The 72,089-nt window shown below is 39.8% G+C and overlaps 1 protein-coding gene across 1 annotated transcript; it reads right to left on the reverse strand.

Moving 5' to 3' along the window:
* Window positions 1-406: 406 nt before the first annotated feature.
* vstm2lb (V-set and transmembrane domain containing 2 like b) lies at window positions 407-28,892 on the reverse strand. Its single transcript, XM_080782335.1, has 4 exons — window positions 28,614-28,892; window positions 2,974-3,143; window positions 1,590-1,634; window positions 407-1,343 (listed from the first exon to the last, which is right to left on the reverse strand). Exons 1-4 carry the CDS (start codon window positions 28,729-28,731, stop codon window positions 1,047-1,049), a joined length of 630 nt encoding a protein of 209 aa, XP_080638461.1. The 5' UTR covers window positions 28,732-28,892; the 3' UTR covers window positions 407-1,046.
* Window positions 28,893-72,089: the final 43,197 nt, after the last annotated feature.

The following is a 72,089-nucleotide window of genomic DNA, read 5'->3' on the forward strand; positions in this document are numbered from 1 at the left end:
AAATAATGTTAATGTTATCAATGGGCCTTCAAATCCTTGTTCATTCACATCCTATCTTCCATGACTATGTCAGTATTCTACTACTACAGTACACAGCAAAATCCTGAGTGCTTCTTTAACTCCAAAAGTGTAAAAGTGGCAGAATTTATACTCTTACACACGATGGTGTTGCTTGCTGAAAATAACATATTTTCTTGTTCTTGAGTGTTGTTCTTTTTAGGCAATTAATGCCATCGTACTGGAGTATGAATGAGGCTTTACAGGCTATTACATTTTTACACTTTCAGAGTTAAAAATATATGTAGGTACATGGATTTAAAAAAAATAAAAAAAATAATACATCCGCAGAGATTATATCATATATACAGTTTTTGTTGAGAATTATTATGTTTTGTTTACCCCTGTAAGCTGATGGCTATCGACATGCTTCAGTTTTCATTCGGGAAAGGTACCTTTTCCCTCTAAAGAAACCCTTGGAGGCAGCCACCATGTTACAATGTTGTAAACTTCTTATTTACTGCCTTACAGGCATGAGTGAGGTATATAAGGAACCTTACGCAACACGGGTGATAGTGCAACGTCTAGTGGCTGAATGTTGTCTGTTGCACCTTTTGGATTTTGCTGTGTCCTGTACTGTATTTGATTTGGGTCCCAGTTTTCTCTAGGCTATTGGAAAAACATTCTTCTCACTCATCAAAATCATATAAGCATAAACCTGAAGCAATAGGAGAAAAGCACAGAAACAATAACGTAACAACAAAGAGAACATTGAGTCATTTTCAATGACAATAATAAACATGCCCTTTAATGGCATCGACAATCTACGTTAGATCCAAACAAACATAATGACGGTACACAAACTGCCAGCGACTGAGGTTATAAATAAACATGTAGCTGACACACGAAAGGTCCAATCACGGCCCAGGTCTCTGCTGCGAAGACGTGTGTAAATAAATGACCTTTTCATCATAAAGATAAAACCGGGAACATGCACTCGGTCGGTCTTCCCCATCTGTGCACACGTGAAGCAACCGCGAGCCCCCACTTTAGAGCACACAGCTCTCGTTGCAGTCAGTGCTGCTACTCGCCGATCTCCTCTTCAGCTCCCTGCCGTCTGTCTGGTGGCGCCGGTGGGCTTGCGCCCGGTGCCCAGGTTCCTGTGGCTGGGGGGCGTTCTCCTTCTCCTTCTCGGGGTCCACCTGGAGGAAGGCGCGCACGCGGTGGTGCTGCGCAACGGTGCCGCTGAAGTCGATGACGCGGCACTCGTACGTGCCCTCGTCAGACGGCTTGACGTTGGACAAGCGGAGCTTGTGGGAGATGTTGCTGCCGGCCACTTTCACCACCTGGGGGGCAAGAGAACGTGCATGCCTGTTTCAAACCATGCCCGTGTGAATTATTCACACTGCAAGATTGAAAAACATATGAATTATTCAATATTCAGTGCTCGTGCTTAAGACCAAGATTGTGCACAGGAGGTTTTAGAAGAAAATGTAATATTCAATCCACAATTTGGGATCTCATCTCACAAAAGCTGGTTGGATGGTTTCGTTTGTTGTACGAGTTGACAGCTGATACAAGTTCAAACTTACACTTATTTTGGTGGCATCCTTGGACATCTGTTCCTGGGGCGCCACCTACACAGAAACAAGGATGACACGTTCATAACGGTCTGTCATATTCTACTTAGTTGCACGCCGGTGTTGCACACTGAAAATACCTTATCTACAAGCTCACAACGTGTCCACAACGCAGCGCGTTTTGACTTGTAGAGCCGCTATTTTCAGGTATGCGACATATCATGCCGTTAAGCTGCCTTTTCCCATAACATAAAGTCAGAACATTTTATTGACTTCGATTATAGATTGCCATTACTGATATTCTGAACATTTTTAAGCACAGCTTACAGTAGCTGTACTACCTGCAGTCCCAGATCAAAGTACACCGTTGGTAACATCTTGGCTGAGCTATTTTTGAACAAGCTGTGTGTGTGTGTGTGTGTGTGTGTGTGTGTGTGTGTGTGTGTGTGTGTGTGTGTGTGTGTGTGTGTGTGTGTGTGTGTGTGTGTGTGTGTGTGTGTGTGTGTGTGTGTGTGTGTGTGTGTGTGTGTGTGTGTGTGTGTGTGCATCAACTCTAGAAATGTAGGTGACTGTGTGTGCATACTTGTAAGTGTGTGTGTGGTGTATACAGTACATGCATACACTTTACTGTGCATGGCAGCCTCTGAAAATGAAACCGTGTGTGTGTGTGTGGAAGCAGTGAGGTATTCTTTTGGGCATAGCATAGGTATGAATTATTCATGGAGCAGACAGAGATTTTGAAAATCTATTTCTTCCTCAGTGCCAATTATGGTGTCTAGAGGCGCAACAGGGGGGCGTGAGTTCCCCCATGTTGGGGAGAGAGTCAACCTGCTCCCCCAATGCAGGCAAATGCTAATAAGCAATTATCCACTCCTTTCCGTGCCAGAGGGTTTCTGTCCTGGCCATTTCCTTTTGCCTGATATACAAAAAACTAGAGCAGGTTCGGTCAAGGCAAACCTGCCCCCACACAAATGAACCCTGTGAATATCACTTTATTCTAAAATGGACTTTGTGATTCTAATTCATTGATACAAAAAGGGTAGAGGCACAACCTTGAGAAATGGAAAGGTTTGAATGATGAAAGGCACGTTTAATGCACTAAAGCAAAAGCCATAGCAATATACTGTATAATCTGACAAAATAATATAGCATACGCATGTCCTTTAAAAATTTCGATTAGCTCAACTTCACCTAAGATATATTAGTCAGCTAAATAATGACAAATAACATTTTTTCGCTGCATTATTAATTAATGCAGAGTTGTGGACATCTGTTCTTTATTCAGTCAGACTAAGCTTCTTGAATGCGCTGATATAAACGGTTTATCCCACAAAGTCAGTCCCCCAGTGCCCCGGTTAGAACCCCACCTCTGGTGATGTTCCATCCAGCAGCTCACCTCATTGGTTGTCCAGGCAGGCTTCTCTGGCCAGTCTCTGTGGTTCCTGGTGTACCACCACTGGATCTCCAGGGAGTAGGAAGGAGTCCCCGCCCCACGGAAGGAACAGGCCATCTCCACGTCCGCACCGCTCTGCGTTGTGATGTCGTGTGGCACCTCTGTGAAGAGAGCTGGAGAAAGAAAGACAAATGAAGGAAAACTGAGGACAAGAATAGACTGAAGAACAACCACAAAATCAAAGTAAGATGCCCAAAAAGGCTGGAATCTAAATGAAGACAAATGCATCTTCTTTAATAACATTATTTCAGACTTTTTTTGTGTGGCTTTTGTGCCTTTATTGATAGTTACAGTGAGGACAGACAAGAAAGTGGGAGAGAGAGAAGGGAGGGACATGTAGCAAAGGTCGTCATGAATGGGACTCGAACGCGCAACACGCTGGCAAGCAAGAGTCTACAGTATATGTGGCATGCGCCTGGACCACTAGGCCAACGGACGTCCCACAGACATACTTTTTAAATATAAGCCTTAAGCCTCTCCAACTGATCCAGTATTTGACGCTAAGTAATAGAGTAGAATCAATGCAAGAGAATTCTAGCAAGATATCTGAATATCTTAATCAAGGAGGGGGGTGCCAATGATTATTGTATGTCTGATGATTACAGTTTTGATTTGATTTTTCTGTTTTAAATAATATATAATATATTTTTATAAATATTTAAGTTTAACTATCTAACCATGAGCTGGTTATCTACATCTTGGTAATGGTCATGCTTATAATGACCAATCACGAGGCTCAATATCGTTCAACTACTTTGCATGGACCTTCAACCAATGTACCCACATGCCGGTATGTAAATAAGATATGCAAATACTGTAAATATTTTACATGATTTCAATATAAATCAATTTTTCCAAATAAAGTTTGCATTAACTACATCAATACAGACTATTCATTTACAGTAGTCTTTCACCTAGATAAGACAAGGCAAACAAAAGTAATTTGTATAACACATTCCATGAACAAATGTAATTCAAAATGCTTTACATAAAGGAATAAAGGGGAATTTAATGAGCAAAAGAAAGATTAAAAAAATCGCAGAAATAAGTAAAGGTCAAAGTAAAATGTGATGAAAATGTATAAATGTAGATAGCCTGAGTATAACATCTAGGAAAGTGAAACTTTTCAGTTTAGCTATTCTGCTAACTTCATATTCTTCAAGCTACTGTAGTTTACCTCACATCTCCTGCAGTGTCAAGACTCGTCCAAAACCACAGGTATATACATTATGCAATCTCAAAGTCACAGTCATAACATCCCTCGTTGAAAACTCCAGGAGGATGCTGTTTTGAAACTGTCATTTCACTTGCACTGCACCCAAGGACAACCACCTATCCTATACATTGAACAGAAATTTGTGCGTGCGTGTATGTGCGTGCGTGTGCGTTTGTGTGTACTGTACAGACTCTTTCTAATCTCTGTAGCCAAGAGTAGCCCAGCTAAAATGAAGACATCTCTTCCAGTTCTGTCCTATCTGCAACCACACATCCGTCCCTTAAAACCCCTGGCTCAATCCTCTTAACTGGCTCTCTTTTAAAACACAGGGAAAGTCATTGTTAATCCTCCTAGTCACCACCACTGAGACTGGAGCTCGGGTCTGTGAGCTGCGAGTCAGAGAGAGATAACATTTTGGGGTATTTTGTTTAGACAAAGCGTTCTCTAAGACACACCATCTGTGGTGAGTGGTTTGAGGAGAATTGAGAAAAATTAATCTCAAAGACAATGGATCATGTTGTAGAATATGGATGATACCATAATCATGTTGAAGGACACTAGCTGAAGTTTACATGCTCTCTCTGCAGAGAAAAAAAGCATAAACAAACAAAAAAAGAAACGTTGCGGAATTCATTTGTGTTTAGGTTTTACTGTAAACAAATGTATGCATAGGCTTTCCCTAATGCCAGTAATTAAGATGAACAGACTAGATGAGTGATTTAGACAGTTAGAGTTAATCTGTTAATTAATTTTGTTGTTAACATTGAGTAATTGCTCTCTAACTGTCATTGAGCTGTAGGAAACTACAATAGACCTTTCTAGGAGAAGAATCCCACTACCACCACTCCTAGTCTAAGTGAAGTTAACAATTACTGTACATACGGTAGTAGGCCTATCTAATATTAGAGCCTCTAATATTTAGAGGTAGGACCCATGAACACAGCACCTAACCACAAGCATCTTAAATTGTGAAATTGTATTGTATATATTCTACTTACTAGTAGTTACTGCTATTTCTGCTATGTATTGCTATTTCCGTCAATGCTATCTTATTGTTGCAATGTCAAAGAGCTTAAAAACGTGCAACAATACAGAATCAAATAATTTGAAATGCATGAATTTGTAATGTTGGAAAGGTTTACAAAGTAATTGTGAAACTACTGTAATGCATTGCTTTACACATTGTCCTGCACCACTTAATATGTGCAGAAAATAGAATAAATAATAAAATGAATAAACAGACAGACAGACAGAGAGAGAGATACTAGGTAGAACTGGGCCTGTGAACTGCTTCTTAATAATAATAATAAATTCTACGCTATAAATGTAGTGCAGTGGAACCCCTAAAAATGCACACTAATCCCATTGGGGGGAAAAAATGTAATTCTTCTTGGAAATTAACGCTTGACAGCAGCAGTCCCACCACCCATACGCCTTGTCTGATTGGTATGATTTATTACTATACAGCAAGTCAATGAAAAGCTGGGAAAATACATGTTCACATACCATGAAATGCAATCTCATTATGGTTTGTTCAATGTCACGCAGGCAGAATTTCACTGCTTATTTCATACAGCATTGACCACCTCCATTCAGCGTAGCATACTAATTAAAGTGGTTAATCTTTGGTGAAACAACATGCACATTCAGGGGGTCTGAGCTGCTGTGCACAGCCAGGAAAGCTATGAGTGCATCACACTCCATTGAGCCTTGCTTTTATACCCTTCCTCTCCCTCGCTCCCTCCCTCCCCTCTCTCTCTTTATCCCTCTCACAGTCTCATTCAACTAACTATCGATTTTATATGACTATGTACATGATATGTTCTTGGAAAAATGCTGCCATGGGAACATCGCCTATGTTTTAAACAACAGCAGCGGCAATTGTGGAGCACTTAGAATATTATCAGAGAGAGAGAGAAGAGAGAAGAGAGGATAGATAGATAGATAGATAGATAGATAGATAGATAGATAGATAGATAGATAGATGGGTCCATTGTTACATTTGTACACTTTCAGGGTTACAAATGCGTAAATGAACATAGATTAATTCACTGAGCGAAAGTCAGCATCAACAACCAACCTGATATGTATTCATTACAAAATCATACGCTTACCCATTTAGCATGGGACGGAACCTTTAGCCTTTGTGCAGAGAATAACTATTTTTTACGCTCCGTCGTACACAGTGGACTATAACCATCTTCATAAAGTAATAAAATTGTATACATGGTTCATTATCATGCAATGTTATTTTTTGTTCCCTGTATCTTTTTTTTGTTTTAATTATTTTTTCATGAATTAGTTTCGCTATGAAAAATTTCCCCATTTTCTGAAGCCACTAAAAAAACCTCATCTAATGTTTCCATGTTCAAAGTAAAGCAGCCAGCCCACACACCATATTCAAATGCAATATTGAATAACTGGATTTTAAAAAGAGAGAAATCTAGAGATATAAGATGAATGAATGAATTAGCAAATAGTTAACTTTTAGTACAGCAAAAAAGAAAGAAAGAAAATAAAAACTGTGAAACTCCTATGAGATATAATAAACCCCATTCACACAGTAATCCTATTTCAAGGACAGGGGAGTGGAGGAGCAAACGCTGTTATTGTTTCGCATGGAGGTGTTGGAGGAGAGGTGGCGAATGGAGCAGCTGAAGAAGCCCTTTTTTATAGAAATGGTCCCAATCAGTCACACCTTGGTCCCAGTAAATGAAATCATCTGTGTAAATTGAACTCCAAAGAGTGTACGGTTACAACCAAAATGGACCCTGCAGCAGAGCTAGGGACCCTCACAGTCACACAGGCCCATTTTGGTTCCATTTCGTACACTCTTCGGAGTTCAATTGACTCTATGGTTTTGACTGTGGGATGCTCCACTGCCCCTGGTCACACAGAAGCCTCATTTGTGAGAGAGACAGATCAAGAGAGTGAGGGGGTCATGGGAGGGGTGGGTGAGAGGGCGAGAGAGAGAGAGAGAGAGAGAGAGAGAGAGAGAGAGAGAGTGAAGTCAGGGAAAATAAAAAGAGAAAACTGAAAGGCAGAAACTCTGCATTGGCAAAAAAATAACATTTGGACATATAGGTAAAAAGGTAGGTCATGGATTGTATGCAGACAAAGACAGACATAAACATTTTTGTGAGAAATGGAAAAGTAGTAGTATGAAAAGAATGACCGAGTCAAATAATAGCCTGCAATAATATATATATTAATTTTTTAGCACATAAAGTAGGCTACAGTACATCTTTGTTCTGCAACATTAACATAAAGCTACACGACGCAAGCGCACAATGCACAGCAAAATTCGGAGTTCATTTTCACACTGTCAGTGTCAAAAGGACACTTTGCTGTGTAGTGGTAAACACCAACCAACAATACCCATGTTCTTCAGGGGTTAGGTTCTTTGATGAATGCAGCTATATAATATTCAGAGCCCTGAGAGAGAGGGGGGGGGGGGGGGGGGGGGGGGTGGGGGGGGGAGTGGGTGTTAAGAGCAACATAAAAACACACTGTTCCTTTCACATGCACACACACACGCGCGCACAAACACGCGCATGCACACATAACACACTGCCTGGCACTCGTTGTGTGTCAAATATTGAAAGCACCACACTGACAACCTTCCTAAGCTGTGAGCGGCGTAGAGTATATACAGACTCGGTGACTAGAATTTTCTAATTCATCCGCTGAATGCTAACGTCCCACTCAAACACTCTGTCTCTGTGATGTTATTTAGTATTCAAACACCGGGTGAATATCTGACCTGAATACAGATTGGGACATATTTTTCCTGTGTGCCACGACGAGAAGATACAAGGCCATTACCTATGAGCATACTTAATAGTGACAGACAGGCAGCGAGGCAGGTTAAAAATACACTGCAGGCAGCCACCATCTCCATCTCTCCACCCCTCCACCCTCCATTATGTAAATGTGTTCCTCAGGAGTTTAATGCTTAATACACATCAGTGTGTGATGGTGTCGCACCGTGCGCCAGATCAACAAACTCACAAGTGAGCTTGCAGATCTTCTTTTGTTTGGCATGCGACGTCGTTGGACAACGGAATATATACTAAATCAGGCTTTATGGGGTGTGTGTGTGTGTGTGTGGGGGGGGCGGGGGTTAGATAAGGAAAGCTCAATCTACCTCTCCAGTCCTCCCCGCCCACTCACTCTGTGAGCTCTTATTAAGAGACATATTGTACTGTATGGTGAGGGGGCAATGAATTGTTCCCATGCATTGCTCCTGCAGCCCGGCAGATAATTCTCTGTTGTAGAGTAACAATGTCAACATGCCATGTTGTCACACCTTATTCTCACACATGCCGACATGTCATGCGTCCAAACAGAAAGTGACAGATGTGTTATGCAACACAGATTGAAGTTATGTATTGTGACATTCATCCTCCTCTGTGTGTGTGTGTGTGTGTGTGTGTGTGTGTGTGTGTGTGTGTGTGTGTGTGTGTGTGTGTGTGTATGTGTGTGTGAGTGTGTGTGTGTGTGTGTGTGTGTGTGTGTGTGTGACGTGCGTGCGTGTGTGCGTGCACACATGCGGCAGAACATATAGGGGAACAGGAATGTGTGCAGCTTCCCGTATAGACTTGTGAACTGTAAAGGGTACAGGGATACGTAATGGGAAACAACATCAGTGGGTGGTGAATTAAATTCTCAAGAGACAATGTACCACAAAACACAAATAAAATTGTTGTCCTAATTTAGAATACCCATTCCACTTCACATAATGGGTAACATGATGCAACGCGGGACGGTGGCACAAACGGAATTCAATTACAGATGCACTTAGTCGGTTTCGGCTGGAATTGTTACTTTATAGGCTGTTATCACGAAAAAGCACAGTTAATTTTCACCGTTGCAAACGGGCTCTGCTTTGTAAAAAGGAAAGGGCAAACGCACAATGTTCAAGTTCAAAGGAGTTTCAATTCACCTGAGGATATTTAATAGAGGTTATAGCACCTGTCTGCGGGGTGTCAGTGGTGTGACACTGTGTATAGATGAGGAGATGAAGAGTAAATCACTTTACAAACAAGCCTGCTGGTGGAGCAAGATAGCAGATAGATCCAAGGCAACAGAGGGATGGAGAGACACAGAGACCAGTGTTGCCATGTCTGCTAGTGCTTATTATACGCGACTTTGGACATGTTTTTCTGTACAGTTGCTTGTGAATATTGGTGGTTGCGAGTTGCATTTTTTGGGGGGCTTGTTTTTAAGGTGTTTGCTTTTTTCTTCTTGCTTTAAATCAGTGGTTCTCAAACATTTTCATGTCAAGGACATGGGGGGGGGGGGGGAGCTTAGTCAGGCTACTATGGAGCCATGGTGCCTGAAAGTAAAACATTGCCCCATTTTCACATACGTATATTTCAAGATTATTTAGAAAATATCAGATCCACAAGCTCACATGTCGCATTGTGATGCATGATCTTGTAGATCGGCTGCATTGGCTGAAAAAACACAGACAGAGAGAGAGAGAGAGAGAGAGAGAGAGAGCAGCCTTCTTATACCGATGAGCCTATTTGCCCTATGCTTCATCTGATTTACAGTCCACATACAGTACGTTTCCCACCAAGAAATGCCACAGGAACATTGTACTGTATGTCGGATGATCAAGTGAACACAAATTTGCCGAATTGTGAAGTAATCACAACGCAACCAATCACAATGTCTTTAAAAAAAAAGGCGTGTGACACATATGGCAGATAATCAATCGTCTCCATCTTTCTTTCAATTTGCCCACCATAAAACATGTGAGTTAGTCGGTTGGCCCAGGTGTGAGTGACGTATGCCAGATTCAGAGAAACATAGAACCCAACACTTGAAAGCACCATTAGAGCACGGGTCGGTCATGCGAATGCAGGAATGACAATCGCCTGCCGAGGTAAAATTATTAAGTATTAGCATCATCAAAATATATTGACATCATGTTATTGGATTATGACTAGAAATGAATGATTCATTGATAATGAATGTGTTCATCACAGTTGGTAAAGGTGGAGCTCCTTCATAATGACAATGGTGTACAGTAGCCTAACCTCAATGAAACATACCCGCAATTAATGTTATTTCCTACAGCTTCCTATAGCTGCAGTGAAATGGGTCTATTGAACTAATAGTACGCAAATATATTTTTTTGTCTTTGCACATTGAGTCAAATAGACATTAGGCATACTGTACATGGCATTTGGATATGAATGAATCTTTTCTACAAATCCTAACTATAGCCAGCTGATGATATGAACAATACTGTCAGAGTTTATTGAGCATTAGTAGGAAATCTGAAATGACATTTGAAAATGTTCACCGCCATTATGAAGTTGGAGGGCCCTAGAAATTAAATCAAGATCTGCCTGACTCCTTGGGTTTGGAATGTTTTAACTACGGAGCCCACAGTTTCTTGTCGTATGTCGTATGATACTGCTGCCTTGATTTAGCATGAACACTGCAGGAGCTGCTGTACAGCCTGTATGCACTACATTCCTGCTTGAATGTTCAAAACGCAGAACAAACTAGAACTGCACTCTGCCGAGTGCATACTTGCTTGTTGCACACTAGTAGGCCATAAATGGCCTACTAGTGCGCAAGCAGAGCGCGCAAGTACTTTCGACCGCTGGAAAGTATCACTCTCAGTATCTCTGTGAAGGAACGTTTGAAATGTATAATCATTACGTGTAACTATTTGCTACCTAACTACTTTTTTACAGAAAAATGAATCATTGATATGTGATGAAAAAAAAGGTATATAAACTGAATTAAAATATATTATACAGTATAATTATTTTATTACTTATTGTAAATTGTCAATTGTTTTAAATGTATTTCATTTTGTACTATAGTGATATTAATACTAAATCATGATCAGAGTAATATGTGTCTCTAACTTCAATTTCTGTAATAATACTTTCAAATTTGTTGAAATATACATGATCTAAAATACTTCCGAAATCTGTAGTTGGATTTGTATTTAATTGTTTAAAGCCTAATCTTGACATGAAGGTCTTTATATTTATATCTTTTTCAGTATAATGGTCTTCATTGAAATCTCCTATTATCATAATTGTGGAAGTCGGAGATGATAGATACTTTACCATTTTCTTGAGAAATGTGTTTAATTCCGTAAGGTTTGTTTTAGGTGATCTGTACATAAGAATGATATATAGATCTTTATTTTTTACATGTATACATACGTGTTCAACTTTTTCTAATATCTCGATTTCTTTTTGAATTATTTCAATGGCAATATCTTCTTTTATAGCAAACATAACTCCCCCACCTATATCATATTCTCTGTCATTCCTGATTGTTTTGTAATTGGTGTTCATTGTTTTTAATTTAAAAGTAATGTTATTATTTTTCTTTAAGTGTGTTTCAGTAAAAGCTATTAGATCCAACATTTCGAGTTGGGAATCTGAGTTTATATCTTGTAAATGTGTTAGATAACCTCTGATGTTCAACAATCCAATTTTTAATGAATGTTTTAATGGTAATTGAGTTATCTTCCGTATATTTGGATTTTCTAGAGGTGATTGTCGTAATCGTATCATTTCTCTTTCTACATTCTTATCTACTTTGATCTTTTTAGGACTAAAATCAAGTATATATAGATCTCTTATCCTTTTCACTCGACTGAATGCTACATAGGCTTGTCCCGGGTTAAAACGTGAGCCCTTCATAGATACGACAATCTCTTGTATAGTTAAACCTTGAACCTTATGAATAGTTAATCCCCAAGCTAATGTCAACGGGAATTGAAACCTATTTGTTGATCCTGTTCTTCTGCCTCCATGGAAAATTATAGCTTCATGTCTGTATATTGGAACTGCTTCTGGGTAATTTTTTGATTTACTATTAGACTTCGCATTAAGACCAACATCTTTGTCTTGGAATTTAACAAGTATTACTGTAACATAGGTGTCGTTTTTCTCAAAGTCAATATACTCAACAAGTCCTCTGATACCGTTGACTAATCCATCAGATACCATTACATTAGTAGTCAACATCACTTGTGCACCAATTGCTATACTGAGTGTTGTTACAGAGTATGTAGTTGTAATTTGATTAGCAGTATACTGTGGTTACTTGGTTCCAAAAAGTGAAGACAAGTTTTCTTCAACGGTAAATCTGTGCCTGGTTTGCTGGGACTAGTTACAACATTACGTCATCCTTGAGAGAGTACATGGTGTGTATATGACGTAATGTTGTAACTTGTAACTTGTAACTAGTCCCAGCAAACCAGGCACAGACTGTATGTAGTTGTTCTAGTTACAACTACATACAGAGTATGTAGTTGTAATTTGATTAGCAGTATACTGTGGTTACTTGGTTCCAAAAAGTGAAGACAAGTTTTCTTCAACGGTAAATCTGTGCCTGGTTTGCTGGGACTAGTTACAACATTACGTCATCCTTGAGAGAGTACATGGTGTGTATATGACGTAATGTTGTAACTTGTAACTTGTAACTAGTCCCAGCAAACCAGGCACAGACTGTATGTAGTTGTTCTAGTTACAACTACATACAGAGTATGTAGTTGTAATTTGATTAGCAGTATACTGTGGTTACAACATTACGTCATCCTTGAGAGAGTACATGGTGTGTATATGACGTAATGTTACAAGTTACAAGTTACAAGTTACAACATTACGTCATATACACACCATGTACTCTCTCAAGGATGACGTAATGTTGTAACTAGTCCCAGCAAACCAGGCACAGATTCACCGTTGAAGAAAACTTGTCTTCACTTCGAAGAGACCAAGCGAAACGATTACTTGCGCGCTCTGCTTGCGCAAGTAAATAGATTAATTAAGAGGGAGATGCTTTTAAACATTAAAAGTTCATGCATATATGAAATTAGGATCTAAAAGGATAACGAGATCTGTCATTTATCTGCCATGGCATAGGATCCATAAGCAGACAAAAAGAAAGGGGTGTTGTACAAACTGTACAGTACATGTTGTGTAATATAATATACTGTACATAGGTGATGATTAGTTAGGTCTAGGAAATTGCCCTTTAAGTCAAAAAAATGAATGTAACAGTCTATTTTTGCTCATAACTGACATTGAAGTGCAAAGTACTGTATGCCATAAATGTGTTACAGGATATTGTGCAATGCTATTTATAAAACTACATCATCTATGATGTATACATTCTGTATAAGACTTCTATCACTCTGAGATGCTGGAAGATGAATAGCAGTTATGTAGATACTAGGTCTACCGACCGTATTTCCTGTATAATGTGTTTTGAACATAGTGTTAATGCTGGGAAATTGTCCCCATTCACAAGCTACCCTGTACTGTACAACAATACTTCACACGGCAAAGAATGATGACCAAAACAACAGAGGTACGTGGCATTTCCTTCAGCGAAAGCTTTTCTCTTTGGCATGCAGGACATAACATATGTATTTGCAGACAGTTTCTTTATGCAATATTGGGTAATTTGTTTCCAAGATTAGATATCAAAAGCACTGTGGAAGGAATCAAGGAATACTGTCAGGACACAGACAACATGTCTCAGCAGCACTAGACAGTTTCAAGCTGACAATAACAACAGTGAATGTTTCAACCCATATGAACTTCTCTTCTGTTTCTTGGATACCAAATACAGTCTTGATTTATTGGTCAGACTCAGATGTTACTTATACACACTATAAAATGTCCAGTAGTCTCCACCAGGCCGAAGGCATGGGGAGAGAGTATGTTTTGCACTCTGTCCGTCCGTGTGTGTGTGCGTGTGTGCATGTTTCTGTTATATTACTCAACTTCATCCAAATCTCACGCAAATCGGTACACATGATCTCTGTAGTCATGTGATCAAGACAAGCCTGTTGGATTTCTCAGATTCTACACTGATTGACTAAGATTGCCTTCCAAAGTTTTCAGGAGTGGCCCGTTTTGTACAAAATGCTGCACATGTCCTGCTCATCCAGAATTATATCTGGCTCTGCATTTCCTCAACAAAATGAAGAAAATTGTTGCAAAAAACAAACAAACAAAAGACATGTTTGTCACAGTCTCTCTCTCCCTCAGTCTGTGACTCCACCATGGCCACTCCCACATTCATTTCCACCACACTGCAGTCCCACTTACACACCTGTGTCCAACTCTCTCATCAGCCAACCTGTGAACTCTTTGCTAATCAACCTGCTGCCTATAAGACTGGACTCTTTGCTAACACTCACTGTCAGTTCATAACCTGTTGTCATTGATGTCCTGCCTGTTCCTGTGTTGACTTTTATGTCATTCTCGATTGCCTGACTCCTACCTGCATCTACCGTGTAAGACCTGCTTATTCTTTATTAAATACTTTGGGTGCGTTCGGAAATGCGCACCGGGAATGTGGTCAGTTTGTGACGTCACAGTGTGCCTTATTTACGAATGACCACAGCTGTGACGCATTCACACCGCCAACACCGGACAACCCCAGCTTCAGGGTAGGGTCGCTCAGTGCGGGCACTCGGCACACCCGGTGAATAAAGGAACGACAAGAGAGCACACCAGTGCGTTCAGGGCGCATTTCCGAATGGGTTCAACTCTCTGTCTGCATCCATGACAATGTTTATATTACTCCTAAACATTTAGCCAAACATCACACACACTCCTATCCTCCTGGTGGAGACCTGTGCCCAGAAGGGCACTTTTACTATTTTGAAAAACATTTTTGAATAGTTCAACTAGCCGATCTACATCGACACGTTGTGAGCATGTAGATATTTTTAATATTCAAAAATGTTTTTCAAAATAGCAAATATCAAACCTGTGTGAAGTTGACACATTTGCAGAAATAGACATGTATGTAGATGTGCAGAGGTAACAGATTTTTGGTGAAGGAAAAAATAATTAACAATGTTCTCTCTGACACAACATATCCACTGCATACAGATGAATGCATTATGTGAAGCCCTCAAATAGGTACAGTAGTTGCAGGAATGATAAAACAAACTTCCTCCACCAGTCTTGTTATTTGATGGTGATCATTTGAGGCCACAGTGTGTGAAGCCTCCTCAAAGTTAAGTCAAGGACACAGCTGCACAGACAAACCTCAAAGACACCGGCAGTCGTACAGTAGGAGGACAGGCTTAGCTGCAAGGTAATTCCTGTGCTTTTCCATTTCCCCAGCCATTCAGTAAGACCAGCTTTCTGCAAAGTCAAGCTTTTTTTTCTTCTACTGAATTTTCCACCCCTCTGTGTCTCTAGAAATCTTATACTGTGTCCCTTTCTTGTTCTGTCTCTCCTGCTGTATCTCTCTCTCTCTCTCTCTCTCTCTCTCTCTCTCTCTCTATCACCATACCTCCCTCCATGCTGGCCAGTTTCTGAATAACATTGGAACCTCCAGCTACAGTAGGTAGTTTTAAATGTATCGTTACAGTTTTATTTAAGCCTCATTTATACTTTCCACAATGGAAACAAGTCCCCGTAACGTTTTTGCTCTAATGTCTTACTGTACCACATGACACATAATACAGTATTTAATCAATCAATCAATCAATCAATCAATCAATCAATCTGCTATTTCCTTCACCTCTCCTATTGTTCCCCATTACCTCAATATCTGTATTATTTCTCTCTCTCACTCTCCATTGCCTTTTTTGGGGGGTTCTCACTTCTCACTACTCCTTCGCCCTTCGGAGGGATCACTAATAACTCTACCTATTACAGCTTTCCAAGACTTTTTTCACTTTCACCGCTCTCCCTTTTTTTTAACCAACGGCAATTCAAAATCCCCGATCCTTCTCCCTCTCTCTCTCTCTGCTTCGTCTTGCTGAGTGGGCAGTCTGTGTTTGTTGGGTCTCTGTTGTCTGGTATAAAGAGATGCTTCCAACAGTCTCCAAGTAGCTCACTACATCTCCTGGACCCGTTCCCAGTGGCTCTGGCAGGTGTTCAGCAATCCTGGGAGAGACATATCGTGTGTGTGTGTGTGTGTGTGTGTGTGTGTGTGTGTGTGTGTGTGTGTGTGTGTGTGTGTGTGTGTGTGTGTGTGTGTGTGTGTGTGTGTGTGTGTGTGTGTGTGTGGCTATAGTTCGCTAGCTATCCCTCACTCCTGATTGCTTAGCATTCTGGCATATTGGCAAAAGAGAGATGTGTGAGTATTTTTCACCACCACTATCAAAGGTTATAATTAGCAAAAAAGTTAATTATTAGTATAGTTTGATATACCCAGGTCAAGATGCAGGGGAAATACCATATATATATTTTTTGTTATACAGTAAATACTGCTATGTGATGTCAGCAGCATCCATAGTCTCACCTGGCTGCACTCACTATGCATTGTGTTTGAAAAGACAGTTTTCACCATTTGGTCAGGTTTCTTTCACTGACAGACATAGAGAAAGAACAACATGAACAAAAATCATGACCAGAAGTAAAAACGAAACTGGTCCGACATGCGCTGCTCCCGTGCTTGCGGTTTTAGTTAGGTTAGGGATTGAGGTTTCGGATCAATAGTATGTCGGAACTAAAGCCTGTACCCACTGGGCCCACGCAGTAAAAGTAAATTAATTCACAAAACTAACGTCATTTGTATTGTTGACCTATTTCAAAAATATTAGCGCAACTTTCGTTCAACTTTGACCCCTCTATCACATGGAATTTGTTGGGTGTAGTGGTAAAAAATGAACGAAAGTTCACTAATATTTTAGAAATAGGTCAACAATACAAATGACGTTAGCTTTGCTGATTAATTTACTTTTACTGCGTGGCCCCCTGCGCCCCCCACAAAATGACCGGAACTACTTATATTAATATTTCACCAAAACCAGAGCAGAACTCTCACCACGCGACTCGGGCAATCAATTAATACAGTTGCAACCACTATATTAATGGCAATTATTTCATACAGCTTAAGTTTAAAAAATCTGAACTATCCCTTTAAATGATTTTGGCAAATTATAAACTGCTAATTGTTTATTGTTTCAATCCATCACAGCATTAACTGTGATTGTTTATTTGTCTCTATGCAAACTGCCTCAGCATCAGTAATGACTAACGCAGCATGCATGAAGAAGAGGACACAACAAAAAAAGGATGTAAATGTTTTGCAACAACCCTGGATTCAAACCCAGGTCTTCAATGTGAGAAAACAAAAACAAACTATCGATTTTTCCGGTACATGTGTGCATTTCACAGTGGGATTATATTAGTGTTTTTTGTTTCATCTATAAACCACGAGAAAGGTCAATTATAGATGTCCTGTACTGGTCAATTTGAATGGAACAAATTTGTTAGTTATAATGTTAGACACTGTGAGGCAACGCAAGACTACCTACTGTATAACAACGACTACAGTATATACAGTATAGGCTACAATATTAAGGAAATTACTTCTGTATACATTCTTGTTATAGGGCGGCTATAACCTTGTACATACTGCCATACTCTGTGATAGGATATACAGTACCTTGGCTTTTTACTAATGTGCATCGCCTCGATCGCACTTGTTTGTCCAGAACCCTTTTAGAGGACTTTTAAGGATCTTTGCCACAGCGACAGCGACGCTTTCTGTCAGTGTTTCTATCTGTCATGCTGTGGATCAAGGCCACTGCAGAGAGCTGCAACTTCGGCATAGAGCTTTTCTCACACTATACCTCATGAAATGAAATAGGCCTTGAGATTCATAGGAATAATGACAGTATAATTAATGACAACCGACTGATTTATCTCTCCACTATAGCACCAGAATATGCTGGTGAAATGCACACAGGTGCATAATTAGGCTGCTCGTTTTTGTGTTAAAGATGGAGTGCCTAAAGTAAAACCACTCTAAAACATGATCATCAGGTCTTATTGTTATATAAGGAGGTATAATTTTTCAAAAAGGTTTACAGAATTTGTTAAAATGTTGTTTTTATGTGGGCACACCCACCAGTTCATTAAGTATGCCTGGTTTGCCTGGTGGGTGGTGATCTGAAGCGGGGGGTTTGGGGAGGGGCTGATAGTGTGATATCACAATATTGCTGTTTATTTCATTGGCCCGTTTGACTGTCAAGGGCTCAGCCTCCCCGAAGAAATCCTAAATGCAAAGTTAATACACCATTGCACATAAAAACGACTCCAGGGTGTCTAATGAAGTGCTGTCACCTCATGAAAAACTGGAAAAATAAAACAATTCTGGCACTCCCTCTTTAACGCACAGATTTGGAAAAAAGATAAAATGAAAAGAAAAGGTTGAAAGTCCTGTCTATAATTGGGTAGGCTGTTCTTTATTTGTTATTTACATACAATACATTATTTTGGGTTTTTTTCTGGTTTGGGTTCCCAAACTTTGTAGCTCAAGACCCAAAAGAGAAATTATACGTTTGCCTGGGAACTAGTGAAAATAGCAGATCTACAAGCTCAGACCACGCCTCTAGACTTTTTTAGATGTCTTTGTTTGTTGTTTAATTAAGGGGAAGGGGAAAATATTTTGAAGGAAACATAACTGGGATTTTTACTCAAGTTGTGACCACCCACAACATAATGCAAGATCTGGCCATGAAGTCGTACTACTCCTTCCTCAAACACATCTTCATCGACAACAAGGTGCACACAGCTAAATACTGAGTGTCTCATTTAACTCTGAGAGAACGTTGTTGACTGTCAGAGTTAAATTAACTCTCAGGATTTTACAGTGGAAGGGAAGCAGACCACAGCAGCAGGGTAGCCGCCATTATGCCACTAATTGCGGTATGTTCTTTTTTTCCAGCCTTTCCCATCTATTCCTCTGAGAAAAGGGCTTCTCTAATTAGCACTACCACTCTAGGGGGCTACACCACAGGAAAGTACCCTTTGATATCATCCTTAAAGTGGAAATCATTTCAACAGGATGATTCAAGTTATTTAAGTCTGGTTTACATTTGAAGTGGCCGAAACACTTCAAATGTTTGATTGATAAATTGTTTGCATTTATCAATCTGGCATCAAATTGACATGAATGTTGCCAATGGCAATGTGTCTCAGCTTGTGTACATGCAAAGGTTTTACATCACAGACATATGTAGTGCAGCATAGTCTGCTGTAGTCTGGCAATCTGACAGGCTTTAAAACGTACTAGATTTTCAAGCTGCCACACAGTCTTCAAACCTAGTCCTATTTTGCGCTGATAAAAGCAATGGTCACTGAAGTATGGCCATTTGAAGTGTTAAACACTGCTATAGCGACGCACTTGCAGCACCCAGGTCCACTGTCATCCCTGTGTTTTGGGGGGGTAGGGGTCTACAACAATAAGAAGATTTACGGCAGACCTCAGACCTCATAAGTCATTATAATTTATGCTCTAAAAGTAAAAGGCTAAGTGCAATATTAAAATCAATTGCAAAATGAATAGGCAGTACGTGCAAGGATGTCAGGACAGGGGTACTGTATGCTCCTGGTTCTGTGGGACCATTAGCATTCCTGCAGCAGTGTTTTGGACAAGCTGAAGGTGTGAGATAATGCTACAGTGAGTACATTCTGTTCGTACTGTAGTATTGTGTCTTGTTTCTATAAATGCACCACCACACCTGACTACCAGGACATGACTGGCTTTTGTAGAGATAACATGCATTACTCGTTGTCATGGGATTTCTTTATTCCCCATTAATGTTTTTGACGTCTGAATCTTTGCTTCTTATTGTCTCCACCAGCCGAAGGCATGGGGAGAGTATGTTTTGCACTCCATGCATGCATCCGTGTGTCTGTGTGTCCATCCGTCCGTCCGTCCGTCCGTCTGTCCGTCTGCGTACAGCTAATCTCTGGCACCGATGGCCCGGCCAATGACAAACTCTGCCCATACACTCCCTGGATGCCAACGACGAACCTCTGCCCTAATTCTGCCTGTTATAGCGCCACCATGATGCCGATTTTTTGCAAAACACATTTCTGTACATTACTCATCCACATTTCATCCATATATATCACAAATCGGTATACATTTCCATAGTCATGTGATCAACACAGATCTGTCCGCTTCCCCATATATTCCATCCCCATTGCCTTCCAAAGTTTGCAGCAATCCTGCAAACTTTCGCTCAAATCATGAACACAGCGTGCGATTTCTGTGAAATTATGCACGCCCATTCCCACTAGGCAGAGGAACAAATGCCACTTAGAAAACCCACATCAGCCTCATGGTGGCGCTATATCAGGCCAATTCATGTTTTCACCTACCTGAACATACACATACCTGCACCGATCTATGGACAACTTTGTATGCACACTCCCTAGAGCCAAGGAAAAACCTTTGCCCTGTATTTTCCACATCTGCCACCATAGCGCCACCATGAGGCCAATTGTTACCAAACTTAAACGCTATTATCCTCAAGGGGCACTTTTTCTAGTTTTTTCGATTTTTATACTAAACCGAATTGAAATGAAAACTCTGCTAAATTGTTTTCATTAAGGCGCACACAAAACCAGATTCAGATTCAGACTTCTTATCTTATATCTTATCTGCATATCTTCTAATTCCTTATACAGTTTCAATGGCACAAGGCACAATACCCTACATGAACATTCAGTGTGTGTGTGTGTGTGTGTGTGTGTGTGTGTGTGTGTGTGTGTGCGCGCTCACACACACACACACACGCACACACACACACACACACACACACACACACACACACACACACACACACAGCGGACAAAGACATGTACTGTATACCTCCATAAACACATCTCAAATCATTACCACCAGGAAATCATGCTGGGTCTGTAGTCTGGACAAGCCCTCCGCCTTCCTGCCTCGTTGTCTTTCTCTTTGCTTTATCGATCTGACAACTGTCAAATTGCCTTTCAGCTGGCTATGCAAGCACCCTCCACTCCCCGCCGGTGAGACATGACTTGTTGACAAACAGCCTGTGTCGCAACGTGCATTGTGCAGACATCAGGCCCCGGACAAGACGGCTCGGCAAACTCTTACCCGACTTAAATCAAATTAGAGTCACCAGAAATCAATCCACCAACCTTGGCCGGGTGCTAACTCAACACTGTAGCAGGCTCGACTGACTGGTAAAGATTTCAGCTGCAAACTGGTATGGAATTGAACCAAGCCACGCACTCCTAAAGGGAATATTCACTACACAGACATATCTAAAAGTCTGGCGTGTTGTCTCAAATCTGTTGCTATTGGGCTGGTGGAGTCTGTTTGATTCTGCCGTTTCTATGTACTGTATACGTTTTCACAAAGGCAGTATAGTGGCATACTCCTCTCCTAGCTATGGTAGGAGGATGCTCATTTGAAGATGCAAGCACATGCATTTTTAAAATGGCTCTCTTTGGCATTTTTCACTATATTTCTTGTAGAGCAGTCATACAAGTGTGACCATGACAACACTGGAACGGCTGCTTGCTACCCACTGAAGACTCATTAAAAATGTAAAGACTAGAAAATAATTAAGTAAACCAAAGCTACATTGTACTGTATTTGTAACTACATATAGTACATGAACAAATCTAATACTGGTCAATCTCAAAAGATGCCATTCTTATTTCTTTATCTGAATGAGTAAAAAATAAGATGGATTAATTCAGTCTGTAGGGTCGATCTGTCGATGTGTCTCTCTCTCTCTCTCTTCCTCTCTCCCCCAAGAGGGAACTTCTGCAGTGAGAGTATGGCTAAAGCACACGGCCAATTAGTATGGGCTACAGGCAAGTTTATCATCCAGGCAGTGTAATGTTTTGTGCATGTTTGGGGTCGGTGGGTTGTGGGGTTGATGTGCATGCCTGCATGTGTTGATGTGCATTTGCAAGAAGTCCTAGAGCTAAAGTTCTAAGGCCTTTTTCATGCAAGCCTGACAAACCAGACTTAAAAGCATCTCCCTGTTCCTTTTCTCATTCTAGTGGAAGTGGAGTCATTACAGCTCTTATGTTTCAAAGAATAATTTGTTCACGTTTGATATACCTGCTTTGAAGAATATAGATCAAAGAAATATGCAATAGGGATGGATGATGAAAATGACATTTGCCAGAGAGGCAGCTTCAAACATTGTTGATACAGTACATAAGGCAGTTGCTCAGGTTGACTCAACATGACTTGCTGTGCATGCAGAGTGTGTGTGTGTGTGTGTGTGTGTGTGTGTGTGTGTGTGTGTGTGTGTGTGTGTGTGTGTGTGTGTGTGTGTGTGTGTGTGTGTGTGTGTGTGTGTGTGTGTTTCTTTTCTTATTCATCAGAATGGACAAGACAGTGTTTCTTCTAAATTAATTGGAAATGCAAATGTTGCTCATTTTCTAGATGTCGTTTTAGTAAGTAAGTCAAATAGTTTTAGCATAACTGGTAGGCCTAATTTGCTTTAAATTGAATCCTTTGCAATGTGACTGCACAATATGCGTACATCATAATGCCAATGCTGAAATAATACTGCTCATCCCTAACATGCATGGACAATTTTAGACTTAATAAATCTCAACACAGATGCAGATTCATTGTTACGCAACAATTATTTAATGGACGATTTCACCCATTTTCAACCTGTCTTCATATAATTGGTCCTCACTAATTCTCATGATAATAGAGCGTCGCAGTCCCGCCCCCTTTCATGACGACGCCAGGCCCAGGAAATAATTCCCAATACATTTTTCCCATAGACCTTTCGAAACTTATTTATTTAAAGACCTTACAAAGCCAACTCTTGTCGTGACAAATCATGACAACAAACACAATATTTTGGACCAAACAAATAATTACAAAGAAGAAAAACAACAACAAAAGTGTTGTAACCTGCCGTTTTTTTCCCTACTTTCTAATTCTGATGTGGACAGTTCAGAAACCTGCCGGTAACATCATCTATGCCGGGAAATCGAAGCTAATAGAAAGTTAGCATTGTTCTTGCATTAATAAAAATTTAAAATCAACATTTTAAAGTATTTTTGGAAAAAAAGGAAAAAATTAAATAAAAGGTACCATATTATCATGAGCATAGTGAGGACTAATTATATGAAGATAGGTTGAAGTATAATCCTTTAATAACATTGTTAGTGTTGGTTTAAGTGGCACACACGCACTGAGCAGCATTACAGAAATCTTTATTGGCAGCCTAAGTAGCCTACATACAAATTTCAACAAAAAAGTAACACCCCAAGGGGACGGCGAGTAAAATTAAAGGGTCATTGACACATTGCTTCCATTTTGTGTCACATCCAGAGGCGATAAAACAAGGAAAATGATTCATTGGGAACTGAAAGGCAGTTATATATAATACGAAGTCATAAAATGCCAGTTAAATAACTTCCACCAAGGTGAATGCAAATAGCCTGCAGAGTCCCCGTGGGAGGAGGTATTTCACTAATTTGATGAATGGCTTTAATAATCAGTGAAGCCCCAAGGGAATCGTGGATAGAACAATAAGCAGCACTTGTAATGAATTAGAGACACACTGCACATACAGTATTCATCATGATCTTAAAAAGCTTTAAATGTGTATGTACAGTACAAAACATAACTAACTGGTCATGGTTACATGTGTGCATGACATATCGGCGATATAGCTTATAGCAAACATGGCCTGAGCACTATTATGTCAGGGTTATGGGTAATATATCAAAACAAGCCTCCATGCTCTGTAAGCTACAATTCCAGTGTTGCATGATCACGTCTGTTTTTATTGCGTTATCTCCTCATTAACAGTAAGGTAATAGGCTACAATGTTGTATAACACCAATTACAATTTCTACGCGGAGAAAGACCAATATGTTGTGCCTCAGCAGTTTTGAATCCTGCTATCATCCCCTCTTTAATTTGATATGGGACTGTTGTATGGCACAGTTCCTGCTGTCAACAGCTTCTAAGCAAATATGAAAAAAAACCAAAAAATCACAATAACATTGATGAACAAAAATAAGTACTGTTAGTCTGGGAATCCACCAGGAAGTCAATAATAGTCTATTCGTCTCAGAATCAGTGGTGGGGCGAGCCGACAGGAGTCTCCTTGGGGAAATAATCGCTTGCTGCGAGACCTTCAGCCTCCATTCAAGGTGGAAGGTAAAATAATGAAATAAGAAAGGGGCCGATAATCAAGCAAGCAGCTGTCTGGCTGTTGCAGGTGGTAGGCTCTCCAGAGTGAATTTTTCATAGCCCTTGGGACAGAAGGCTCAGAGGCTATTTCCGCCTTTCCTCCCAATACTGTTCGTCGTACCCCAATGTAGTAAGTCTGGCTTGACACCAAACACTGGTGCTGGGAGCCGTCGGCAAGACTCGACACTTTCCTCCAACAGAACTCTCTGGGGATAAAACTAACATCAAGTTGTTCCAGAGATTTCTGCCGTGGAGAAGCCTTTTCTAATGGTTAATATCTGTTTATGAGCTATTCTATTCTTCTTCTTTTTCTTCTTCTTCTCCTCCTCCTCTCTCGTGACGTTATTTGTTTTACATTTGTTTATTTTTATTTTTTAACTTTCTATCTTTTTTGTTAGATTATATGTCCTATAGTGCAAGTGGAGCTTGGCCTCGCCAATACTGTATGACAGGATCTCGAAATCCTAATGGTAACAATAAACTACTGTAGCACATGTCATACCACCAAAATGATCATGCATCAAATCATGTAGAAATGATTATTTCCAAAATCACAGTCAGGGTATTTCACCATGCTTATAAAATATCCCCTTTTTATTTTATCAGTGCTGACCCTCTCAGCTGCTGGAGGTGATCCTATTGAAGTGCTCTCCTCCATCCACACTGTGGAACAGATAAGAGCCCACACAAAGACACATTCCCCAGGCTCACCTCTATACTTGTCACTTTCAGTGGACCTGTACCTCCTTGCTCCTTGCCTTTACTTCTGCCGGGGATTTCAATTCCCTTAGAGCTTTCACCCAAAAAGCAAACCCATGATGATGTCTTTCTCTGGTATTTTAGCATCATTTTAAAGTGCTTCTCATTAAGCCGAGCTGAGGTTGTGAGCTGTTCATTTGGCAATGGAACAAGGGAACGCATTTCTGACGACTATTGCCGCAAACTCAGATGTCATGGTTTCAACATCTAGAGATAGAAAGGCACAAGGCAGCATCTTTGGATACACACATTTAGCCGATATCTGTCTTTAAATTAATCAAATGTCAGATTTATGACGGCTTTTGTTGCGTGTCACTCCCCATCTCTCTCTCTCTGTCTACCTAACTTCCTATCTACATACTGTACTATCAATAAAAAAAAGAAACAAAAACAAAACAAAAAAGATTTAGGTGGAATATTTGAATATGTTTTACTCCAATGTTCGCAAACATTACCAATGTAAAGAAATGTAAAGAAAATATAATGAAGTCCTAAAGTACAGCATGGCAAAAATAAATGATAATAATTCTCTCTCTCTCTCTCTCTCTCTCTCTCTCTCTCTCTCTCTCTATATATATATATATATATGTATAGTATTGTATACTGTACATTGGACATCATTACAGGCTGCACAACAGAGGAAACATGTCAGAAGTACCATCAAGTTTCAACATGAACTCTTCCATCTCCTGTGTCCTCTCCAGCCAGAAAGCATCTCTGGAGCATTTCAGCCATCCTTCTCCATCCCTCTCGTACTGCAGGGGACCACAACCGGGGCCTCCTCTGAGACACTGTGAGTGTCCAATCCGTTGGCCACCGGCGCACAGTAAGAGCTCTATTAAACTGAAAGCCAATGCAAACCGCCTGAGCAGGTCGTCCTCATTAAGACGACACCAAGCAGAGGACTGGCAGAGGGTCCCAGATACTTCGGAGGCCTAATAAATTGGTATATGCCTCCAGACTGTGGTGTACACAGATAACGACAACGAACAGCAATGCCAAAGAATGGTATCTTACTAGGCTGTGAGTGCAGGGATTGGGAGAATGGATTTGAAATGAAGCATGGGATCATCATTTTGCTTTATACTGCCTCTAAGGATATCACACACACACACACACACACACACACACACACACACACACACACACACACACACACACACACACACACATCAGTCATACTACTGTAACTTCCTTCCTACCGTCTCCAATGTGTGTGTGAGTGTAACCACGTGAGACCTGACCCATTGATACTGACAGATGAGAAACATCCTTACAGTAGACACAACACAATGCATGTGATGTAAGGTGCCTTTTCTCTACCTGATGCGATTGTTTTCTTCTTACTCAAACATGTAATTTAACATATTGGCAAATGAGTGTAACGGCCAAATCTCAACAAAAAATCTGAAACCAAAAAAAAAGCAGCCAGGGCTGAATCTAACAACATCTCTCTGGAAGGTCGCTTCTGCTGTACATGAAGGCTTAGCTCTGCTCTGCCTGGACAATTTATCAGCCAACCACAGTTTGGCCTGATAAAAACAAAAGTACCCTGGGGATTATTTAACCTCAAAGGATACTGCTCTCATTTCTGGTGAGAGAGAACCACTTTTCCCCCCCTGAAAACAAAAGGCCTTTTAGATGAAGATTGTCCTGTATCCTAATTAAAAAAGAAGAAGAAAAATAATCTATAGTTGACTGCATGTAGCCATTATGAAATGAGTTTTCATTCTTATTAGTCTCCATAACCTGAGGCATTCTTCTTTGTGGCCAGTATAGGATATGGACAAAGAAACACAGCGATTACAGCCTATTTTAATTAACTCCCCTTGGGAGTAGTGTGTGCTAATTGATTCTCTAACCTGTTCGACATAGTCAATCCATTTGGAACCATAATACCCCACACTCATTTCTATTGATTGATCTAAAGCTAACTTGCTAAGCAGAGAAGGCTCGTGGGACAACTGGTGAGACAATGAAGTGCTTACCACAAACAATCGAATTAAATCACTGGAAAGTCTGCAGTTGTTTCAAATGCAGAATAAAATTGCTGCTGGGCTGGGTACACGTCATTAGACATAATAACAAAAAAAACTATGCTATAAAGAAAATATTGGATAAATACATGTTGAGTTTGTGACAACAAACATATTTCCTGGCTAAATAAAACCCACTACCACTTTGAAGACATGCAAGCAGGCTATTATTAGTAGTATAGGCTATTTCATACACTAAATAGTGCAAATGTATTATGACAATATTAATGAAACATCTACAGCTATATAGCTATAGGCATACCGGTAAGTGTTATCTTGGCTGCAGCTATAGGCTGTATCCTTCAATACAGGTTCAGAATGCAATTTACTCCACAATATTATTTGTGTCTATTGAAGCAATTAACTTACTAATTTAATAATCATGATTACATAATCAGAAATTGTCAACCCAAAGCCAATTTGCATTTCCAATTAGAACAAGCTAATCTTTAATATGGGGCAACTGGGCATGCAGTTACCAGAGCACACCCCTCTTCACTTATCTCATCATCATCTGAACACCTGTCAATATTCCACTTGTTGGAGGCCACACGTACAGTACAGGTTGTGGCTCCATTCAGGAATGCTCTGATATAGTCTTCCCTTAAAGATGAATCTGACTGTGGCTGTTTTAACATAATGGTCCACTGACTCCACTGGACTTTACCCTGAGTGATACCAGGTCTTTGTGGTTTAAAGAAAATCGAATATGAAGCCAGATAGAAAGGCTTGATTGGTGATGTCTCTCTCATGCTGCTTCCTTATTTGAAGTCATTATATTTTAAATCTTGATGTATACACTAGCCTACAATGTACTGTAGGCTACTGCTTTGTCAATAAACTAAACATTTGAGCCAACTCAGCCCATTATGAAATTCGCACCGCTGTACAGTAAACTACATGTCCAATGAAAAATGTGGTAGGCTGCTATATAGTATTAAGTAAACCCACTGCACGTAAACCTGCACATGTTCAACAATGACAACATCTCAAATGTAATCTCAACTGTTCCGTTATAATCTTCAGAAACCGCATCTGCCTGCATCCTATCATCTTGACGGATTATGCGTGGACATGCATGGTTTAGTTTTACCTGGATGGTATAGTCTGCGTCCGCACAGGGCTGTGACGACATATTCTTTTATTTCATCCTAAAATTCTATTAGTGCTATATGATCCAAAAGTGACAAAGCACAAATTGCGAGTTATTTTCCTCATAGCCATATTCTAAATCGCCTGCAGAAAAAAATGGGACAAAAAAATAGCCTATTATTTAAAAAAAAGTCTCATGTTCATAAGTTTTATGATGTGAATAATCTAGATTGCTGTTGCCGATTCCTCATCCTTATACCGACATATATCAGCATATACAGCGTTGCATTGAAACTGTTAGATTAAGATAGCATATCGTTTACATGTATAGGACAAAATTCACATTTAATTATCAACACAAAGATCGCATCACCACAATCGGAAAGACACGATGTCAACCCCACCCATGAGTCACTCGATCAACATCATAGCAAATAGAGGCTCTAGGGTTACTTTTTGCACCCATGACGCCAGCATATTAGACGCATTGAGAAACTTACCATTTCCAGAGACATGATTGTCTATCTCGCCGTGTCCAACCGTCTTGAAAGCGGCATTAAGTTGAATATAAAGTCCCACGGAATGTAAAATCCCTATTATCACTCCAAACGCTCCCATTGCTTCAGCTCGTATTTCGAGTGCTCTATGAAAATGTCACATTAGGCGGAGAACATTGATCAATATCCTCACCGTGACCGTTGTCTATCTGTCTCCGAGAATCGACAGCTCTCGCAGACAAAAAGTGCGCTTTGACGCGCAAGGTGTTGTAAAGAGAGCTTGCTGTAGTTCCCCTTGCTCAGTCGGCACAGAAGATGCACCAGAGGCGGATGGAGAGACAGTGTGGAGACAGGTGCATGGGCTTGCGGAGAAAGTAAATTAGGCGGAGGGATCTCACATAATGATATTGTCACCTGTACACAGAGTATAGGCATGCTATATGTCCAATTTATAGGTCCATTGTTTGGAACATAGGCTATTGTTTATTTGTCAACACGCGCACGCACGCACGCACACACACACACACACACACACACACACACACACACACACACACACACACACACACACACACACACACACACACACACACACATTTTAGTTCTTCATTTGAATCCACAAACTACAATTACTTTGACAAGGAAACAAATATGACGGGGTCGACATTTTTCTTTCATTTTTTTCTTTACAAAACGGAGTCTTAATCTGAGCCTATGCAACTGCAACACATTTAGATGTAACGTCACGTTACGTCAGTGTTAGAAACAATCAGTTGTTCTACAAGTTGCAAGTCTATAGTACAAGCACTACCATTATAAAATACAAAATCGTTCCCAGGTGTACCGTGTCATAGCTACAGATGTTTAGTCACATGAGCATTGCCTCTCCATTGGCATGCAGAGCTTGTATGATCCTAATGGGCATCGCAGCACTAAGACAGAAATCGTGCCCTTGAATTTTAATGGTGATCAATGCAAAGTCTGGCTACCTATTTGCAGTATGGTTGAATGCGCATGCGTGGCATTAATATCACATGGGAGTCATTCATCATTCCCAAGCAGCATATGTGAATCAGAGAGGGAGTGGCCCTCCATCTAAAGTGAAAATATGAATCTTTTCACAGAACAGTAGCCTATACCACAAGCTATAGCTATAGCTTTAAAAGATATGTTTTCCTTGTACTGTATTTGACGTATTTGTTACCAAATTCAAGGTAGATAGGATATATCTGTAAAGACAAAAGACACTTTTGACATGTAAGCTAATAATTTCTCTGTCTATTTCTCTCTCTGTCTATCTCTCTCTCTCTCTCTCTCTCTCCCTACACCTGCATGCTTGACTGCAATAGTTGGAGCAGTTTTGGGCATCGGCCTCCCAGGTCTCTGGATCCAGAGGTCCAGACCACAACTTTTAAGACTGGCTTTAGTGTCTTTATAAAGTTTCCACTGGCCGCCTCTTGAACACTTGCCATGGTGTATGGTTCTCCGATGTATGGTTATGCCTTTTTGGTAGGTGTTCATCTGGCATGCAGCAGGCATGGCCAGCTCATCTCAGCTGGGAGCTCTTGAGCATGGCATAGATGCTCTTCATTTCAGCCCTGTGGAGGACCTCAGTGTCTGGGGCCTTGTCCTTTCATTTGATGTTGAGCAGCCTCCTGAGGAATCCCTATTGGAAGGCATTGAGCTGCTTTGCATGCTGGCTATACAGATACACAGTCCATGTCTCACAGCCGTATACAGCAGGGAACGGAGGACAACAGCATGGTAGACTTAGTTTGGTCTTATAGGCTGAGCCCTCTGCTGAAGGCGGCACTTCCATGGGCTATACCCTGTGCATGACCTCCTTGTCAATATTGCCCACACGAGACAGGGTGCTGCCTAGACAAACTGTTCAGCAGCTTTGAGGTGTTCACCATTTACGCTGATGATGGGCTCAGTGTACAGGGTTCCAGGATTTTATTTTTTTAAAGTCTGTGCATGCTGTGGCAAGATTACTCATGCTCAGTTGCCTTTCCAAATTCCAGCTGATTGGAAGCATTCATTGAATGTCAGCAATAGGAAACAGTGGTTGTCTCCCACTTGAGGGAGGCGTGCATGGGGGAGCTGCTTGAAGCAAACATTAAAAGACTTGGCTGCCACATGACATCACAGCAAAAAGCCAGACGTTGGAGGGGCTAGTGGCCCTCAGATCACAGTGGAAGAGTGTTTGTTCTTGAGGCATGGATTACAGCAGCTCACAAAAACACTGATTAACTGTCAGTGACTAAAGAGGCTTCTGCCCACAGTCCTATATAGCCTATACACACCTACAGGTCCCAACTCCCTCATCAGCCCAACAGTGCCATGCCATGCTGCCATTCCCATACCCTCCTGTGGCCACTCCTCCAATCTGCCAGTATACTGTATATACTGTGTTGTCTCCACCAGGCCGAAGGCATGGTGGGGAGAGAGTATGTTTTGTGTATTGCACTCCGTCCGTCCGTGTGTGTGTGTCTGTCCGTGTGTGTCCGTCCGTCCGTCCGTCCCTTACCAGCTAAACTCTGGCACCGTTAGCACGGTCGATGCCAAACTTTGCACACACACTCCGATGCCAATGATGAACCTCTGCCCCACATTTTCCAGAACGGTTTGTTATAGCGCCACCAGGAGGCGCTATAACATTTTTTTTAATATTAGATTTTGTCCAAAGACAGTATCTCTATAGTCATGTGCTCAAGACGGATCTGTCCGATATTTCATATTCCATGCTAATTGGCTAACATTGGCTTTCAAAGTTTGCAGATTGGCCAGTTCTTTCTTTTTTTTTTTTACATTTTTATCCCATTTTTCACCCCTGTGTCAATTATCTAATGTGATCCTGGGCTCTACTCACCCTCCGCCAACCTAGTCCCCATATATGGGGGACAAGGGGAGAGCAACGGACTTGAACTCATGCTTCCTTCATGCCTGGGTGTCCAAATTACTCCTTTACACCTGACAGGGGGGAGTATCCCTGGTTGGACGTAACACGTGGAAGGAACACGTTATTCCAACCAGTTCCTTTCCCCTCCATCAGGCGCGGCTGGCCAGGGGGAGGCAGTTTAGAGACCAGGATTACTGCATGTTTTTGTGAGGGTATACCTACCCTAGGGCACACGGGGAGAACATGCAAACTCCACTACAGTAACTATAACAATTACAGTATAATTGCACCGCTCCGTTCACACGGGTGTGATTTCCTTCCCTGAAAACTGTGAATGATGGCGCTTGTGATGTGAAAATAAACCTCATTCTGAAACAGACAAGTGTGTGTGTGTGTGTGTGTGTGTGTGTGTGTGTGTGTGTGTGTGTGTGTGTGTGCGTGCGTGCGACCGTGCGTGTGTGTTTCTATGGGCGCTGTCCCTAGTGCGTTAGTGCGGTGCTGAATGGAGCAGTAGATAAAAGAACGTTAGGCCCTGGCCCTAATGGTATGAGAATAATGAGATGTATTGTGATGTAACCCTCTGCCCTGCTACTATACACTTGTAGTATTGCGGCTGGCCTACTCTTCTCAGTCTTCTGGTAGCATTTATGGTTGGTCTGGGGACTGGGGTTGTTTGCCTGTATTAATTCCGAATCCTAGGTGAGCACATGTGAGCTGGGCGGGGCATGCACTCCACTCATGCCTGGCTCATCTGCGTCCACCGTCGTATAGCGTAGCTAGCCTACTATGCTACTACCGAGTTGTGAATTATTTTCTCTATAAATTGAGTTATATAAGTAGGCCCAGATATGATTTAAGAAGTCGATATAGCAGCCTGAGCCTATTATCTCAGTCATTTCGCCTCCAGACGTGGTGAAACAGCATGGTGAAAAATTGGACACGTTTATAGGCTACAATTTAGCTAGGAAGAAGACGACAAAATAAGGTAAGATACTAAAGATAGGGCGGCCTAAATGGAACTTTTCTATGGTGGTTTTACTTATATTATTGGATTTATTAGGCTATACCCTTTCATTTCAAAGCAGATATTGACAAAATAACAAGATGAACAACACAGCTGTTTACCAATAATACTACGAAATTAACAATAGCAGTCCGCATACTGTCATTGTTATCATTAACACACCTGTGCAGGCTGTGCTGTTTACATTTGCTGTCTTGCTCTAGCTGTTCGTACGTGCTTCTCAAACGTTCTCAAACTACATCCATAACTTTGTGTAGGCCTACTAATGGAACTACATTTTGTATAGTCCCAGAGTTATAATATAGACCCTCACGGCCCACGGGGGTAACCGGGGAAGGCTCACCCCAAAACACGCTTGCCTTCTTGGGCTCCACACTTTGAGAACCATAGGCTACTGGTTAAAACTGGCTGCCTGTCATGTAAAAGCCAAGGTTTATTAAGGAATGGCTTTCATATATAATACACATGTTTAAATTCAACAGGTGTCAAAACTACATTTGATTTTGTTAGCCTTAGTGATGCAGAATTTGCAGATAGATTAAAATGGCACTTGGGATGCAATTTGAATTCTGACTTTATTTAGTCTAGACTAGAGAATGGGATGAGACCATGGGAATTTAATAAGCCAATTATTTTTGGCACAGCGATGCTTCTACATTGTTTCCTTGTTTCAATGTTTCCTTCTCTTCATGTAAACTGTTTTATTTTACCATGCAGTGAATAAGTAGTTAATTTAATTAACTTAAAGTTAATTCATTTTACAAATTAATTAACAGAATTAATTTGACAAATTAATTAACTCAATTGACTCATTTCTTTTGACAGCCCTTATTCAAAGATTTGCAAAAATGTTCAAGATTGTTCTAAAATAACTGATCTACAAGCTCATAGCGCGCTCTACATGAGCTTGTATATATCTGTTATCTTTTAATGACCAAAGTTTAAAATAATGCTTTTTAGCTCAAATCTAAAATGACACTGATGCTCTCCTGGTCTTAAGCCAGTCAATCTAAGCTATAAAAGGGGCGTGACCCAAAATAAATTGCAATAGTAATCGTTCAGGTCTTTAGGATCATCCAAATAACATTGTTGTATTGTATTGTTGTATTGAAAAATTGTGTAAATTCAGGGGTTGAAAGTTGGGGTACCACAAATGTGCCCAAAAGACCTCATCCCATTTGTGACGACGGTTATGGCCATTTGTAGCCAAAACGAATGCTTGCATTGATTCGGAATCATGAATAACCCCTAGTTTGACACGTCATATGCTACTTAAAGCATAATTATTTATTATAATTTATGTTTTTTTCTTTTTGCGGCTTTCGCCTTTATTTTATATTTTTTATAGAGGGACAGTAGGCTGACAGGAAATGGGGGAGTGACATTCAGTAAAGGCCATCGGGATCAGGAGTCGAACCCGCGGCACTCTGCCAGGCTCGGGCTACCGGCCAAGGCGCCTGGACCGCTGAGCCACGGCCCAGGAGTATATATAGATTTGTAATGGTTCGCCAACGTTCAACCCCTGAATTTACCACGATCCACATTTTTTAATACCTGTATGTTATTTGGATGACACTAAGGATCATAAAAACTACTATTACAATTTCGTCTGGGTCAAACCTTAGATTGTATGGTATAACTGATGGCTATTGTGTGTAATGACTATTACACACATTACACACTTCAGTTCAGACCTAAGCACGCTCATTGGCATCCAGTTATCCAGCAGGTCTGGGTCCAGTAGCCCTGGTCAGCAGTTCTGGGTTCAGTAGCTCTGGGTCCAGTAGGTCTGGCTTCAATAGCCCTGGGTTCAATAGGCCCTTTCAGTTATCCATCCCTGGTCAGCAGCAATGTTGACATTTTCTCAACTTTGACACTTAGAATTCAGCCCACACTGGCTTTTTGTTTCTCAATTATCAAGTGTGTGTGTGTGTGTGTGTGTGTGTGTGTGTGTGTGTGTGTGTGTGTGTGTGTGTGTGTGTGTGTGTGTGTGTGTGTGTGTGTGTGTGTGTGTGTTGCCCTGGGCGCCACCTTGCTTTGTGCTGGCTGTGTGTTTCCCCTGAAACATGACATAATCATAATCATGACAGTCATGGCAGTCATTGGTCAAGCCTGTGTTTTGGGGCTGCTACACTTACAAAGCAAACGACGCATGTCGCATGTACATAAACGTTCAGATTAAAAATATAAAGTGCTCACCCAAGATTTTAGATTTTTGCTGGGTTTGCTATTGGCACCCGTGCAATTATCCGTGTTGTTCACTAAAAAGCATTTTAATCTGACCGCTCTGTAGTCCGGCAGCCAGGCTTGTTGGGTTTTTTTAAGCCTAAAATATTGTCTATGCGTACATTCATGAATTCACTGGCTGTCACTATTGAGATTTTTTTATAGGGGTTTCTTGTGACCCTACGTCCCCTACCATTAACCCATTTTGGGAGGGAACCCCTTTTGGTGTTAGCATTATGTTATGCTGTAGCTATTGAAAAATAGCAGATCTACAAGCTCATAGCGTGCCACCGAGTGGCGCGCTACGAGCTTGTAGGTCTGCTATTTTAGAAAAATCGAAGAACGACTGACATAGAAACATAGCTTTTTTCAGAAAACTGTCAGGATGTAGAAGACATTTTTAGAATCTGATCTCAGGTCAAAATATAAGGCAAAAATGTCAAACTTTCCTTATGCTTTAACTAGTATGTGATATGTCAACCTAGGGGGTTTTAGTGAGTTTTAATCGATTACAAGCATTAGTTTTGCACAAAAAAAACAATCCTTGGGCTAAAAATATATAGCCGTCATGACAATGTGATGAGATCAGCACAAATGTGATGAGGTCAGCACATTTTGGGCACATTTGGGCAAGTGCCTGCCTCTGATTGGCCTACCGACACTGCCGGTCTTGACTGTCCTCCCTCCGAGGTGGATATAGCACGGTATGATACAAGAGAACTGTAACTTGTATGTTTTATTTTTGTAGAAGAGGCAAACTAATATTGTTTATGCCGTTTTCTTTGATGGAATAATTGATTGAACATTTACATCATATCAATCATATGATTTGATTTGGTTCTAAATAAAGTGTTTGTGTTGATTATTGTGTAATTTATTTGTATGTGTAAACTTGAAACATTATTGTACTGTATAAAGGTCTCTTTTCCCTTCACCGTTATCCCTTTTAGTATAATATAGTATTAGTTTACTATAATTAGATTATTTCACGATAATCAACACTATTTAGAACACACCCAAATCAAATCATAGTACAACATACACGTGTGTTCAATTATTCATCAAAGCAAATGGCATAGGTACAGGCACAGGTTTGACCCTGGCTCCTCGTGGCTGTGTCTGCTTAGGTTGGACCAGAATGGAGTAGAGCAGAGCCTTCATATGTACTGTATCATTGGTATAGGCCTAATGAAGAGCACCCGTTTTCAACCGTATCTTCATATAATTGGTCCTAATGCTCATTATTATAAGATGGCAACATTTCTGTCTAATCACTCTGTCTGCATCTCATTGGTAGGATGTGTGGACAGTTCAGAAATCTGCCTACCAGTGACCTCATCGATGAGGATGCCAAGCTAATAGAAACTGCAACCTTTTTCCCCCTGGTAAGTTTGCATGCCGAAATAAAAAACATTGTTGCCGCAAACAAAAAAACTGCCGAAGATGTCACTGGTTGGCAATTGTGCATTATCCACGTCCCTCCTCTGTGATACAGAGTAGATATAAATGGTCATAGTAACATCTCATAATGAACATTTGTGAGTACATACTGTAGATTGAAAATGGGTGAAGTGGTCCTTTAGCCAAGAAGAAATGTGTGATAAATGATGTGTGATAAATGAGTCAAACAGGTCACTCTGGGTGTAATCCACCCATTTTAATTTTCTGTCCTCATGATCATTAGATTTGTATAAATAGGCATGTTAGAGTGTAATTAAGCATCATGGGGGATCTAACTATTTCTTATGTTGACAAATTTCCATCTGGGCGAGTCGTTTGCTTGTGGATTAAATTCTCTGCATCTTAGATTATCTGACTAAACATTGCCATTTGACAGTAGTAATTGATCTGAATAGAGAATTACTGTAATTATTCATGTTGTCTTGGATAATAGGAATATGGCAGATAGGGCAGTATCAGGAAAGATCACTGCAAAATCGTGAGAGTCTATTTAACTCTTGAGTTTAAAATTGGACCCATCAGTCCATCTCAGAGTTAAATTGTCACTCTTGTTTTTCAGTGTAACAAGGTGTCATAAAATCAATTTGTTTGCTGGAGCTCAACCAATGTACCGAAGCTCACTTTGACTTTGAGTCAGCAAGACTGGAATATGATCTGTTTGAGCTTTTTAACGTTTGGAATATCAAACAGTATAAGGCTGGCCGATCATTCGCTTCGAGTTAGAATCCCAAACACATACTAGAAATTGAAGCGTGTTCAAAAAAATATTCCATTCATGGCTAGAAAACCGGTTAACCTTAAGGTCTCCGAGAAACGCTACCATTTTGACTGAGCGTCAGTCAGGTCCAAAAGTGGTTCATAAAGCCATTTATTTTCCGTCTGGGCTGGTGTTTCTTTCCGTTGTCTTCCTGCAGGTGTCAGCCCCGGGCTCAAGCTGGGGGAACTGAGGGTGAAATTGAAGCTGATGTATGCAGACACGAGGCCCTGAGAAGGACACAACATCAACCTACCTGGTAGCTCCGACCTCGGCGCCTCCCTAACGTACTAACTACTTCAGACAACCATCCAACACAGAGAGACAACTTCTAAGTGAGTGAGTGTGCGCACGTGTATATGCTTGTGTCAGAGCTGACCGTTATGGGTCCATTTTCACTCTTTGAGTTAAATTAACACTCAGGAATTTGCAGCGTAAGGCCCATTAAATGTAAAATTAAGGATAGAACCTGTGAGTGTAACTCAACCTGGCAGTGGATTTCAAAGCCGACAGCTTCCATAGAGGCTTCATAGCATCCATAATTCATTGAGCTTGCTTTGACATATTCACTCCTTTCTTCACCAACTGCAAATGGAACAAGAGCACTGCACAGTTCTATTTCTAAGCTAAATGAAACCATCGGCAGAGGTGTTGTTCTCAATATAAGGATCGAATCCTTCATTATCTTAGCCTTCTTATTGTCCATATGGGATTGTGAGTCGATTCCAGATATAAGAATAAGAAAAATCACCCTATATGATATTATCCCTAAATTAAGTAATTTGTTTCTTACTGCCCTGGTATTAATTACAGATAAATCTGATCCCCCTCCTGAACTTTTTAAATTCTACAGAATCTTATACAGTACATGCATACTAAAAAGAAAATTGTAGTAAATGGGTAATTCATCTTTGAAATGGCCTCTCTGTATATATTCTGTTTTCTGTTTACCTCATCTACCATTTTAATGCCCACAGAACCAAATATATTTTGGCTCACAAGCACACAGGGATCTCATGTTGTACAGAACCTCATGAATATTAAACCAAGCTCCAAGCTTTTGGAGAAACCAAGTAACCATTGCTTTAATGCACGAGGTGAAATTCAGTCAAAGCTGCTTGCATGCTCAGGCGTTCCAAGTGCAGCTATTTTGGATCCTTTACACGATCTGCAGGGATTTAGCTCTGGAGGCATTTAAGTCCTAGGGCTTCTTTCTCCTCTTGCTCTCTCTCTCTGCAATAGCCGATCGCTTTAGCATGTAAATGACACAGGTATTGCCTCTGAAACTGAGGCCCATTTTGTGAGTCAAATGTTGGGGAATGGAAAGTTAGTTTGGTGAAGACGTGCAGGGCTTACCACTCTGAAAAAGACTCCCTCATGGGGGGGTCGTGTGGAGGAGAAAGACGATTTAAGCAGAGCGCTCTGGTGGGAATTCAGTTCTGGTCCAGGCCTGGACCAGAATTCGTTCCACGTCTTGAGCTGGTGTAATCTCAGTACATTAGAAGCATGACAGTAAAAATGCATTCTCCCAACGATCCCTCTCCTGCAACCATATTTTATTTACCACCAGCAAAATAACACCCTTCCGAACGAAATGTTGGATGTATAACTTTGTAAGACATCTCTGATGATTTTCAATTTGAAATGAGAGATAAAATCAACGGTGTGAGTGAAAGTCTATCACTTCCTTACAACTGTCAAGACACCAGACGGCAAACTGTCAACCAATGTTCTGTAGCTCTGCCTCTGATGGATATGACGCATTTGCCTGAACGTGACCCTTCATGGATGTTATAACGTAGCGCAAGTTCCCAACACGTGGAATATGTGCTTTCACACCCTAGCACCCTCATCAATTTCCCAGGCAGGCAGTTCACTGGCTAGACTCTCTCCTCTGTCTCCACCTGTCATCTCACTGACCATTCAGGAAAAATTATATGATGGTAAAACCTTGCCACCATTTCCTGGTTCACTGGCTACAGCGTCCCGGTCCACTAGATCTTTGCTGTTCATTTCTGGAGCAATTTCAGCTGGCTCAGACTGAAACGCGGAGATGTCAACTAGCAACCCCTGCAGCTGCAGGTTTGGCACATTAACCCTCTCTGTCGTTTGCCGCCTTCCCGCCGGAGCTAATGTGGCTTGACAGAAACATATAATGAATAAAGATACAAGGTGAGGTGACGACTATCGCATAATCAGGATTCATCTTTTTCTTCTTCTTTTACATTTTCAACTACAATTTGGAGGCACAGAGAGTCTTGTTTGTCCAGATTAGTTAATCAGAGTCTATTAAGTCTCACTTAAAAGTCACTATCTACTATCTAGTGACGCATAATATGGTGACTTTGGCGATTGCAGTAAGGTTAGGTACATTTTATACTCATTTTATAATCAGGAGTTGGTTTGCAGTTAACATTAATTTTGGTTGAATTTTATGATGAGTAGTGCTACCGTGTGGGGGTCCTTCTACTGTACCCTCTACTGTACTGTCACTGTACTGTACTGGCACACCCGAAATCATCATCATACAGTTAATGTGTGTTTGTGTGTGTGTTAGTTTGCGCACAGGTGGTGAAAAACAGCCATGCTGTTTTCGTGGTCATACCCACCCACGTTTATTGACTGTATACTTGCCTAACTCAAACAAGTAAAGAATGGAGTTTTGCATGAAGTACTACTTTATATGTAGTCTTGCGTAGCCAGACAACTATTCCACAATCTCTACAGTATATAGAGTCTGGGACTATAGCCCCCATGAGCTGAGTAAGGAATCTGCCATTTCCGTTCACGGAAATATATTAGAAAATATCTTTAGGGCTTATTTTTTCCTTTTCCTTTTCTGCAAAGCAACAAGTTATATGCTTAGATGTTTTCTATTTATATTAGGATATATGTGCGCGACTGTAAAGACGAAACGGAAGTGGCGAGGAGGCTCCACTTCCGCTTTATCGCTTACGCATGATAGCTCTTCCGTTGGCCCAGACTGTATGATGAAGCGTTTGGAAATCGCGGAGGCAACAGTCTGGTAACGCGAGACTACTTTAGATGCAATCTGTGTATGTAAATGCTTGCTAGTCTGTGAGGAGCTGGACAAAGCACCTGAGAGATCTTTTAAGGCTATTTACACACATGTTTAAGGCTATTTTCACACATGTTTAATGCTGATCTTTAGAGCAAGCTTTTTACTCGGGAGGTGATGTAATCTTCTATGGTCCCTCTCTGAGGAGTCATTGGCATTTCAACCCAGTGGGTGCTGATTGCAGTAAATTGCTTTTTAATCTTCTAGCAATTTTCAGTGGCTTGGATTTTCTTATCCTTTTTTTTTCTAATGCTCTAACATTTAGTCTCTCATTGGCCAATGTCAAAGGTGGCATGGACAGCAACATGCAAACTGTGTTCCACTATGGGTCACAGAGTTGTTAAATGTCTGTGTTTGGAGAAGATTTAATTAATTCTGCACCGGTAGCCGGAACTAGTGTGCATGGGAAGCGACAGTAAGAAATCTCGCGACTCACCATCCCTTATGAACCACATCACGCTCTATCAAAAACCTGAGATTCCTTACATTTTGTGACATTAGTGTGGTATTTAGTTTTTTTTGAGTGGTGCAACCACTCCTACAACCAGAAATGTCCGTGTACCTGTTTGTGTACCTGTTTGTGTACCTGAATGAGCACGAGTATGTGACTTATTAATAGCAGTAGGGGGCGCCAGAAACGGAGAGAGGGGTAGTGCTGTGTCTCTAATGAGAGAGAGAGAGAGAGGGGGGGGGGGGGAATTGCACCAATCAGTTCACACGTGTGTGATTTTTGTTTATATTATGATTTAAAAAAACAATTGTGAAACAACAGAGATTCTGTTTGAAACAAGCCCTCAGAACGGCTAGCCAACATTGAAGCCGCCGCCCCTACTGGTGTTCAAAGCTGGAACTGCAGGCGGGCCCGTGTATTTAGCACAAGTAAACCCCCCGCAGCTGGGGTTTAACATTGAGCACTCGTTAGCAATTAAGTAGTAGAGCGTTCTTCTGGGTGCTTCAAAACACAACTGAGCAACTTCCATTTGAAATGAATAGCAGGGGGCAGGGCTGTCACTCCTATCCTTTATAACTTTACGGTTTGAAATGACCAAACCTTCCTGCTGATGATCACTTGAAGGCAGGTGTCCACACTCCACATCCCTCCACTGAGATACAGAGTAGACTGAAACCATACCATCTCTAATGAGCAGTAGTGTGGACCAATTAAGATATGTTGATAATGGTTGAAGTGGTCTTTTAAGCAAGATGAAATGTGTGGTAAATTATGTGATGGAAAATAACAAGGCAAACGGGTCACTGTGGGTGTAATCCACCCACTTAAAGTTTCTGTGATCATTAGTGTTGTATAAATATGCATGTTTGAGACAAGTCTAATTAATCATCATGAGAGGTCTGGAGAACTATTTATTTATTGTCTAACAATATTACAGACATTTGTTTGCCTACACCTAATTTTAGCAGTGTGCTAGACATTACACAATCTCCTACAAAGTGTTATGAGACTGCAATTGCTGTGGATAATTCGGTATAAAGAAGTGCCACAATACTTTGAACAGTCAGCAGGTTGAAAACCTTGGACTGTTAATTATCTTATCTTATCTTATCTAATTATCTTATCTTATCTTATCTTCCACCACTATAACAACTGCCAGGATGTGGTTGACCAACATAGTACATACTCATTCCTCCATTGTTTCAAGTGGACATGCTGACACAGCACTGTTGATTTCTTCGACTAAAACTGAGACGAAAAATGTTCGTCGACTACCCTTTTTCACTGACGAAAACTAAATGGAAACTAAATGAAAGCTAAGCTATGATGACTAAAACTAAGACTAAATATATTGACAATTTCATCAACAAATAAAAACTAGACTAAAATGTTAGGAAGCGACTATAGTGGACAAGAGATCCAGTATAAGTCATTTTACACTTGGTTGCATGCTGAAAATAGCAGATCCGCAAGATCAACGCGTCACGCTATTTTGGCTAGATCGGCCATTTTCAATACATTTTAGTCGACTAAAGCCCTAACCACACCAAAGGGTCACCATGCAAGGAGTTAACGCTAAAACCGTCTTGACCCTTTGTTAGGGCTTTAATCAGATTTAGTCGACTAAAATCTTATGATATTTAGTCGACTAAAACGACTAACATTAAGACATTCCTGGTGAAAAACTATATAGGAAAACTATTCAAAAGACTATGACTAAAACTAAAATCTAAAACTGCTGCCACAAACAACACAGTGACACAGCTGGGTGGACTGTGGTTCTAGCACACAGCTCTTGTGTGAAAACATCCCTGCATCATGTTTGGCAAACCTCCAATAATCCAATGTCCAGACATGCAGACAGCAGATCAATTAATGCTTAATTTATACGGTGTTATGTAAAAACTTGTAGGTCTGGTATTTTCAGCATGTGAACTAATAACTCAAGTCAAGATTGACTTTGAGCTGCAAAATATTCACCAGAGAAGGATGTGCCTGAACCCCATTACCTGACTGGAGTTCCTACTCTGCCAGCTGCCCTATAACCTTGAGTAGCACAGTGATTTGTAAATTTTTTGATAGCATTTCTGCCACGTAAGCTGAAGTATCTGACTCATGCATTTATATGGAGTTCATTACTACCCACTCGACATCTTCGTATGGTTCTATCCAGTATCCACCTACATCCAGCCCATATTCAATCTCTCCTCTCTTTGATCCTCAACAACCCCCTTCATGACTCAGGTCAGGAACACTAGTAACATCACACGATGTGAAATTAAAATGTAAATGATTGAAAAAGAAAAGATGAAAGAATAAAATAAAAAATATCATACTGTAAAGATAACTCTTCTGCTGAAAACCTTGGTGGAGGACAAAATATATATTTTTTTGTGAATCAAGTGGATTTCTAAGATCTTTGTGTTTGTTCCTATTATGAGGCTGCTCTCGTGTTAACAAGCATTCCCAAAGGGACCCACGATGCAGAGAGCCTGAATCCATACGGTCAATCAATTTTGCATTCGCTTGTGCAAGCAGCTACTTGTGTTCAACAGTTTTACTTACCCTGCTGTTGTCATGACAACGCCATTATACATTGCCATTTCCTTCAAAAGGAAATCAGAGAGACACTATTCGGTATTGAAAGCCGGTGAAATGCATCTGGTAAAAGTCATCTTCAGTATTGCAGGACAGGGCTAATGTTCATATCACACCGCCTCTATACAATCGCTTGCATTATCTAGTCTTGCCATTGGCATAATGTGCCTATTATGCTTTCTATATGACAACAAAAGAATACTTTTCTGATACCAGAAAAATACATCACAGGCCATCACTATACGAACGCTTTAAAAAAGGAGTCTTTATATCATTATCAGCACCAAATCCTTTAGTATCACCACACACACACACACACACACACACACACACACACACACCAATTCTATTGGATGGCAGGGCTTCAGTCTTCCAACAGATGGGTTTTTATTACACAGTTTCATGTGCAGTGGTGCCAGGCTTGCCCAATAAACTGGCATGTGCTCTGAACGAACCCCCTGGCGAATTCATGTGTCTTTTGAACAACAAGGGCCCCGGCGTGATATGCCAAGCCGTAAAAAAAATCATTTCAGCAGCGGGGTAGAGTAGTGATCGCTATGGCATTGGCTGCAGCTTTCTAGTGATGATAAAAGGCCGGAGACTGAGCACCAGGCTGTAGAGAGACGAGCTGTTCTCGTCCAAGGATGCACTTTGATGAATTGTTATTTTCAATGTGAATCTGTAATGACGAAGCAGTTTGTGCATGAATAACCATCCTTATCCCTTCTCCTCTAATTATCAACATCATGGCTGTAAAAAGAAAATCCATCACGACAAGACACATTTTTAACCACTTAATCCCTCTGGGCCTACAGAATAGTAAACTGGGCTTAAGTTGCCTTTTTCTGTCCATACCAAATCTCTTGGCCAAAAATACCCAATCTACAGGCTTACAGCTCGCCGCAACACGTTGCGAGCTTGTAGATATCTTTTGGCTAATGTTCCCCCGCAGAATATGGATGCTGGGGGTTCAAGTGGTTAATCCTACATCTTCATTTTAGATAGAATCTACGATCATAAGTCTATGTTGTGCTGAATTTATTATGTATTCTTTATTATTTTGGGGACCATAATAACACATTCTATTGGTTGGTATAATGTCCCACGGGTGTGTGTTGTCAGCTACATGTGGGCAGAGCTTATGAACAGTAGCAACCATAGCTCAGGGCAGAGCACCATCCTCTCTCTAAGCATGTGAGAAGATTAGTCCTTAACCCATTCTGAACGGGAACCCGTTTTGGTGTTAGCACTATGTCGTGCTTTAGCTATTGAAAAATAGCAGATCTACAAGCTCATAGCGCGCCACCGAGTGGCGCGCTACGAGCTTGTAGGTCTGCTATTTTTAAGTGGTGCAACCACTTCTACATCCAGCAATGTCCACCTGTTTGTGTACGTCAATGAGCAATGTCCATGTACCTGTTTGTGTACGTCAATGAGCACGAGTGGTGTGCGCATGCGTGAAATTGGAACGAGAGAAGTATGTGACATTTTGAAAAATCGAAGGACGACTGACTTTTTTAAAATCTGATCTCAGGTCAGAATGGGTTCATCAGACCAGTGTGTGTCCAGTGGAAACCTCGTATGAATCTGATCTCAGGTCAGAATGGTTTAACAACCTACTGCATGCTGCTGTCTGCCCACTCTATGCCCCCTTCACAAATCACAATCGCATTCACTGTGATCCTAATTACATATAACACAGAAAAGCACTCTCCTACTTCAAATCATGATGCACACACAAGGAGGTATGTAATTTAACCACCTGGACACCAACCAGTTGTGGAAGAAATAGGCATACTACATTGATTTATTCACAACTTCACCCATTTTCAGCCTATGTTCATATACCAGGGCATAGCAGTGGCGGCCATTTTGTGGTGCCATAGGCATGTGAACCTCCATCACTGAGGTGATTCGATATGCATCTCGATGCACTGCCAGCGATGCATACATTAACCATACATGGAATCCCCTGCCGATACGATGTGATACGATTCACCCCTCTTCCCGATGCGATTTGATGGCGATTCAATTCTGGACAATTTTAAGGGGTACTGTAGGTACCCTCACAAAAAACATGCAGTAATCCTGGTCACTAAACTGCCTCCCCCTGGCCAGCCGGGGCGCCTGATGGAGGGGAAAGGAACTGGTTGTAATAACTTGTTCCTTCCACGCGTTAAGTCCAACCAGGGAAACTCTCCCCTGTCAGGTGTAATTTAAGGAGCAACTTGGACACTCAGGCATGAAGGAAGCATGAGTTCAAGTCCGTTGCTCTCCCCTTGTCCCCCATATATGGGGACTAGGTTGGCGGAGGGTGTGTAGAGCCCAGGATCACATTAGATGATTGACACAGGGGTGAAAAATGGGTTACAAAATCGTGGGATAACAAATATATATATATTCAAAAAAAGCTATGTTAATTTTCCTAATGTACTAAAATGCATTACATTTAAATTCAAAGCAATATATTGTTTTACTGTAGGTTAGTAGTAGGCTCTGTATCTCTGTCTAACAACCCAAATTATAGAATTCTGGAAGAAAACAAAGGGTCTGCTCTCTGCTGGTTATATATATATATTTATATATATTTAAATATTTTTTATCCCACGATTTTGTAACATTTTTCACCCCTGTGTCAATCATCTAATGTGATCCTGGGCTCTACACACCCTCCGCCAACCTGGGGAGAGCAACGGACTTGAACTCATGCTTCCTTCATGCCTGAGTGTCCAAGTTGCTCCTTAACGCCTGACAGGGGGGAGTTTCCCTGGTTGGACGTAGCGTGTGGAAGGAACACGTTATTCCAACCAGTTCCTTTCCCCTCCATCAGGCGCCCCGGCTGGCCAGGGGGAGGCAGTTTAGAGACCAGGATTACTGCATGTTTTTGTGCATGTATGTGCATAGCCCCAGATACTAAAGCTGTCTTCAAATTCTTCCTTTGCTAGCCCTGGTCATACATGTATGTACATATATGCTGCGTGTTGTCAAGTTGGCAGTAAGTTACCCCACATGGGACAGTTTGTCCACATCTGGCTGCTGTCCCTGACAGGAACATGGCAGTTGGCATTTCTGGGGTCCTGTAATTGCTCTTCTAGAGGCACTGTGGGGAATGGCTCAACTCTCCTGGATGGAAGTAGTCGGGTGCCGTGAGCATTTATGGAAAAGCTTAAGCTTCATTCATACCGCATATGGAATGGAAACCATCCACAGGCAGGATTACATACACCCTGAGGAGATATAAATTATTCATTGTCAGATGCAGGGTTTGTTGGACACTGAACGTGCTTCATGGATATGATAAAAAGTAAATAAACTTTGAAGAAATGTTTTGCAGAAATAAGATGGAAAAAGTTTTCAAAATGAGCATTTTTAGCAACATAACTTGCAGTTTAAAGCTACCAGCTGAGGTACCAGATGAGGTTGTCATTGACATTTTAACTTTTATATTGCACTGGGTCCACAAGCGTTTGGTGGTAGGCCTAATTCCAATGGTGGAAGAAGTACTGTTTATTTAAGTAAAAGTAGCAATACGACAATGTTACAACAAGTGAGGTCCTGCATTCATAATTGTAATTGGCACCAAAATATATTTTCAGTAAGCAGTAACAAAGTAAAAGTACTAATTATGCATGATGGCGCATTTCACAATCATATTATTGAACTGTAATTGGTTATGGATTAATGTATTCAATTCATACATTTAATGTTTCAGCTGTTAAAATACTGTGCTGCTGGGTAGCTTAACTTATAATCATTCCTTAATGTATGTTTTGTATTAATAATCAAATTTGACAAAATAACTACTAGTAATTAAAGCAGTCAAATAATTGTGCGAGTAAAAAGTACAGTATCACAAAACTACTCAAGTAAAGTAAAAGTACCCCCGATTTGTACATTGACTTGTACTTGATTAAATGCAGGTATAGTTACTATCCACCACTGCTGAATTCCATGCACAGAAATGAAATATTTAATAATCTGATTCTGAAAATCAAAGAGTTTTGAAACTGCGGATTGTTTATATACCTTTTGGATATTTAAACATTTTAAAAAATTAAACAAAGAAAACACCAATGGTGCTGGTTGTGGGCAATTGATTAGACTATAGTCTAATGAATATAAATGGTACAGTGTGTGTTAAGTGGATCCAGTGGGACTTGACAGAAACCATGAGCATTTTTTCATCATTAGCAAGGAAAAGGTCCGGTAAACAAACCTAATTGAAAGAGGTATTTCATGCGAGAAAAACTTCAACAATGCAATGAAGAGCAATTGTTTTGTCAAGCTCTCTGTAGGGTCATCGTAGTTTAACCACAAGAATTAATATAAGTTTCTTATATTCATTCAGTAATCCGTATCCATTCATATTTTCATTCTCAGAGACATCTACAATGGAAATTTAACTTGGACCTATGGAATGGCTTAATATTGTGATGAATAAATAAGACATCTTCAGAAGGCCTCTCCTTTATTCAGTGCAAAGAGCAATACCCATGGAGAAACTGTACTGGGAATATCTTAAAAACTTGTGATACACAATACAGAAAACAGTGTTGAAGTTCTGGCCATCTATTTCGCCCCAACATTAGATTGTGTATCATGGCTTTTAGTGCTTAGTGTTATCTTATCTGTACTGTTAGTGACACGAACATTCTCCCAGCTGCAGTTTACAATTTTCTTGAGTAGTTTCTTATGAACTTGTTTTATTTCGAGCAAACACAACAGCAGCAGTCTATATGGAGAAACGGACACGCTTTGGCACGTCAGGCTTTTCAGGATAACACAAGGGCAAATAGAAATTAGTATTTTTCCGCACAAACAGATCTGCAGATGAGGAATGGTGACATGGATTTTTGTCCCGGTCTTCCCCACAGATACACCATAATCCCTGAGTATACACAGCTCTAACCCTTAAGTACATAGACGAGCCTAATAGGACTCTGAACAACACACATGCTAATTAGACTGAAAGCTGGTTAGCACAAAGACCCCTAGCAGAGCTCAGGCAATACAAGGTTGCACTATTTACCTAGTAATTGAATATAGCTAGCTACAGTACTGTACTTCCTTGCATAGGAAAATCCAAACATGTGGATATTTACAGGAATAGAAAGAGGGTGTCTTCTATTGATGAAATGTCACATAAAACATCAGAAGAATTGTAATGTCCCCATTACTAAATATGTGTAAATTTGTGTGTGTGTAAAAAAAAAGGAATTGCATCATGGGCAAATAAGCATTATCATCAAGCTTCACTGGAGCATCATCTTCTATCATTAAATGTTGCAAAGTGTGCATTTGAGAGATGCCTTGCCAAGAAAATGCTAATGGCAAATTACTCAAGTCATTACATCTATATTCTACCAAGGACATTATGTATATTATTATTATTTATTATGCATGCCTATATAAACAACTCATGCAACACATTGTTTTGTACTGTAGCACATTGCAGCTATAGGCATTATCATCTCCCTCTGCAGCAAAAGATTTGTTCAGGCTTCTTGTGTCCTTAAATTATGCCCTCTTTAAACAACAATCATAAATCTCCAAAATTATGGACACCTCCTCACAATATTTGCAATGGAAATGTGTGGCAGGACCCATAAAAAGCCACCGTTGTGACAGCACCATTAGTACAGATGAATGTTTTGAAGTAAACCAGTGGTGATCCATTCCAGAGGCCCGCTGCCCTGCAGACATTCTGATTAGCCTTAGCTGCCACATATGTAATGACCTGCCACCGCTGGTAATCCATTGCACGGCACACGTTTCTCACCCTGCCTCCGATAGCGATAGCCTCTACAGGGGAGGCTGGCGGAGATGCTGACCCAACGATGGCCTCCGCTTAGTTTCAACATAAGGTCATGATGTCTCCAGTTCAAAAGGGAATGTTGAGGAAGCAGGTGGGTTTGCCTTTTCAAACCGACTGTACCTCCCTGACACGAGGTGGTTACTCGTGTGGGAGGTAAATATTGTGAATATAGACAGAAAAAAAAGCATACAGACTTTATGTAGTGTAAGGAATTTGTGAAAATAACAGATCTAAAAGCTGGCAAAGCGTCTCAATGCACCAGGCCTAATGTGTTTAATGACATTCATTTTCAATTATTTTTCTTTTATGTTTTATGACCACAATTACACCCAAAAAACCTGAACTTTGAACATTCAGTGGATTTTCTGTGGTCTGGAGTTTTCTCAGGAGTTTGGAAGCTTTTTGAGCTGCAATGAAAACAGGCAAAACAGTGACATCTGCTGGCAAATCCCATTGACATATGGGATTTGCAGACTGTGACATCACAAACAGCAGGAAAATCAGAGCACTGAAAACCCCAGACCACCGAAAATCTACTGAATGTTAAAGGTTCAGGTTTTTTTGGGTGCAATTGAGCTCAGAAAACCTAAATAAATGATGATTTTTTTTAATGTCACAATCCCTTTAAAAATTGTGACGTTAATGTGTGATGTTATTTGGTGTGATTGCTACAGTACTGCAGCTGTATAGACATTCTCATCATTCAATTCACATCCAGATCGTCAGCCATTGTGAGATGGTTTCAGGATCCAACCCTAGCTGGCTAGCTCCTTTGTCCAAATTGAATAATACTCCTTTTCAGGGAACCAGCCAGTCTGGGTCTTTCTAGGACCATGGCACACTGGATGGATGGATTCAATATGTTCTGTAAACAGAAATCCCACTTAACGGTTGTGTCAACAAACTCAGACACCCTGCCCGTCAGTTTGTCTGCGTCTCATCATATTATCCTCTGAAATCTACAGGCCCTATTCCATAATGTCTATTTCAAGTCGCCCGTGAAAAGCGAATTACAATGTGCAATGATGTAAGAAACCGCGTACTTTGATTCGGATCATCTGACATGATTGTCTGTCATAAATTAGAGAATGCTTGTGCAAGTGTCCTTGAGATACAGAATTACTCAGCATATCGCTTTATGTCACTTTTAAAGATTGCATTCTTACACCATTACTTTGTTGTAAGAGCAGTGAATTTTAGATCTGTGGTCCTTCTTTGCAGTATCAAATGGATGAGAGTGAGATGAGCGTGATGAAAACTAGTAGATGCAAAGAAGACTAATTTACATTCATGAAACTACTCTGTTGTAAAGGTGCATTTAGAAAATCGAAGAAACCTTAAGCAATTAGAAGGTGGCAGTAGTAAGGAAGACCCCATCTACAGCAGCTGTGTGGAACCGTAGGAAAAGCTGTTCTGTTGAAAGATGCTGCAATAAAACATCAATCCAAGGCAGTTTCCCCACGGGAACACCAGACAAGTGTGCTGTGCTGAAAGGGAACCCAGCGGAGACAGAAGAAGAGGAAGAGGGGGAGATACTGTCGAAGATAAAGAAACAGCGCTACAGAATAGAGATTGAAGAGGTTGTGGGAAAACAGAGAAAGGTTAGAAGAAAATCAGATGGAAAGACCATGCCAAGGAATGGTGCTGGCCACAGCCATCGACGAATACGAGACATACAGTTGACAGGAAATTGATCAAACTGGTATTCGATGGTGCATGCATACCAACACAGGCAGCCATGTCATGTCACCTGAAGGGGGGGATGCTTAATTGGCCAAGTACATTTTGCACATGCAGTACCTGGAATTTATCCCCTGCATTGAAGTGGGCAGCTACTGAGCAGCACCCAGGGAGCAGTTAGGGATTTAAGTGTCTTGCTCAAGGACACTTCAACACGATGCCGGGAGAAGCCGGAATCGAACTGGGAACCTCCCAATTCCCAGGCAACAGCTCTACCTCAGGAGCCGCTGCCAGAAGGTGTAATCAAACTGTGGTGTTTCAATGTTTGACACAATGCCAGTAGGGTAGCTCAGGGTAAATCTGGGCGTATACGCAATCATAAACAGAACAAGGCATGTGTTGTCAAACTCATAGTGAATTTAAAAAGCCACAAGCTCCAGTTGTTGTGTCCATCCATGTCCAGCAATAACAGTACTCCAACCTGTGTATAAACACAGCACTTTTTTTCCCTACATTTTTATCCCACATTTTGTGTAATCCATAAATGTTTCCACTCCCTCTGCCAAGATGGGAAAAGCAACTGACTGACCTCATGCTTCCTTCAATGCATGAGGAGTCCAAGCCGCTTCTTTTCACCTGACGGGAGGTTTCCCCGGTTGGACGTAGAGCGTGGAAGGAACCCGTTATTCCAATCAGTTCCTTTCCCCTCCATCAGGCGCCCGGCTGGCCAGGGGGAGGCAGTTTAGAGACCAGGATTACTGCATGTTTTTTGTGAGGATACCTACCCTATAGGGCACACGGGGAGATAGCGCTGTTGTTTATTACTGTCTGTACATTTGAAAGATCTTGAATGCGGGGTGTAGCTATATCAGTTAATTTGTGAAATCCTGGTCATAATTCTTCAAAATGGAACTTCAAATGTACACTATAATTACATTTGATTTGATGTAAACGTGGTATACCTGTACAGAGTCATAACAGACAAACATGTGGATGGATGGATCGATGGATGGATAATAGGTCTGTCGAATAGACAGACAGACAGATAAGACAGATCTTGCGATACAAAGCCGAGTACTGAGCTATACCTGGGCGTATAGATATAAATATGTCTATAATGATCCGCAGAACGGTCAATGCATTCGTATCCCATGACGAGATCAAAGGATATACAGTATAAGATAAAGCCAAGAGCAGCTGGCCGGGGCCATATTGAACAATGTAAGGTTTCATAAATTTAAAGTGTGACATTATAGATTTGTCAGGCAAGGTTGAGCTCCACCAGGCTTCAACCATTGTGACACTGCACAGGCTCGTAGCTGCCTGATGCTCTGAATTCACACCTGGATAACACACTGTATACTTTATATCTGCTGGTCTTTGTGCTTGGTCTGGATAGCAAATAATTCACAACACTCTGCACAAGGGGAGCAGTTGGGGGAATTCTGTCACAGCAATATGTTGTAGCACATTAAGACCCAATCCAGTATAATTTTGAACATGACCCTACTTTATATTATTAAGTATTTGTGTGTGTTTGATTCGTAAATAGAATATATGCCACTTTTTCTTAAGTCAAGTGTTTCTTACCCCATAGTTCTGGTTTACAAACATTACCACTGTAACCAAATGTACCGGTTTACAGTATAGAGTCTTTTTCAGTCTTTTTCAGAGTTAAAATATCGTTGCTCTCAGTTGAAAACCTCATATGTCCCAAACTGTTATTTTCAGGATTCAAATAAAGAAAAGCAAAAACAGCAGATCTACAAGCTCAACAAGCATCGTGATGCAACGCGTTTTGAGCTTGTATATGGGCTATTTTTTCAACCTTTTTGAGACACTGTCGTATAACAAAGTAGGGCATTCATTTACAAAACAAGAACGACATGCGTATGATTAACTGCCAGGTGAAACAAGCGCATACAAGAGAGTATGTTTTGCACTCCGTGTGTCCGTCCATCTGTCCGTTACCAGCTAATCTCCGGCACCATTGGCCTGATCTATGCCAAACTTTGCACACACACTCCCTAGATGCCAACGATGAACCTCTGCCCCAAATTTTCCAGAACGGCCTGTTATTACGCCACCAAGAGGCCGACTTTTGTAAAGCACATTATTTGCTATTACTCCTCCAAGTTTGGTCCAAATATCCCACAAATTGTTATACAGTATCTCTATAGTCATGTGCTCAAGACGGATCTGTCCGATATTTCAGATTTCATCCTAATTGGCTAACATTGGCTTTCAAAGTTTGCAGGACTGGCAAGTTTAGAACAAAAAGCCTCAAATCATGAACGCAGCGTGCAATTTACGTAAAATCTTTCAAGCACTTTCCTACTAGGCTGAGGAATATATCCCACCCTTTTCACATTGGCCTGTTATAGCGCCACCAACAGGTGGATTTTTGCAAAACACATTTTTGGAACAAAATGCCTCAAATCATCCAATTGCCATCAAAGGCATAAGAACAAATGGGTGCAGGTCTTTTTTCCGACAGCATATTGATCCGAAACCTCAATCCTAACCTAACCCTAACCGCAAGCACGGGAGCAGCGCATGTCGGACCATCGCTTTTTCGCATCACAGCGAATGTCCCCCCGCTGCGGAGCGGACCGTTGCCCCGTCGGCTAGAATGCTGTCGGGAAAAAAGGCCGCCTCCCAGAACAAATGGCACTCTTTTCACATTATAGCGCCACCAGTAGGCCACAACGTGACCTGCCCTGGTGGAGACCTGTGCCCCTATTATGTTTTGTTACTATCTTTTTATGGTGTACAGTATGTTTCTCTGTGACAACCTCGTGGCCGTTGTTTGCGTTTGTTTTCGACATGCTTTTGTTGGTTCAATCGCTGTGTTTTGTTCTGTAGCTTCAGTTACCTCATAACATTAGCCACTGAACATCCGTCAGATGTATTTCCCCCGGATACGATATTATTCCGACCAATCACAACACTTGTTTCATTCACGGAGAACGTAAAATGATTTGTAAAGCATCAACATAATTTCCTTGAGCGGTACTTCCACCAAGATCCCGCAACTTCCGCCCAAAACAAATGATGGCGTCTACAGCAGGTCTTGCCCAGCGTCAGGGCTTAAGAGGCACTTCATTGGCTTAGGTGACGTTTCAGAGTATGGGGTCAGACTCTGGGCAGCCAATCATGACTAGGTCCTCAAAGCCAACCCGAGAGAAAATAGGCCAGGCTTCACCTGGATGTGAAGAAGCATTAAAAAGATACATTTGTGTATTTGTTAAAATGATTCCTTTGTGCGTTTGTTTGCACCTTAATTAAAGCAGTGAAGTGAATCGACTGCTCCAGATTGGCTTTTTTGGCTTCAGTTGTTGAGAAGTGGGAAACAGAACTCATCATTGTGACGGCCCCTAAAATCTCTTATGCGAGTGTGTATGTGTTATTGCTATTTATTATCTTTTGGTGGTGGGCTACCTATTTGTTTATATTTTGTACATCTAATTGGGCCTTTAAATCAAAGCTGTCATTTTACAGACGGAGAACCAGGTTGAGTCTCTATAATGGCTGGGGTAGTTAGAGGGATAGTCATCTTTGTGGGCCTAAATGCATTCATTGACAAGATGCCTCTGACTGCTGATGAGTCTGTAAAAGAGTAAAGGGGGAGATGGAGACGAGCCAAGACTGTGATTAGATGAGTGATTGATTCACCTGAAGTGAACCAATGAAAAAAGCTCTGGGGAAAAAAGAGTAAAAGATAGCAATCACACATCGTCGCCGTTGGATGGAAACCTCCAAAGAAATGTTCAAAAGCGTTTCCATTGTAGTTATAGTCACAAGCTCTTGTTAATACTTTTCAATAGTTAATATTTATAAAAACCCAAAGACACACTTAATCACTTCCATTTTAAAAATCTTTCAAAAATAGCGAACTCTTGTACGTTGTCACTATATATAAGTAGTCTTATATGATGGTCGGACGGTACACTTTCTGACCACTAGTGGCGCTAGTGAGCAATTTAATGCATAATTTGCATAATTAATTATGCAAATTAGTAATTAAACATTCCATGAATTCCATAGATATAATTAGCATAATCATAAATCATAAATATCCATAAATATAAATATCCATAAATATAATTAGCATATAATAGTTTATAATTAAATAATAATAAAAACTAATGATAGTTATTTATAAAATGCATGATGTGTGTGTGATTAGCTGATCTCATTTCTCTCTCTCCCTGCGTCTCATGTGTCATGCCTCCCCAAAAGCCAGCAGAGATGCTGACTCGAAGGTGTGAAAAACAAACAAATGTAAATTTGTTTGTTTGTCCCTGGGGGTGAGGTGGGGGGATGGGCTCCCAGTCTTTGTGGAATGCCATGGGCCAGACATGCAAATTAAATGAAGCGCGGGGGTGGGGTGGGGGGGATGGGTTCTAACCAGGTGCCAGGTGCGACATGCAAATTAAATGAAGCGCGGGGGTGGGGTGGGGGGGGTGAGTTCTAACCAGGTGCCAGACATGCAAATTAGATAAACCCAGAGGTGGGGGCTCCACTCTTTGAAGTGAATTGTATGCATAAATGAATCAAGTTAGTATTTAAATTCCTTACATACATTGACAGTGGGTGTGTGATTCCTCCTAGTGGTCAATCTCTATATATATATAATTACACTGCAATACCTACTATGCCCTGATGTGATCTCAGTCATCTAGGGCAATGTTTTTCAATCATTGGTCTGGGGACCACCAGTGGTCCTTGAATGTAATTCTTGTGAAAAATCAATGATACCCCCCTAGTGTTCAATCTCTATATAAATATTTACACTGCAATACCATTTATGCCCTGATGTGATCTCAGTCATCTAGGGAAATGTTTTTCAATCATTGGTCTGGGGACCACCAATGGTCCTTGAATGTAATTCTTGTGTAAGTCAAGGATATTCCCCTAGTGGTCAATTTCTATATATATATTTACAACTGCAATACCATTTATGCCCTGATTTCAGTCACCTAATGCAAATGTTTTCAAGGAATGGTCCGGGGGCTACCGATGGTCTTTGAGAGGGTGTCTGTCTTGTATTATTTTTGGTGTTTTGGGTTGTGTCTTTGAATTTTGCATGCTTCATGTGGTACTAGGTGTTTGGGTTATTGTCTGTCTTGTATTATTTTTGGTGTTTTGTGTTGGGATCTTTGAATTTTTTATGTTTCATGTTGTCCAAAGGGGTTGGGTATTGTATATCTTGTGTTATTTTTTGTGTTTTGTGTTGTGGCTTTGAATTTTGCATGATTCATGTGGTACTAGGTGTTTGGGTTATTGTCTGTATTGCATTATGTTTGGTGTTTTGTGTTGGGATCTTTGATTTTTTTATGTTTCATGTTGGCCAAATGGGGTTGGGTATTGTATATCTTGTATTATTTTTTGTGTTTTGTGTTGTGGCTTTGAATTTTGCATGCTTCATGTGGTACTAGGTGTTTGGGTTATTGTCTGTCTTGCATTATGTTTGGTGTTTTGTGTTGGGATCTTTGAATTTTTTATGTTTCATGTTGGCCAAATGGGGTTGGGTATTGTATATCTTGTATTATTTTTGGTGTTTTGTGTTGTGTCTTTGAATTTTGCATGCTTCATGTGGTACTAGGTGTTTGGGTTATTGTCTGTCTTGTATTATTTTTGGTGTTTTGTGTTGGGATCTTTGAATTTTTTATGTTTCATGTTGTCCAAATGGGGTTGGGTATTGTATATCTTGTATTATTTTTGGTGTTTTGGGTTGTGTCTTTGAATTTTGCATGCTTCATGTGGTACTAGGTGTTTGGGTTATTGTCTGTCTTGTATTATTTTTGGTGTTTTGTGTTGGGATCTTTGAATTTTTTATGTTTCATGTTGTCCAAATGGGGTGGGGTATTGTATATCTTGTATTATTTTTGGTGTTTTGTGTTGTGTCTTTGAATTTTGCATGCTTCATGTGGTACTAGGTGTTTGGGTTATTGTCTGTCTTGTATTATTTTTGGTGTTTTGTGTTGGGATCTTTGAATTTTTTATGTTTCATGTTGTCCAAATGGGGTTGGGTATTGTATATCTTGTATTATTTTTTGTGTTTTGTGTTGTGTCTTTGAATTTTGCATGCTTCATGTGGTACTATGTGTTTGGGTTATTGTCTGTCTTGTATTATTTTTGGTGTTTTGTGTTGGGATCTTTGAATTTTTTATGTTTCATGTTGTCCAAATGGGGTTGGGTATTGTATATCTTGTATTATTTTTGGTGTTTTGGGTTGTGTCTTTGAATTTTGCATGCTTCATGTGGTACTAGGTGTTTGGGTTATTGTCTGTCTTGTATTATTTTTGGTGTTTTGTGTTGGGATCTTTGAATTTTTTATGTTTCATGTTGTCCAAATGGGGTGGGGTATTGTATATCTTGTATTATTTTTTGTGTTTTGTGTTGTGTCTTTGAATTTTGCATGCTTCATGTGGTACTAGGTGTTTGGGTTATTGTCTGTCTTGTATTATTTTTGGTGTTTTGTGTTGGGATCTTTGAATTTTTTATGTTTCATGTTGTCCAAATGGGGTTGGGTATTGTATATCTTGTATTATTTTTGGTGTTTTGGGTTGTGTCTTTGAATTTTGCATGCTTCATGTGGTACTAGGTGTTTGGGTTATTGTCTGTCTTGCATTATGTTTGGTGTTTTGTGTTGGGATCTTTGAATTTTTTATGTTTCATGTTGGCCAAATGGGGTTGGGTATTGTATATCTTGTATTATTTTTTGTGTTTTGTGTTGTGTCTTTGAATTTTGCATGCTTCATGTGGTACTAGGTGTTTGGGTTATTGTCTGTCTTGTATTATTTTTGGTGTTTTGGGTTGGGATCTTTGAATTTTTTATGTTTCATGTTGTCTAAATGGGGTTGGGTATTGTATATCTTGTATTATTTTTGGTGTTTTGGGTTGTGTCTTTGAATTTTGTATGCTTCATGTGGTACTAGGTGTTTGGGTTATTGTCTGTCTTGTATTATTTTTGGTGTTTTGTGTTGGGATCTTTGAATTTTTTATGTTTCATGTTGTCCAAAGGGGGTTGGGTATTGTATATCTTGTATTATTTTTTGTGTTTTGTGTTGTGTCTTTGAATTTTGCATGCTTCATGTGGTACTAGGTGTTTGGGTTATTGTCTGTCTTGTATTATTTTTGGTGTTTTGTGTTGGGATCTTTGAATTTTTTATGTTTCATGTTGTCCAAAGGGGGTTGGGTATTGTATATCTTGTATTATTTTTTGTGTTTTGTGTTGTGTCTTTGAATTTTGCATGCTTCATGTGGTACTAGGTGTTTGGGTTATTGTCTGTCTTGTATTATTTTTGGTGTTTTGTGTTGGGATCTTTGAATTTTTTATGTTTCATGTTGTCCAAATGGGGTTGGGTATTGTATATCTTGTATTATTTTTGGTGTTTTGGGTTGTGTCTTTGAATTTTGCATGCTTCATGTGGTACTAGGTGTTTGGGTTATTGTCTGTCTTGTATTATTTTTGGTGTTTTGTGTTGGGATCTTTGAATTTTTTATGTTTCATGTTGTCCAAATGGGGTTGGGTATTGTATATCTTGTATTATTTTTTGTGTTTTGTGTTGTGTCTTTGAATTTTGCATGCTTCATGTGGTACTAGGTGTTTGGGTTATTGTCTGTCTTGTATTATTTTTGGTGTTTTGTGTTGGGATCTTTGAATTTTTTATGTTTCATGTTGTCCAAATGGGGTTGGGTATTGTATATCTTGTATTATTTTTGGTGTTTTGGGTTGTGTCTTTGAATTTTGCATGCTTCATGTGGTACTAGGTGTTTGGGTTATTGTCTGTCTTGTATTATTTTTTGTGTTTTGTGTTGGGATCTTTGAATTTTTTAGGTTTCATGTTGTCCAAATGGGGTTGGGTATTGTATATCTTGTATTATTTTTTGTGTTTTGTGTTGTGTCTTTGAATTTTGCATGCTTCATGTGGTACTAGGTGTTTGGGTTATTGTCTGTCTTGTATTATTTTTGGTGTTTTGTGTTGGGATCTTTGATTTTTTTATGTTTCATGTTGTCCAAATGGGGTTGGGTATTGTATATCTTGTATTATTTTTGGTGTTTTGGGTTGTGTCTTTGAATTTTGCATGCTTCATGTGGTACTATGTGTTTGGGTTATTGTCTGTCTTGTATTATTTTTGGTGTTTTGTGTTGGGATCTTTGAATTTTTTATGTTTCATGTTGTCCAAATGGGGTTGGGTATTGTATATCTTGTATTATTTTTTTGTGTTTTGTGTTGTGTCTTTGAATTTTGCATGCTTCATGTGGTACTAGGTGTTTGGGTTATTGTCTGTCTTGTATTATTTTTGGTGTTTTGTGTTGGGATCTTTGAATTTTTTATGTTTCATGTTGTCCAAATGGGGTTGGGTATTGTATATCTTGTATTATTTTTTGTGTTTTGTGTTGTGTCTTTGAATTTTGCATGCTTCATGTGGTACTAGGTGTTTGGGTTATTGTCTGTCTTGTATTATTTTTGGTGTTTTGTGTTGGGATCTTTGAATTTTTTATGTTTCATGTTGTCCAAATGGGGTTGGGTATTGTATAACTTGTATTATTTTTGGTGTTTTGTGTTGTGTCTTTGAATTTTGCATGCTTCATGTGGTACTAGGTGTTTGGGTTATTGTCTGTCTTGTATTATGTTTGGTGTTTTGTGTTGGGATCTTTGAATTTTTTATGTTTCATGTTGTCCAAATGGGGTTGGGTATTGTATATCTTGTATTATTTTTTGTGTTTTGTGTTGTGTCTTGGAATTTTGCATGCTTCATGTGGTACTAGGTGTTTGGGTTATTGTCTGTCTTGTATTATTTTTGGTGTTTTGTGTTGGGATCTTTGAATTTTTTATGTTTCATGTTGTCCAAATGGGGTTGGGTATTGTATATCTTGTATTATTTTTTGTGTTTTGTGTTGTGTCTTGGAATTTTGCATGCTTCATGTGAGTAGTATAATATGGCTGATGCGGCGCTCCCCTTTTGGCCACTAGTGGCGCTAGTGAGCAATTTAATGCATAATTTGCATAATTAATTATGCAAATTAGTAATTAAACATTCCTTGAATTCCATAGATATAATTAGCATAATCATAAATCATAAAATATAAATATCCATAAATATAATTAGCATATAATAGTTTATAATTAAATAATAATAAAAACTAATGATAGTTATTTATAAAATGCATGATGTGGGGTATGTGTGTGTGTGATTAGCTGGTACATCTCAGCTCTCCCTCTCCCTCTCCCTGCGTCACCATTTGCCATGTCCCCAACATGTAAATTTTGTCACTGGGGTTAAGGTGGGGGGGATGGTCGCTAACCTCAGGCAATATTTATTTAGGGCAGGGGGGTCACTGTTTGGTGGGGGATGGTATCTAAACAGGTGCAAGTTAGATAAACAAGGGGGGGATGGGCACCCCCCTCTTTGTGGAATGCTAGGTGCCAGACATGCAAATTAAATGAAGCGTGGGGGTGAGGGGTGGGGGATGGTATCTAAACAGGTGCAAGTTAGATAAACAAGGGGGTGGGGTGGGCTCTAACCAGGTGCTAGTAGTAAAATGCAAATTAGATAATCACAAAGGTGGGGGTCCTTATCTTTGAAGTGAATTGTATGCATAAATTAATCAAGGTAGTATTTAAATTCCTTACATACATTGACAGTGGGTGTGTGATTCCACCTAGTGGTCAATATCTATATAAATATTTACACTGCAATACCATTTATGCCCTGATGTGATCTCAGTCATCTAGGGAAATGTTTTTCAATCATTGGTCTGGGGACCACCAGTGGTCCTTGAATGTAATTATTGTGTAAGTCAATGATACCCCCCTAGTGTTCAATCTCTATATAAATATTTACACTGCAATACCATTTATGCCCTGATGTGATTTCAGTCACCTAGGGAAATGTTTTCAAGCAATGGTCTGTGGGCTACCGATGGTCTTTGAGAGGGTTCAGGTGACCCTCCCCAGCTAAATCATGGAGAGTTGGTAACCAAATAGTCTCCTTATAGATCTTTAACTCTATACTTTTCAAAATGTTGGGTCTTTGAATTTTGCATGCTTCATGTGGTACTAGGTGTTTGGGTTATTGTCTGTCTTGTATTATTTTTGGTGTTTTGTGTTGTGTCTTTGAATTTTTATGTTTCATGTTGTCCTAATGGGGTTGGGTATTGTATATCTTGTATTATTTTTTGTGTTTTGTGTTGTGTCTTTGAATCTTGCATGCTTCATGTGGTACTAATGTGTTTGGGTTAATGTCTGTCTGGTATTATTTTCGGTGTTTTGTGTTGTCTCTTTGAATTTTTTATGTTTCATGTTGTCCAAATGGGGTTGGGTATTGTATATCTTGTATTATTTTTGGTGTTTTGTGTTGTGTCTTTGAATATTGTATGCTTCATGTGGTACTAATGTGTTGGGGTTATTGTCTGTCTTGTATTATTTTTGGTGTTTTGTGTTGTGACTTTGAATTTTTATGTTTCATGTTGTCCTAATGGGGTTGGGTATTGTAAATCTTGTATTATTTTTGGTGTTTTGGGTTGTGTCTTTGAATTTTGCATGCTTCATGTGGTACTAGGTGTTTGGGTTATTGTCTGTCTTGTATTATTTTTGGGGTTTTGTGGTGGGATCTTTGAATTTTTTATGTTTCATGTTGTCCAAATGGGGTTGGGTATTGTAAATCTTGTATTATTTTTTGTGTTTTGTGTTGTGTCTTTGAATTTTGCATGCTTCATGTGGTACTAGGTGTTTGGGTTATTGTCTGTCTTGTATTATTTTTGGTGTTTTGTGATGGGATCTTTGAATTTTTTATGTTTCATGTTGTCCAAATGGGGTTGGGTATTGTAAATCTTGTATTATTTTTTGTGTTTTGGGTTGTGTCTTTGAATTTTGCATGCTTCATGTGGTACTAGGTGTTTGGGTTATTGTCTGTCTTGTATTATTTTTGGTGTTTTGTGTTGGGATCTTTGAATTTTTTATGTTTCATGTTGTCCAAATGGGGTTGGGTATTGTATATCTTGTATTATTTTTTGTGTTTTGTGTTGTGTCTTTGAATTTTGCATGCTTCATGTGGTACTAGGTGTTTGGGTTATTGTCTGTCTTGTATTATTTTTGGTGTTTTGTGTTGGGATCTTTGAATTTTTTATGTTTCATGTTGTCCAAATGGGTTGGGTATTGTAAATCTTGTATTATTTTTTGTGTTTTGTGTTGTGTCTTTGAATGTTGCATGCTTCATGTGGTACTAGGTGTTTGGGTTATTGTCTGTCTTGTATTATTTTTGGTGTTTTGTGTTGTGTCTTTGAATTTTGTATGTTTCATGTGGTACTTCAAAATATTATATTAATACAACAGGCCGCCTGTTTGTATTAATAATATTTTGAAGTACCACATGAAGCATGCAAAATTCAAAGACACAACCCAAAACACAAAAAATAATACAAGATTTACAATACCCAACCCCATTTGGACAACATGAAACATAAAAAATTCAAAGATCCCATCACAAAACACCAAAAATAATACAAGACAGACAATAACCCAAACACCTAGTACCACATGAAGCATGCAAAATTCAAAGACACAACACAAAACACAAAAAATAATACAAGATTTACAATACCCAACCCATTTGGACAACATGAAACATAAAAAATTCAAAGATCCCACCACAAAACCCCAAAAATAATACAAGACAGACAATAACCCAACCACCTAGTACCACATGAAGCATGCAAAATTCAAAGACACAACACAAAACACCAAAAATAATACAAGATTTACAATACCCAACCCCATTTGGACAACATGAAACATAAAAAATTCAAAGATCCCAACACAAAACACCAAAAATAATACAAGACAGACAATAACCCAAACACTTAGTACCACATGAAGCATGCAAAATTCAAAGACACAACACAAAACACAAAAAATAATACAAGATTTACAATACCCAACCCCATTTGGACAACATGAACCATAAAAAAATTCAAAGATCCCAACACAAAACACCAAAAATAATACAAGACAGACAATAACCCAAACACCTAGTACCACATGAAGCATGCAAAATTCAAAGACACAACACAAAACACAAAAAATAATACAAGATTTACAATACCCAACCCATTTGGACAACATGAAACATAAAAAATTCAAAGATCCCAACACAAAACACCAAAAATAATACAAGACAGACAATAACCCAAACACATAGTACCACATGAAGCATGCAAAATTCAAAGACACAACACAAAACACCAAAAATAATACAAGATTTACAATACCCAACCCATTTGGACAACATGAAACATAAAAAATTCAAAGATCCCAACACAAAACACCAAAAATAATACAAGACAGACAATAACCCAAACACTTAGTACCACATGAAGCATGCAAAATTCAAAGACACAACACAAAACACAAAAAATAATACAAGATTTACAATACCCAACCCCATTTGGACAACATGAAACATAAAAAAATTCAAAGATCCCAACACAAAACACCAAAAATAATACAAGACAGACAATAACCCAAACACCTAGTACCACATGAAGCATGCAAAATTCAAAGACACAACACAAAACACAAAAAATAATACAAGATTTACAATACCCAACCCATTTGGACAACATGAAACATAAAAAATTCAAAGATCCCAACACAAAACACCAAAAATAATACAAGACAGACAATAACCCAAACACCTAGTACCACATGAAGCATGCAAAATTCAAAGACACAACACAAAACACAAAAAATAATACAAGATTTACAATACCCAACCCCATTTGGACAACATGAAACATAAAAAATTCAAAGATCCCAACACAAAACACCAAAAATAATACAAGACAGACAATAACCCAAACACCTAGTACCACATGAAGCATGCAAAATTCAAAGACACAACCCAAAACACCAAAAATAATACAAGATTTACAATACCCAACCCCATTTGGACAACATGAAACATAAAAAATTCAATGATCCCAACACAAAACACCAAAAATAATACAAGACAGACAATAACCCAAACACCTAGTACCACATGAAGCATGCAAAATTCAAAGACACAACCCAAAACACCAAAAATAATACAAGATTTACAATACCCAACCCCATTTGGACAACATGAAACATAAAAAATTCAAAGCTCCCAACACAAAACACCAAAAATAATACAAGACAGACAATAACCCAAACACCTAGTACCACATGAAGCATGCAAAATTCAAAGACACAACACAAAACACAAAAAATAATACAAGATTTACAATACCCAACCCCATTTGGACAACATGAAACATAAAAAATTCAAAGATCCCATCACAAAACACCAAAAATAATACAAGACAGACAATAACCCAAACACCTAGTACCACATGAAGCATGCAAAATTCAAAGACACAACACAAAACACAAAAAATAATACAAGATTTACAATACCCAACCCCATTTGGACAACATGAAACATAAAAAATTCAAAGATCCCATCACAAAACACCAAAAATAATACAAGACAGACAATAACCCAAACACCTAGTACCACATGAAGCATGCAAAATTCAAAGACACAACACAACACACAAAAAATAATACAAGATTTACAATACCCAACCCCATTTGGACAACATGAAACATAAAAAATTCAAAGATCCCAACACAAAACACCAAAAATAATACAAGACAGACAATAACCCAAACACCTAGTACCACATGAAGCATGCAAAATTCAAAGACACAACCCAAAACACCAAAAATAATACAAGATTTACAATACCCAACCCCATTTGGACAACATGAAACATAAAAAATTCAAAGATCCCAACACAAAACACCAAAAATAATACAAGACAGACAATAACCCAAACACCTAGTACCACATGAAGCATGCAAAATTCAAAGACACAACCCAAAACACCAAAAATAATACAAGATTTACAATACCCAACCCCATTTGGACAACATGAAACATAAAAAATTCAAAGATCCCAACACAAAACACCAAAAATAATACAAGACAGACAATAACCCAAACACCTAGTACCACATGAAGCATGCAAAATTCAAAGACACAACACAAAACACCAAAAATAATACAAGATTTACAATACCCAACCCATTTGGACAACATGAAACATAAAAAATTCAAAGATCCCAACACAAAACACCAAAAATAATACAAGACAGACAATAACCCAAACACTTAGTACCACATGAAGCATGCAAAATTCAAAGACACAACACAAAACACAAAAAATAATACAAGATTTACAATACCCAACCCCATTTGGACAACATGAAACATAAAAAAATTCAAAGATCCCAACACAAAACACCAAAAATAATACAAGACAGACAATAACCCAAACACATAGTACCACATGAAGCATGCAAAATTCAAAGACACAACACAAAACACAAAAAAATAATACAAGATTTACAATACCCAACCCATTTGGACAACATGAAACATAAAAAATTCAAAGATCCCAACACAAAACACCAAAAATAATACAAGACAGACAATAACCCAAACACATAGTACCACATGAAGCATGCAAAATTCAAAGACACAACACAAACCACAAAAAATAATACAAGATTTACAATACCCAACCCCATTTGGACAACATGAAACATAAAAAAATTCAAAGATCCCAACACAAAACACCAAAAATAATACAAGACAGACAATAACCCAAACACCTAGTACCACATGAAGCATGCAAAATTCAAAGACACAACACAAAACACAAAAAATAATACAAGATTTACAATACCCAACCCATTTGGACAACATGAAACATAAAAAAATTCAAAGATCCCAACACAAAACACCAAAAATAATACAAGACAGACAATAACCCAAACACCTAATACCACATGAAGCATGCAAAATTCAAAGACACAACACAAAACACAAAAAATAATACAAGATTTACAATACCCAACCCCATTTGGTCAACATGAAACATAAAAAATTCAAAGATCCCAACACAAAACACCAAAAATAATACAAGACAGACAATAACCCAAACACCTAGTACCACATGAAGCATGCAAAATTCAAAGACACAACCCAAAACACCAAAAATAATACAAGATTTACAATACCCAACCCCCTTTGGACAACATGAAACATAAAAAATTCAAAGATCCCAACACAAAACACCAAAAATAATACAAGACAGACAATAACCCAAACACCTAGTACCACATGAAGCATGCAAAATTCAAAGACACAACACAAAACACAAAAAATAATACAAGATTTACAATACCCAACCCATTTGGACAACATGAAACATAAATAAAATTCAAAGATCCCAACACAAAACACCAAAAATAATACAAGACAGACAATAACCCAAACACCTAATACCACATGAAGCATGCAAAATTCAAAGACACAACACAAAACACAAAAAATAATACAAGATTTACAATATCCAACCCCATTTGGACAACATGAAACATAAAAAATTCAAAGATCCCAACACAAAACACCAAAAATAATACAAGACAGACAATAACCCAAACACCTAGTACCACATGAAGCATGCAAAATTCAAAGACACAACCCAAAACACCAAAAATAATACAAGATTTACAATACCCAACCCCATTTGGACAACATGAAACATAAAAAATTCAAAGATCCCAACACAAAACACCAAAAATAATACAAGACAGACAATAACCCAAACACCTAGTACCACATGAAGCATGCAAAATTCAAAGACACAACACAAAACACAAAAAATAATACAAGATTTACAATACCCAACCCATTTGGACAACATGAAACATAAAAAATTCAAAGATCCCAACACAAAACACCAAAAATAATACAAGACAGACAATAACCCAAACACCTAGTACCACATGAATCATGCAAAATTCAAAGACACAACACAAAACACAAAAAATAATACAAGATATACAATACCCAACCCCATTTGGACAACATGAACCATAAAAATTCAAAGTCACAACACAAAACACCAAAAATAATACAAGACAGACAATAACCCCAACACATTAGTACCACATGAAGCATACAATATTCAAAGACACAACACAAAACACCAAAAATAATACAAGACAGACAATAAACCATACACCTTAGGACACCATGAAACATAAAAATTCAAAAACACAAAAAATTGAAAAGTATAGAGTTAAAGATCTATAAGGAGACTATTTGGTTACCAACTCTCCATGATTTAGCTGGGGGGAGGGTCACCTGAACCCTCTCAAAGACCATCGGTAGCCCCCGGACCAATGCTTGAAGACATTTGCACTAGGTGACTGAAATCAGGGCATAAATGGTATTGCAGTTGTAAATATGTATATAGAAATTGACCACTAGGGGGGGATATCCTTGACTTACCCAAGAATTACATTCAAGGACCACTGGTGGTCCCCAGACCAATGATTGAAAAACATTTCCCTAGATGACTGAGATCGCATCAGGGCATAAATGGTATTGCAGTGTAAATATTTATATAGAGATTGAACACTAGGGGGGTATCATTGATTTTTCACAAGAATTACATTCAAGGACCATTGGTGGTCCCCAGACTATTGATTGAAAAACATTGCCCTAGATGACTGAGATCACATCAGGGCATAGTAGGTATTGCAGTGTAAATATTTATATATAGAGCTTGAACACTAGGGGGATATCCTTGACTTACACAATAATTACATTCAAGGACCACTGGTGGTCCCCAGACCAATGATTGAAAAACATTTCCCTAGATGACTGAGATCACATCAGGGCATAAATGGTATTGCAGTGTAAATATTTATATAGATATTGACCACTAGGTGGAATCACACACCCACTGTCAATGTATGTAAGGAATTTAAATACTAACTTGATTAATTTATGCATACAATTCACTTCAAAGATAAGGACCCTAACCCTAACCCTGTTTACTACTGGCACCTGGTTAGAACCCATCCCCCCCACCCCACCTCTGTGTTTATCTAATTTGCATGTCTGGCACCTGGTTAGAACCCATCCCCCCCACCCCACCCCCGCGCTTTCATTTAATTTGCATGTCTGGCCCATGGCAATCCACAAAGAGTGGGAGCCCATCCCCCCACCTCACCCCCAGGGACAAACAAACAAATTTACATTTGTTTGTTTTTCACACCTTCGAGTCAGCATCTCTGTATGCGGGAGGCATAGCACATGGAGGGAGAGAGAGAGATGAGATCAGCTAATCACACACACACACACACACATACCCCACATCATGCATTTTATAGATTTATAAATAACCTATTATTAGTTTTTTATTATTATTTAATTATAAACTATTATATGCTAATTATATTTATGGATATTTTATTGGTTATGGATATTTTATTATTTATGATTATGCTAATTATATCTATGGAATTCCTGGAATGTTTAATTACTAATTTGCATAATTAATTATGCAAATTATGCATTAATTGCTCACTAGCGCCACCAGTGGCCAAAAAAGGTACCGAACAGACACTATATCATACTACTTATATATACTCTCTTGTACAACGAAGTAGTGCATTCATTGAAGATAAGGAAACATTTTGAGCTACGAGGTTTCTGCCTGACACCGAGTCACGGCGATATCTACCACTGACAGTGATGTCATCACTGTGTCTAACGTGTAATCTAAATTCTTCTACTTATTTTGTAACTTAACCCATTCTGACCTGAGATCAGATTCATACGAGGTTTCCACTGGACACACACTGGTCTGATCAACCCATTCTGACCCGAGATCAGATTCTAAAAATGTCAGTCGCTCTTCGATTTTTCAAAAATAGCAGACCTACAAGCTCATAGCGCGCCACTCGGTGGCGCGCTATGAGCTTGTAGATCTGCTATTTTTCAATAGCTAAAGCATAACACGATGCTAACCCCAAAATGGGTTCCCGTTCAGAATGGGTTATGTCTTCTATCCTAGAAAATCTCAAGAGCTTTAATTTAAATCCAAAGTCCTCTTCGTGAGACTGTGATGGCACAAAAGAAAAGTCCAAGTTGATTCAGATGCTGGACACAAGGCTCAATGACAAATGTGATGCCGTGCCTTCATAAGGAAGCGGAGGATCTCTGTGGATAAAATGGATTTGTATAAAATGCTATTGCCATCAAAGAACAATAGCCCCCCCCCCCCCCCCCCGATAGACTTAGCAGAAAACAAATGTAATCATAAGTAGAGAAATGAATGGAGACATTATATTCACAATTGTGGTAGAGGTGTGATAGCTGACAACCGGGGGAGAACGAGGGAGTCAGAGTGTAATTAAAATGGAGCGTTTGCCTCTCCGTGCCACCGAATATAATTCAAAGATCTTTCAAAAGCCTTAATCACTTGTTTGCTATGAGGAACACGTTCTTTCCTGGCTGTGACCATGAACAACATGAATTAGGCACAGAGAGCCACAGGGCGACAAATCTGATGCAAAACGTTGTATCTGTCTGCATACCAAATAGCATATTTAGTGCTATATGAGCTCAAGTAGATTCCTTCACATAATGTCATTAATCATGACATTATGTAAATCAACTTTATAGCCTACTGTGTAACTTTTTTAATTAAATGTTATTTTTTGGATATAATCTTTTACAGGTGCCTGTATATTTTTCACAATAGACATTCCACATTTTTGACATAATACCAACTCTTTTATTTTATTTTCTATTTTAACACAAAGTAAGCCAAGAACGCGGGACCTCGTTCTTCTCTCCACGACCCACCTGTGTCAAGACGAGAACCTCATCTTTCTTTAATTGAATATAATCCAGCCATTAAAAAAAGAATATAAATATATATACAGTATATATGTAAGGGATAATATCTGGTCATTGTCGACAGGGAGTTTAGCCACCGTGGTGAAGCCGAGGTGGTTCATCACCCTGAAGGTGAATTATATCGCGACAATGACCACCTAGCCAGATATTATCCCGCTTATTACATGGCTACCTAATATAAATGAATACATTGACCCAAAACACAACAAAAAAACGTATTCCATAAGTTCGCGCTGGCTGCAGCACTGTCAGAAAACAAGGAAGTGAGTTGATCCAATAGAATCCATTTTCGTGTATACTGCTTCGTCTATTTCTCGCTCAAATGTTTTCAAAAACATTTTTGAGAGCAATGTTTAAATGTAAATGACATTGTGTGTGTGTGTGTGTGTGTGTGTGTGTGTGTGTGTGTGTGTGTGTGTGTGTGTGTGTGTGTGTGTACACATAGCTGTCATGTTGGCAACAGCAGTAAATCAAGTGGGGCGCAGCTGGTGCTCAGAGGGTTTGATTAGGCAGAGGTCTGTTATAGAGCGGAGCGGTCATTATCAAGACATAAGGGGGGGGGGGGGGGGTGGCTAGTGAATCATGGTGTGTGTGTGATATGAAATGTCCAGTACCTCCCCAGTGTCTGCCCAGTGCCTCCCCAGTGTCTTCAAGTGCCTCCCCAGTACCTCCCCACTCCCCAGTGTACCCCTGAGTGCCTCCCCAGTGTCTCCCCAGTGCCTCCCCAGTGTCCCCCCAGTGTCCCCCCAGTGTCTCCCCAGTGTCTCCCCAGTGCCTACCCAGTGCCCCCCCAGTGTCTCCCCAGTGCCTCCCCAGTGTCTCCCCAGTGTCTCCCCAGTGTACCCCTGAGTGCCTCCCCAGTGTCTCCCCAGTGCCTCCCCAGTGTCTTCAAGTGCCTCCCCAGTACCTCCCCACTCCCCAGTGTACCCCTGAGTGCCTCCCCAGTGTCTCCCCAGTGTCTCCCCAGTGCCTCCCCAGTGCCTCCCCAGTGTCTCCCCAGTGCCTCCCCAGTGTCTCCCCAGTGCCTCCCCAGTGTCCCCCAGTGCCTCCCCATGCATTGCCTCCCCAGTGTCTCCCCAGTTTCTCCAATAGCAATACAAGAGCAATAATACAGATTAATCTTAATTAATTAATTTAATTAATTAATTAATTAATTAATTAAATTAATTAAATGCCGCGACGGCCAGATTCCCAGAAACGCTTGCCCCCGTGGCAGTCAGCCGCCAGAGAAAACGGCCGCGCCTGTCTGGTAGGTCTGGCTACGGCTTGTTGCTCCCTGGATGGAAAGAAACATGAGCGAGTTGAGACCAGGAAGTTGTACATGACTTATCATAGATATTGTACTAATGGCCCAGCAGATAGCATGATGCCACTGAAAGGAGAGATGCTTGTACATACTGTGGGCTGTATTTTGCGTGCCTTATGCGTGTCTTAGGCGTGATCAATGCTCTTTGGCCACTCAGAATAGCCAAATGGCATTGATCACGCCTCCAGGTCTTTAGTTTACTCAAGTTAGGGAATAAGACCTTTGGTCCTTAAGACACGCAAAATACAGCCCTGTATGTCACGTCATTGCATTTTATCTTTTATATTAGCGTTTTAACAGCAAGTGGATAAGTAAGTCCCAGCATGGATCATCACACAGACAGTAATGTTGGTCGGACGTGACGTGACGTACAAGCATTTCTCCTTTCAGTGGCATCACGCCATCTGCTGGGCCATTTGTGCCATATCTATGATCTGTCATGTACAACTTCCTGGTCTCAACTGCATGTTTCTTTCCTTCCAGGGAGCAACATGGAGTCCACCGTACGGTCTTCGCTACCGGTTCTCATTTAATAGTCCTTGGTTGCCCAGGATCTGTTCTTCTACTGTGGTATTTCGCACTTTGGACTAGCACTGGCCTCACAATCCCGCCTAGTGTAACGGGAGGGAATAGTTAAAACTTACCATTTCTGGCAACATTGTTGTTGTGTTCGAAATTAACCTTGCGCAGCATTTGTTTTAGAGCAGTACATCTGTGTTTTTATTTAGAACTGAATTCAGGGAATCACAGGTCCCAACAGATGGAGCTACCAAAGGTGTTGCCAAAAGGACTAAAATGGTCGTGACACAGACATTTAGCTGGTGTCAAGCATACTTATAATGCATCATACTGCAATGTGCTTTTTCAGAAAACTGTCATTTTCAAACAGACATTTTTAGAATCTGATCTCAGGTCAGAATGGGTGAAGTAGGTCAGCAGCATATATATTTGAGGGGTGCTAGCCAGTCCTATACACGGGTTTAATGTCAATGTTTGTTTTGTAAACGCCATTGACAATGAAGGGAAATTTAAGTCATAATGTGCCTCATTACATCATATTGTCTCTTTATTGTTAATGGGGTTTAATGTTTGTGTTGGCACCGTTTGTTTTACGTCACCATTACATCACCTACAGTAATCAACATGATCAGACTTTAATTATATTAGCGCCCCTCACTTCACACGGATGTGATTTTTTATATATTTATATTTTATCTCCTAAAAGCCAGTAGCTGCATGCCTCCCTTAGTTAGAAATCACCCAGCGGATTAAAAATAACTGGCACCCATAATGCCTCACCATGTTGTTTTAATGTTGTCCTACCATGCTTGTTTGACATATAAATTAGCCTGATTTATACT

The sequence above is a fragment of the Protomyctophum bolini genome (genome assembly GCF_963924005.1).
Source record: "Protomyctophum bolini genome assembly, chromosome: 2".
In the NCBI taxonomy this organism is placed as follows: domain Eukaryota; kingdom Metazoa; phylum Chordata; class Actinopteri; order Myctophiformes; family Myctophidae; genus Protomyctophum; species Protomyctophum bolini.

What these genes read in the sequence shown, in the direction of transcription:
- vstm2lb (XM_080782335.1), bottom strand. Translation starts at nt 28,731, where the DNA reads ATGGGAGCGTTTGGAGTGATAATAGGGATTTTACATTCCGTGGGACTT. An exon ending in CTGCCTGGACAACCAATGAG is followed by an intron (nt 1,635 to 2,973) that starts GTGAGCTGCTGG and finishes GTTTCTGTGTAG; the next exon opens with GTGGCGCCCCAGGAACAGAT. An exon ending in AGGATGCCACCAAAATAAGT is followed by an intron (nt 1,344 to 1,589) that starts GTAAGTTTGAAC and finishes CTTGCCCCCCAG; the next exon opens with GTGGTGAAAGTGGCCGGCAG.